The sequence below is a fragment of the Acipenser ruthenus genome, chromosome 28 (genome assembly GCF_902713425.1).
Source record: "Acipenser ruthenus chromosome 28, fAciRut3.2 maternal haplotype, whole genome shotgun sequence".
Taxonomy (NCBI): domain Eukaryota; kingdom Metazoa; phylum Chordata; class Actinopteri; order Acipenseriformes; family Acipenseridae; genus Acipenser; species Acipenser ruthenus.
The window spans coordinates 11,524,567-11,596,655 of record NC_081216.1 but is presented as its reverse complement, the minus strand read 5'-3'; the positions used below and the strand labels follow the sequence as shown (position 1 = coordinate 11,596,655).

The following is a 72,089-nucleotide window of genomic DNA, read 5'->3' as shown; positions in this document are numbered from 1 at the left end:
CACCAGAGCCCCAGAGAGAGAGCCCCGCACAGCCAGAGCCCCAGAGAGAGAGCCCCACGCCACCAGAGATGGAGCCCAGCATTGCCAAAGCCCCAGGAGGAAAGCCCTGCACCCCTGTGCGGGAATGTTAGTGTTAGTGTATTGCTGTGAGTAGAGGCACGGTTTGTGTCTAGGCAGTGCTTGTGCGCTGTCTGGGGTGTCACATGCACAGTGCAGCTGTATGTAGATGGGGTCTGTGTTGGCTGCACTGTGATTTGTGGTCGGTTCCGCTAACCAGCTGTTTGCGCGGAACCGAGGGCCTGAGCGATTGGACCGTGTGTATGTAAATCTACCTCTGTGTGTGTAAGCCAACAGGGCTCGGGGGGGGGGGGGGGGGGGGGGGTAATCACTATTTAGGTAGTGTTGTGGTTTTCATGTAGCTGTGTGTTCTGGAGCTGTCTATCTGAGCTAAACCGTTTCATAAGAGAGCGCCCATTTCTCTGCTATTTCAAACGCTTCAATAAAAATAGCAGTTTTCACTGCTTTAAACTGCATCCAGTGCTGTCTCTATTTCTTCCTGCTGTGGACCAGATATGCTGCCACTACAATATATAGCAGATTGTTAAGTGTATGCAATGTGAATTGAATGCATTGATTGCTAGATTACTATTTCTAGTAATCGGATAATGGTGTTAAATGACAGTGAGTACCGGGTGCATTTAATAGATCTAATGCTTTCAATACGCTCTGCTGACAACATGTCGAAACGCGTCAGTGTACCTGTTTTTACCTTTAGAATCATGCTTGTGTCTCACTAGATTTCAGCAGTCAAGATCCCATTTAAGTGGCAGAATCTCACGTTATTCCTCAGCAAAGCCGTACCAAACCACACACACACACTTACATACACAAACGCGCACACACACACACACACACAAGAAAGAACGCAAGCAACACTGCAAATGTAAACCTTTCTTATAGCCTATTAATTTTTGTATAAATGCATGTTGTTAAGCACAATAACTGAAATTTTAGCCTCATATTATTATTATTATTATTATTATTATTATTATTATTATCATTAGTAGTAGTAGTAGTAGTAGTCGTAGTAGTAGTCGTATTTTCTTTCTAGAATTCTTTTAAGATGTCACAGGAATAACAGAGCTCCACCTCTTCTTCCACCGCACTGAACTGGAATGCATTGTTCTAAATGAGAACAGCATAGCAACGCGTTTCCTGAAAGTACAGCAAAACCATTGTGAGGAAAACTGTCATGACTTGTCCATGTAAACCCGTCACTGACTTTAAGTCAAAATTGAAAACATACTTTTTAGATTAGCTTTTTTTTAAACTGAATTTGAAACTGTTTTTCTTAAATTTCTATACACAGGAATTGTATTTTGATTTTCTTCTGTTTTGTCCTGTGCAGCGCTTTGATCTACTTTTTGTATAATAGGTGCTATATAAAGTATTGATTGATTCATAATTGATTGATTTACTGACATATCACTATCAGTGTCACTTCAACTTTTAGAGTCAGCCAGTTCGCATAAACAAAAAAAACACTGAAATTAAAATATTCTACTAATTGTATTTTGTTTGCTGTCGCCAAAGCAGATCAGTGTGAGGCTTTTGAGGAACATGTGATGTGAGTGTAACATGTCACATGATAGTGGGACTATATAGTTTTATGTCTTAGATTGGCTATCCAATGTGTCAATCATTCTGGGGCTGTGTAAGGCATTTCAAAATGGTGTGGTAGGGGCGGGGCTTGATCTTGATATTTAGGGACTGTCCCGTTCAATTAGGGACGGGTGGTCACCCTAGACAGCACCAAAACATGTCAGACAGACTAAGAACATTTCAGGGATCTGAAGTTAATTACTGTGTGAGCGTTCTCGAATTATTGAAATAGGACAACCTGTAAGACAACACTTAATGAATAAAAGGTAATTCCCTGTTGTGCTTCCTGAGCAAAAGCTACAATGTGTGGTTCAAGGGGGGAGTTTTTATAGCAACGGCTTAATCACAGAAAGCACAAACACATTCCAATGTGACATGATTGTGGGAGAATTGCAGCTTTAAAGTCAAGGAAACGATGCATAATACAATACTGTAAAACACACACACACCCAAACTCACATGCACTCACACACACACCCAAACTCACATGCACTCACACACACACCCAAACTCACATGCACTCACACACACACCCAAACTCACATGCACTCACACACACACACAAACTCACATGCACTCACACACACACACACAAACTCACATGCACTCACACACACACACAAACTCACATGCACTCACACACACACACAAACTCACATGCACTCACACACACACACAAACTCACATGCACTCACACACACACCCAAACTCACATGCACTCACACACACACACAAACTCACATGCACTCACACACACACACAAACTCACATGCACTCACACACACACACAAACTCACATGCACTCACACACACACCCAACCAGCCAACATGGTTTGGGGGTTGTACTGAAGATGTCTTTTGAAACAGGTAATAAAAAACAAAAATCCATAGCGATATAATTAGGGTGACCACATGACTCCATGTTCACTGGGACAGCTTGGGACAGTTCAGTCTTTTTAAATCACACCGCAATGCATTCTGTTACCTGTAGTCCAGCTTGTCTTAAAGAAAAAAGAGACAGGTGAAAGGTACATGTGACAGGTAAGAGACACCAGAATGCATTGCGGTGTGAATTAAAAAGACTGACCTGTCCCAGTGAACACGGAGTCATCTGGTCACCTCATATATAATACTGCACACTATGAAATTAAATCTTTGTAAAAAAAAAAAAAAAAAAAACAATGATTACGTTTTATTATCTATCATTCACATCTTAATATTAATGAATGTTATTGCCTGTCTTGTATTGCATGTTACCCTGTATTGTACACTGCATTTTAATTTATCTCTATATTGAATTTTTTTTTGAATATCTGTTATTGCCTGTATATTTATTGGCAGTTATAATTTTTTCTATTCATTTTCTTATATATTTATTACTAAATAAAAATGTACTGTTTTGTTCCCCTCGTGAAGTGATGTAATTTATTGCATTCTTGAAATGTATTTTTTGTATCCAACTGTAAGTCGCCCTGGTTAAGGGTGTCTGCTAAGAAATAATAATAATAATGCTTGTGAGGATTACATCAAAACCCACCTTCTAATAAACTAAATAACAGGCTGCATCTTCCAATGATCAACTTATTTGAAAAAAGAATACAAAACCTTCCTGCTGCAAGTCCCGTGATTTATACGTGCTTCACAGGTTGGTCACAATTTAACGATCTCGTCTCTCAATACAGCGTTCTGTAATAAAGCAGTAGGAAGGTTCCCCTATAAAAATGCACCATGTACTTGTACCAATGGATTTTGGAACAAGGTATCATGGTATCAGTGTGAAAGTACAATGGTATTGTATAATATATGTGTATATCCTACCCCATTAATGTACAATGACATATCATGGTGCTATAATGTAGTACAACCATAATAATACAATTGTATAGCTGCATTGTAGTACCATGGTATAGTGTTGCAATTTGATACCATGATACTTCTTAGAAATAAAAAAAATGCTTCTACAGATATGGAAGCACTCAGACTTGCACTAAAGCAGACCAAAACATAATTATCTACATTAGCAGTCCTGTGTACGTGCGTTGTTATAACCACAGTCCTACCATACTCATTCCCAGTCTTGCAAAATGTCCCAATCGTGTTTTTTTTTGTTTGTTTTTTTTCCATAAATTTAGTCGTCGCCAATTTTTTACCCCGGTTTTCTCCCCAATTTAGTATGACCAATTATTATTTGTAGCCTCGGCTCACCGTTCGCAACCCCCCCGCCGACTCAGGAAACGGCGGCTGGAGTACGTGTCCTCCGAAACGTGCTCCAACCAAGCCATCATTTTTCGCACTGCGGATCCACAGCAGTGCTACCAGACCTATAGTGCCGAAGGACAACACAGATCTGGCGGCTCCACTACAGAACCACAGGCGCCCTATCGGCCACAGGGGTCGATGCGCGCTGAGCCGTGGATTCCCCTGCCGACCTAAGCCCTCCCTACCCGGGCAGCGCTCGGCCGTGACATAGCCTGGATTCGAACTTGCGATCTCCAGGCTATAGGGCACATCCTGCATTCCGCGCGGAGCGCCTTTACTGGATGCGGCACTCGAGAGCCCCCCTATTTTTTTCATAGGAAAAATAAATAAATAAGACCTTTTTAAGACATTCAACTGCAAAACTGTCATATTTAAGAATTTTAAGACTTTTTAAGGAACCCTGTTATAGCGATACTGCATTATAGTACCAGAATACAGCATTGTGCATTGATGGTATAGGATATATACATACATGTATTATACAGTACAATTGTACTTTTCACACTTGTTCCAAAATCCAGTGGTACAAGTACCCCTGATCTTTTATTTCTTTGACTATTTTATTAAGACTACTAAAAGCTTCTTCAACATTTGCCGGTTTGCCAGAACTTGCCATATTTCCACGTCTTTGTTTACATTCAAACCTATATTAAGAGACCCCTCAAAGGACAGTCAAATAGTGGTCTCTTAATACAGGTGGTCTCTTAAGAGGGCCCCCATAATTTCTTTTTTTTGTGTGTGTGTCCGACATGCCTTCCTGTAGTTATGTACTGTAACAAAGAAATTATTTTGTGAAAGAAGCAATGAACATGCCAGTTCTCCTTTGTTTCAAAATGTTCTGCATCTGTATTTGTGAATGTTCTTTTCAGATTCCAAATACTATTGTATTTAACCGTTGCTGACACTACAGCCATTGTATTTCTCTAGTTAGTATTTTTATACAAGTCTCTAATAAGACCGTAAAATACTGCTTTTCCAATTTGGCTGTAATGCTAAGCATTTAATTCTCTATATGACTATGGTCTGTTCTCTAAGAAGAAAGGGCTCTAGTTAGAACCTTGCTTTGTTACTATGTTGGTGCTTGACAGAACCTTTTTTTTTTTATAGGGGTTCTATATTACTAAACGAACCCATGCTGGGAAAAAAAAATCTGAGGTTTCTATTGCTAACTTTTTTCCCAGTAAGGGCTTGTTTGGGAATCTCTCACTCAGTCTAATAAAATTTTGCAAAGGGCTCATTTTAGAAACCTTCCAATCAAGTCAGTTTGTAAATTGTGGTTTATAATATTGTTTTGCAAACTTTAATTTTCAATACATGTTACATAGCTTACATGACAAAAAAGAAAGTCTGTAAGAGAATAGAGAATCCCTGTAAAAAAAGGTTGTTAGAAGCACCTAAAAAGGTTCTAACTATAGATCCTTTACTTTAGGGCTGTAAGGGTTTAAACATTTAAACGGTAAACATGGATTAAAAATATTTTCGTTTAAAATTTGTATTATATGTTTAAACGCAACTTAACAGTAAAATAGATTATCAAATTATTTTTGCATATTTTCCGCAAAGATATGTTTCCCTTTCTATGGTTTTCACCTTTAAGGAAACCTGGCCTGTTCTTCCACATGATGTAAATATGTTTTGCATAAATTAAGGACAGAGCAGCTTCCTGCGTTGCTGTGTATCTCCTTTGCATTGCCTTTTTACAGGTCTTATAGGGCCCTATGGAGTCTGTATATTAACGCGGAATTAAGTGCTGTAAGAAAAAAATACTGCATTTGGCAGTAGAGCATTAAGCTTGAGATTTACATATTTGAAGGGAAAATGTGAAAGTAATGGTCAGTACAAGCAGTGGTGTAACTTTGGTTTCAAAGGTGGGTGAATGGGTGGCGGGGGGACGGTTTTTGTAGCTGGGTTATAAATTAGGCGGGGTATTCTGTAAGGGATAAACAACAAGAAGGGCTGAGTCATTGAAAATAATTCACCTTTCTAGTGTGTTAAATAAATGCAATCATGGAAAATAAATAGAAACCTTTTTAAGGACTTAAACAATTAGACAACGTTGCAGACTATTTTTAACGCCTGTATTACAACACAAAAAGTACCTCACACAGACTGCTATTACAGCAGTCACTTTGAACAATACGATCCCAATGTTCACACAGAAAAGATTTATGGTAGTGAAACCATGGGCATAGCAGTAATATAGAATTGATCAAGTTCAAAACTAAAAGTTATGAAACACGCCTATCTGTTTGCTTTGGAGCGCCCCTGTGACAGAGATCGAATGATTCTTGGTGTTAGATCTCCCTCTCGACCTGTGAGAGCACAGTGTAAGAGGAACAGAGTACCCTTAACTATATGGCACGACAATTTATTCCGTAGGGTAGGTGAAAGTCGGTCATTTAGGAGAGGGACGGAGCTATGGTATCCAAACTCAATGATCCCGACGGTAAACGGTGTGGCATCCGAGGATTGGAGGAGCGGATACGCTTGTTAACTTAGGGGTCATGAGCAAGGATATAAATAGGGGGGTAGCGTACGTGATCTGTTCCTTGGTGAATGGTTAGAAAGAATCAAAAGGAAACCCTGCAATTTCTGAGAACCGTGAGTGTTGTATTTGTTAGTCTGTCTTGTAACATTGTTCTGTTTGTGTCGTTTTAAGACTACTAACACTATCCGGAGCTGCAGCCGCAGGCCAGCAACAAATCCGGACACCAGCACTTCCCTGTTTCACAATGTCTTTTCACCACATGCACTTAAATCATGCACCAAGGAACTGTGTCTGTGTCTTTGTGTTTTGTGTGGGTGATAAAACTGGACTTTTTGGTTGCAGGTCAAACCCGTGGGAGTTTACAAAAACCGAAGTGATACACGCCGCTGTAATCACTTCCAACATTATTATTTACAGATATTTGCAGTTAAGGCTCTGGACATTGTAATTTATCAATAAACAGTAATTGTCTGTGTGATTTGTACCTGCACTGCACTCACCTGTATCCACTCACCACTTTGCCACAGCCCCACATTGCACTAAAAAAAATAAAAAAATACAACCCGTTTTTAAAGTTAACAATACTATTTTTCAATACAATTAGATAAAGCAATACTTAATCCAATGAAGACGAACGCAAACCAAATGGAAAAAGTAGAAACCTGTAGGTTTACGGTTTTGTGTTGTTCACCTTGCCTGCAGTGTGCATAAGTTCATTTAAATTAACCTTATTAAATTTTTTTAAACGGTAAAAACGGAAATCAGAAAAAATAAATAAAATGGGAATCAGAACAAAATAAGACGAATTTCATAGTGCCCTAGTTTTAGTACTGTACATTATTTCAGTAAAGGGAATAGCCTGTGTGATTAAGGCACCTCAGCTCCATTCACGCCACAGTAAAACACTGTAACACATTGGAAAAGAAAAACATGTAGCTACTATTTATTTATTTATAAAAAGAACGAATAAGATGTCTGTTACAAAGTGCTTACAACTTTGTATTTCTCCATATTTTATTGTGTGTGTTCAACAGGACATCTGCAATTACAGAACAGCTTTTAATTATTCAAGCAAGCTGAACCGAGAAGCCGTGAAAGAGAGGAACGCTGGGAAATTAAGTCTTTATTTTTTCACGTGAATGGGCAAGCGCCGTTGTGAAGGGGAGGGACGCTGGGAACTAGTATTGTATCAGACAACGGGCTCCGATAAGATTTTTGGTTCTGGACATGTTGTTTCCTGCCAACAATATACAAGTGAATGAAACTAAAAATGTAGTCTTGTCACTGTGTTTTAAGTTTAATTTAAATAGAGTTGTTTTTTTAATGTTTTTTCAATGTTTGATACACACACTTTTTATGGAGCTTCTGGAAAAATGGTACGTTGTAAAATCGACTATGAATGTTTTTTTTATGCTATTAAAATAGATTACATTTTAGTGCTAATTTACAGTCCTCCTTTATGCTTTTATGTTTACCATTGTTTGTCTTTAAGTGAATCTATATGGTATGCGCTTTGAATAACAAACTGAGGTTAAAATATGACTTAAAATATTGGAAGTAAAATATAAAAATATGAAATGAATGAAACATTAACTTTATGGCCATTTAAACGGTTAAACGACCGGATTAACAATGGGTTTAAACGTGTAGTCAATTAAACGTAGATTTACCACCCTACTTTACTTCTTAGAATACTTCCTCAAATTGCAAATATAATGACCTCATTTTATTTTCTTTTATTCTAATACTCTTGACCAGTTAAATTTTAATTTTAATTCTTGATAATTCATCTTGGAATATTTCCAATTTAGTTCTCTGTTTTGTGTACTGAATTTCAGTTTCTTCAAGTTTGTACTCACTGTATCTCATCGTGTCACATTTGTAAAAAATAAAATCTGCGTTTTTGTCAATTTCATATTTTTTTCATTTGGAATTGGCAATTATTTTACCCCCGTTTTCACCCTAATTTGGAATGGCCAGTTATTTTTTTTTTAAGACCCCATCTGAACACTGCTATTCACGCAGTGATTCGGACGAGGCGAAGACAAGCGCACTCAAGCGTCCTCCGAAATGTGCTTCAAGTTGTCAGGCCGCCCGCTTTCTTTCACTCTGCAAGCCAACAGTAAAGCCAACCAGACCTGTCGTGTCAGAAGAAACGCAGTTCTGGTTTCAACACAGCCGGCTCACAGTCGCCCGGCTACCCTGGCAGTGGATAGGGTTAGGGCTGTAGGGCTCATCCTGCACTTCCAGGGATAGTTCTACATTTTTATTTTATTTCTAAACCCCCAAAATATTACAGTTCGTTATAACATAATATGTACTCAGTCTACTATATCAATTATTATTATTATTTATTTATTGGCAGATGCCCAATAAATAAATAATACAAAAAATACATTTCAAGAATCACAGTACAATTATCAATACAATTAAGAGCAAGATACAAAATACAATGCTATCTTACAATACAAATTAGCTTAAATTGTTTTGGTATTCCCATTTCTTTTTCATCTAATTTGCTTTAAAATATACAGTATATATTTTTAATATTCTAATACATATATAAGTATTAAAATTGAATGACTCCTTTTTCCTATATCTATATTTTTCGAGGCTTATAATCAAATGTATAATAATCCTAGTTTTAATTATCCTAGTTTTAAACGCCTTCCTTTTCTTTTTGTCTAATCTTATCTTGAAAAAAAAAAATTACTGTTGTTAAATGACCTGACTTCTCATGTTGTAAGTTACAATTTTCTTTTTCCAAAATCGAATTTCCTTTTTCCCTGTTTGTCTTTACACAAACGCTTACATTTATCTTCGGTCTCATCTCCCATTTCTTTAACAAATCATTATTTTATTTGCTTATCTACAAGGTGTTTTGTGTTTTACTTTGCTATTTTGCAATTCTGTGGTCTACAGTGAAATAGCTTCTTCCTGTTCTCTTGCACAAAGCAGAGCAGATGGTTCTTGTTTTTTAGTTTTTTGTTTTTTTACTACTGCCTGTCTTTTGCAAGCAGAGAGTTCATGAACAGTTTTTTACACTTAAAGTGTTCCAGCCCCTGATCTTCTATTTTTTTAACTATTTTATTATTTGCATATACAGAGTATATACAGTATATATAACAATATATGATTTCTTACCAAGAGCTTCTTCAGCATATGCTGGTTCACCTGAACTTGCCATATTTATATGTTTCTATATGCAGTCAAACCTGTATTAAAAGTGGTCCATGACAATTTGCCCCAGTCAATTCGTCCCCGACAATTGATAATTGGCACCGCTGACAATTGGTCCCAGGAAAAGGTTAGTCCCGGTGACAATTAGTCCCTCCGATAATTGGTCCTGGAGACAATTTGCCCCCACAATAATTGGTCCCCACAATAATTGGTCCCTGTGACAATTCGCCCCCACGATAATTGGTGCTGGTAACAATTGGTCCCCAAAACATATTCTCCATATGAACATTTGGAAGAGTTTAAAGCTGTTGGAATAGCATTGCAAACTGTAATAATTAACTGTAAATGGGGAGTGGTGGGAAACACAGGTTGTGTATTCTTTTTTAAAGTGGCCTGGCTTCCCACAACAACTTACCTCTTGGGGAAAATGACCATTGGTGCAGACTGACATAAGATTTGTTATTGTTTCTGGTAGAGTTACAGTTTATTTTTTATTGTGGAATTACAGAATTTTACATTTGACAACTTGAAATAAGTCTGTAAACCTGCAGACCAGGATTGCTGATCATTCTCATGCAATCTTAAAACCTTTATAGTTACAAGATGATGTATTTTAGGACAGAAAAATATCATGTATGTCTAACTTGAGTTCTGAAACAGTTTCAGTGAATGCTGACTAAAAGATTTTGGTTCTGTGTCTTAACTGAAAACTACACAATAACAGCTTTTGAGGAACAGGTCTTTTAAGAGGAAGTATGTTTTTAAATAAAACATATAGGCTTACTAGCTAAGTTTTGTTTATTTAGTCAATTTTCTAATACTTAATTGAACCAATAATTGGTAATAATTGGTCCAATTAAGTAATTTAGGGCACAGTTGAAACAAAAGCCAAGAGTGACACCGGCCCTCCAGGACCAGGGTTGGCCACCCCTGTTTTAGAGTAAGGAGCTGTTGAGACTCAAACTATATATTTTTCACGAGGCTAAAGATTCTTGTTCACTCAGCTTCTTATTTACATAAATGTATTTATCTACGTTGAATAATTAGCCTCGAATTGGATGGGCTAAATCGCGTTGAAAAACAAAGGAAGACGTGCACGCAAACATAACAGAGGTGCAGGCTAACAGAGCAAAGGTCCCAATCATTACAAGAAAAAATTAAGCCACACACTCAATTTGCACCCCAAATTTATTTTCTTATTATATAATTTAAATGTATTTGTGATGAAGCCTTCTTAGCCGTAACATCGGTGTGTTGTAGTTTTTTGTTGATCAACTTACAGGGTGATCAGATTCGGAAATCCTGCCATGTAAACTCTGCAGTCGGATTGGGGAATCAGCTTTCTCTCTCGAATCCAATTACAGGTAAACAGATTTGCAGACGTGGATTACCCGATTCTAATCCTTTTCAAATCCGATCTCGCTGCCTTGTAAACGTGGTGATCGGATTACAGTAGTATTCGGTAGTGCGCATGGGTGGGTATTAAAAGCAGAAAGCAGTTCGGTGCACGACCTGGTGTGTGTGTGTTTTGCTTTAGCACGATGTCTCGCCAAAAGGAAGCAGCAACGTACTACTGGAGTGATATGGAAACTTTTTTATTTTTTTCATAAAATGTCTTGACGAATTACAAATTATAAATCACCTTGATGTTCAAAAACACAGAAACAACAACCTCTTCAAAAGAGTGGTGGAAAAAAAATGGCATCTGCTGGATAACAGAACTGTCGACCAAGTGAAAACAAAATGGAAGCTGTTGAAAGCACAATACGTGTGAAAGTAAAGAAAAATAACTAAACAAGTGGTGCTGAGCCTTCTAGCTTCATGTTTTCTTAGCAAATAAACAAATTAATCAGCTTCCAATCACTTTCTGTCCTTCCGAATTAAAAAAAAAAAACGTGTTAACGATCTGCATTCTGACTGGAAAGGGTAGACTTAGCTTCAGCCTTGAGGCATCTGCGGCTTTACTGGTGCTTAAGGTTCTAAAAATGTCGAAGCATGTGACCCCTATCGGGAAGAAAACGTATAAAGAAAATACTAGATTTATTTTTTTAAATAAATTATTTAATGTTTTTAAACAGTTTTATTAATTTTCTTAGCCTTAATAACAGCGTAAAAAAGTATAAACGAATATAACAAATAGGTGACATAGGCCTATACAAACCCAGACGAAATCCGATTACATCAGTGTCATGTATACCAAGGTAAGTTATCATGTAAACTTGTATTCCCATTGCGAAATCAGATTCCGTGGAATCCAACTGCAGAGAAAGCCGATTACTTCATGCCGTGTAAATGCAGTGAGTGTGGCGCGGATGGAGTTAATTTCCAGCTCCATTCCTGATTAAGACTGCCCAGGTGAGGATGCAGCTTGGTTAATGATTTGATTGATGATAAATTAGCCTATATGCCTATATCCAGGGAGCTTTTGTTTGTGTTTGGGAGGAGAGGGACAGGAGTAGCAGGTTGTGCTCCTGCAGGTAGTGGTTTATTGTTTAGCTATAGTTGTTTTGTACTCACTGTATCTCATCGTGTCACATTTGTAAAAAATAAAATCTGCGTTTTTGTCAATTTCATATTTTTTTCATTTGGAATTGGCAATTATTTTACCCCCGTTTTCACCCTAATTTGGAATGGCCAGTTATTTTTTTTTTAAGACCCCATCTGAACACTGCTATTCACGCAGTGATTCGGACGAGGCGAAGACAAGCGCACTCAAGCGTCCTCCGAAATGTGCTTCAAGTTGTCAGGCCGCCCGCTTTCTTTCACTCTGCAAGCCAACAGTAAAGCCAACCAGACCTGTCGTGTCAGAAGAAACGCAGTTCTGGTTTCAACACAGCCGGCTCACAGTCGCCCGGCTACCCTGGCAGTGGATAGGGTTAGGGCTGTAGGGCTCATCCTGCACTTCCAGGGATAGTTCTACATTTTTATTTTATTTCTAAACCCCCAAAATATTACAGTTCGTTATAACATAATATGTACTCAGTCTACTATATCAATTATTATTATTATTTATTTATTGGCAGATGCCCAATAAATAAATAATACAAAAAATACATTTCAAGAATCACAGTACAATTATCAATACAATTAAGAGCAAGATACAAAATACAATGCTATCTTACAATACAAATTAGCTTAAATTGTTTTGGTATTCCCATTTCTTTTTCATCTAATTTGCTTTAAAATATACAGTATATATTTTTAATATTCTAATACATATATAAGTATTAAAATTGAATGACTCCTTTTTCCTATATCTATATTTTTCGAGGCTTATAATCAAATGTATAATAATCCTAGTTTTAATTATCCTAGTTTTAAACGCCTTCCTTTTCTTTTTGTCTAATCTTATCTTGAAAAAAAAAAATTACTGTTGTTAAATGACCTGACTTCTCATGTTGTAAGTTACAATGTTCTTTTTCCAAAATCGAATTTCCTTTTTCCCTGTTTGTCTTTACACAAACGCTTACATTTATCTTCGGTCTCATCTCCCATTTCTTTAACAAATCATTATTTTATTTGCTTATCTACAAGGTGTTTTGTGTTTTACTTTGCTATTTTGCAATTCTGTGGTCTACAGTGAAATAGCTTCTTCCTGTTCTCTTGCACAAAGCAGAGCAGATGGTTCTTGTTTTTTAGTTTTTTGTTTTTTTACTACTGCCTGTCTTTTGCAAGCAGAGAGTTCATGAACAGTTTTTTACACTTAAAGTGTTCCAGCCCCTGATCTTCTATTTTTTTAACTATTTTATTATTTGCATATACAGAGTATATACAGTATATATAACAATATATGATTTCTTACCAAGAGCTTCTTCAGCATATGCTGGTTCACCTGAACTTGCCATATTTATATGTTTCTATATGCAGTCAAACCTGTATTAAAAGTGGTCCATGACAATTTGCCCCAGTCAATTCGTCCCCGACAATTGATAATTGGCACCGCTGACAATTGGTCCCAGGAAAAGGTTAGTCCCGGTGACAATTAGTCCCTCCGATAATTGGTCCTGGAGACAATTTGCCCCCACAATAATTGGTCCCCACAATAATTGGTCCCTGTGACAATTCGCCCCCACGATAATTGGTGCTGGTAACAATTGGTCCCCAAAACATATTCTCCATATGAACATTTGGAAGAGTTTAAAGCTGTTGGAATAGCATTGCAAACTGTAATAATTAACTGTAAATGGGGAGTGGTGGGAAACACAGGTTGTGTATTCTTTTTTAAAGTGGCCTGGCTTCCCACAACAACTTACCTCTTGGGGAAAATGACCATTGGTGCAGACTGACATAAGATTTGTTATTGTTTCTGGTAGAGTTACAGTTTATTTTTTATTGTGGAATTACAGAATTTTACATTTGACAACTTGAAATAAGTCTGTAAACCTGCAGACCAGGATTGCTGATCATTCTCATGCAATCTTAAAACCTTTATAGTTACAAGATGATGTATTTTAGGACAGAAAAATATCATGTATGTCTAACTTGAGTTCTGAAACAGTTTCAGTGAATGCTGACTAAAAGATTTTGGTTCTGTGTCTTAACTGAAAACTACACAATAACAGCTTTTGAGGAACAGGTCTTTTAAGAGGAAGTATGTTTTTAAATAAAACATATAGGCTTACTAGCTAAGTTTTGTTTATTTAGTCAATTTTCTAATACTTAATTGAACCAATAATTGGTAATAATTGGTCCAATTAAGTAATTTAGGGCACAGTTGAAACAAAAGCCAAGAGTGACACCGGCCCTCCAGGACCAGGGTTGGCCACCCCTGTTTTAGAGTAAGGAGCTGTTGAGACTCAAACTATATATTTTTCACGAGGCTAAAGATTCTTGTTCACTCAGCTTCTTATTTACATAAATGTATTTATCTACGTTGAATAATTAGCCTCGAATTGGATGGGCTAAATCGCGTTGAAAAACAAAGGAAGACGTGCACGCAAACATAACAGAGGTGCAGGCTAACAGAGCAAAGGTCCCAATCATTACAAGAAAAAATTAAGCCACACACTCAATTTGCACCCCAAATTTATTTTCTTATTATATAATTTAAATGTATTTGTGATGAAGCCTTCTTAGCCGTAACATCGGTGTGTTGTAGTTTTTTGTTGATCAACTTACAGGGTGATCAGATTCGGAAATCCTGCCATGTAAACTCTGCAGTCGGATTGGGGAATCAGCTTTCTCTCTCGAATCCAATTACAGGTAAACAGATTTGCAGACGTGGATTACCCGATTCTAATCCTTTTCAAATCCGATCTCGCTGCCTTGTAAACGTGGTGATCGGATTACAGTAGTATTCGGTAGTGCGCATGGGTGGGTATTAAAAGCAGAAAGCAGTTCGGTGCACGACCTGGTGTGTGTGTGTTTTGCTTTAGCACGATGTCTCGCCAAAAGGAAGCAGCAACGTACTACTGGAGTGATATGGAAACTTTTTTATTTTTTTCATAAAATGTCTTGACGAATTACAAATTATAAATCACCTTGATGTTCAAAAACACAGAAACAACAACCTCTTCAAAAGAGTGGTGGAAAAAAAATGGCATCTGCTGGATAACAGAACTGTCGACCAAGTGAAAACAAAATGGAAGCTGTTGAAAGCACAATACGTGTGAAAGTAAAGAAAAATAACTAAACAAGTGGTGCTGAGCCTTCTAGCTTCATGTTTTCTTAGCAAATAAACAAATTAATCAGCTTCCAATCACTTTCTGTCCTTCCGAATTAAAAAAAAAAAACGTGTTAACGATCTGCATTCTGACTGGAAAGGGTAGACTTAGCTTCAGCCTTGAGGCATCTGCGGCTTTACTGGTGCTTAAGGTTCTAAAAATGTCGAAGCATGTGACCCCTATCGGGAAGAAAACGTATAAAGAAAATACTAGATTTATTTTTTTAAATAAATTATTTAATGTTTTTAAACAGTTTTATTAATTTTCTTAGCCTTAATAACAGCGTAAAAAAGTATAAACGAATATAACAAATAGGTGACATAGGCCTATACAAACCCAGACGAAATCCGATTACATCAGTGTCATGTATACCAAGGTAAGTTATCATGTAAACTTGTATTCCCATTGCGAAATCAGATTCCGTGGAATCCAACTGCAGAGAAAGCCGATTACTTCATGCCGTGTAAATGCAGTGAGTGTGGCGCGGATGGAGTTAATTTCCAGCTCCATTCCTGATTAAGACTGCCCAGGTGAGGATGCAGCTTGGTTAATGATTTGATTGATGATAAATTAGCCTATATGCCTATATCCAGGGAGCTTTTGTTTGTGTTTGGGAGGAGAGGGACAGGAGTAGCAGGTTGTGCTCCTGCAGGTAGTGGTTTATTGTTTAGCTATAGTTGTTTTGTACTCACTGTATCTCATCGTGTCACATTTGTAAAAAATAAAATCTGCGTTTTTGTCAATTTCATATTTTTTTCATTTGGAATTGGCAATTATTTTACCCCCGTTTTCACCCTAATTTGGAATGGCCAGTTATTTTTTTTTTAAGACCCCATCTGAACACTGCTATTCACGCAGTGATTCGGACGAGGCGAAGACAAGCGCACTCAAGCGTCCTCCGAAATGTGCTTCAAGTTGTCAGGCCGCCCGCTTTCTTTCACTCTGCAAGCCAACAGTAAAGCCAACCAGACCTGTCGTGTCAGAAGAAACGCAGTTCTGGTTTCAACACAGCCGGCTCACAGTCGCCCGGCTACCCTGGCAGTGGATAGGGTTAGGGCTGTAGGGCTCATCCTGCACTTCCAGGGATAGTTCTACATTTTTATTTTATTTCTAAACCCCCAAAATATTACAGTTCGTTATAACATAATATGTACTCAGTCTACTATATCAATTATTATTATTATTTATTTATTGGCAGATGCCCAATAAATAAATAATACAAAAAATACATTTCAAGAATCACAGTACAATTATCAATACAATTAAGAGCAAGATACAAAATACAATGCTATCTTACAATACAAATTAGCTTAAATTGTTTTGGTATTCCCATTTCTTTTTCATCTAATTTGCTTTAAAATATACAGTATATATTTTTAATATTCTAATACATATATAAGTATTAAAATTGAATGACTCCTTTTTCCTATATCTATATTTTTCGAGGCTTATAATCAAATGTATAATAATCCTAGTTTTAATTATCCTAGTTTTAAACGCCTTCCTTTTCTTTTTGTCTAATCTTATCTTGAAAAAAAAAAATTACTGTTGTTAAATGACCTGACTTCTCATGTTGTAAGTTACAATTTTCTTTTTCCAAAATCGAATTTCCTTTTTCCCTGTTTGTCTTTACACAAACGCTTACATTTATCTTCGGTCTCATCTCCCATTTCTTTAACAAATCATTATTTTATTTGCTTATCTACAAGGTGTTTTGTGTTTTACTTTGCTATTTTGCAATTATGTGGTCTACAGTGAAATAGCTTCTTCCTGTTCTCTTGCTCAAAGCAGAGCAGATGGTTCTTGTTTTTTAGTTTTTTGTTTTTTTACTACTGCCTGTCTTTTGCAAGCAGAGAGTTCATGAACAGTTTTTTACACTTAAAGTGTTCCAGCCCCTGATCTTCTATTTTTTTAACTATTTTATTATTTGCATATACAGAGTATATACAGTATATATAACAATATATGATTTCTTACCAAGAGCTTCTTCAGCATATGCTGGTTCACCTGAACTTGCCATATTTATATGTTTCTATATGCAGTCAAACCTGTATTAAAAGTGGTCCATGACAATTTGCCCCAGTCAATTCGTCCCCGACAATTGATAATTGGCACCGCTGACAATTGGTCCCAGGAAAAGGTTAGTCCCGGTGACAATTAGTCCCTCCGATAATTGGTCCTGGAGACAATTTGCCCCCACAATAATTGGTCCCCACAATAATTGGTCCCTGTGACAATTCGCCCCCACGATAATTGGTGCTGGTAACAATTGGTCCCCAAAACATATTCTCCATATGAACATTTGGAAGAGTTTAAAGCTGTTGGAATAGCATTGCAAACTGTAATAATTAACTGTAAATGGGGAGTGGTGGGAAACACAGGTTGTGTATTCTTTTTTAAAGTGGCCTGGCTTCCCACAACAACTTACCTCTTGGGGAAAATGACCATTGGTGCAGACTGACATAAGATTTGTTATTGTTTCTGGTAGAGTTACAGTTTATTTTTTATTGTGGAATTACAGAATTTTACATTTGACAACTTGAAATAAGTCTGTAAACCTGCAGACCAGGATTGCTGATCATTCTCATGCAATCTTAAAACCTTTATAGTTACAAGATGATGTATTTTAGGACAGAAAAATATCATGTATGTCTAACTTGAGTTCTGAAACAGTTTCAGTGAATGCTGACTAAAAGATTTTGGTTCTGTGTCTTAACTGAAAACTACACAATAACAGCTTTTGAGGAACAGGTCTTTTAAGAGGAAGTATGTTTTTAAATAAAACATATAGGCTTACTAGCTAAGTTTTGTTTATTTAGTCAATTTTCTAATACTTAATTGAACCAATAATTGGTAATAATTGGTCCAATTAAGTAATTTAGGGCACAGTTGAAACAAAAGCCAAGAGTGACACCGGCCCTCCAGGACCAGGGTTGGCCACCCCTGTTTTAGAGTAAGGAGCTGTTGAGACTCAAACTATATATTTTTCACGAGGCTAAAGATTCTTGTTCACTCAGCTTCTTATTTACATAAATGTATTTATCTACGTTGAATAATTAGCCTCGAATTGGATGGGCTAAATCGCGTTGAAAAACAAAGGAAGACGTGCACGCAAACATAACAGAGGTGCAGGCTAACAGAGCAAAGGTCCCAATCATTACAAGAAAAAATTAAGCCACACACTCAATTTGCACCCCAAATTTATTTTCTTATTATATAATTTAAATGTATTTGTGATGAAGCCTTCTTAGCCGTAACATCGGTGTGTTGTAGTTTTTTGTTGATCAACTTACAGGGTGATCAGATTCGGAAATCCTGCCATGTAAACTCTGCAGTCGGATTGGGGAATCAGCTTTCTCTCTCGAATCCAATTACAGGTAAACAGATTTGCAGACGTGGATTACCCGATTCTAATCCTTTTCAAATCCGATCTCGCTGCCTTGTAAACGTGGTGATCGGATTACAGTAGTATTCGGTAGTGCGCATGGGTGGGTATTAAAAGCAGAAAGCAGTTCGGTGCACGACCTGGTGTGTGTGTGTTTTGCTTTAGCACGATGTCTCGCCAAAAGGAAGCAGCAACGTACTACTGGAGTGATATGGAAACTTTTTTATTTTTTTCATAAAATGTCTTGACGAATTACAAATTATAAATCACCTTGATGTTCAAAAACACAGAAACAACAACCTCTTCAAAAGAGTGGTGGAAAAAAAATGGCATCTGCTGGATAACAGAACTGTCGACCAAGTGAAAACAAAATGGAAGCTGTTGAAAGCACAATACGTGTGAAAGTAAAGAAAAATAACTAAACAAGTGGTGCTGAGCCTTCTAGCTTCATGTTTTCTTAGCAAATAAACAAATTAATCAGCTTCCAATCACTTTCTGTCCTTCCGAATTAAAAAAAAAAAACGTGTTAACGATCTGCATTCTGACTGGAAAGGGTAGACTTAGCTTCAGCCTTGAGGCATCTGCGGCTTTACTGGTGCTTAAGGTTCTAAAAATGTCGAAGCATGTGACCCCTATCGGGAAGAAAACGTATAAAGAAAATACTAGATTTATTTTTTTAAATAAATTATTTAATGTTTTTAAACAGTTTTATTAATTTTCTTAGCCTTAATAACAGCGTAAAAAAGTATAAACGAATATAACAAATAGGTGACATAGGCCTATACAAACCCAGACGAAATCCGATTACATCAGTGTCATGTATACCAAGGTAAGTTATCATGTAAACTTGTATTCCCATTGCGAAATCAGATTCCGTGGAATCCAACTGCAGAGAAAGCCGATTACTTCATGCCGTGTAAATGCAGTGAGTGTGGCGCGGATGGAGTTAATTTCCAGCTCCATTCCTGATTAAGACTGCCCAGGTGAGGATGCAGCTTGGTTAATGATTTGATTGATGATAAATTAGCCTATATGCCTATATCCAGGGAGCTTTTGTTTGTGTTTGGGAGGAGAGGGACAGGAGTAGCAGGTTGTGCTCCTGCAGGTAGTGGTTTATTGTTTAGCTATAGTTGTTTTGTACTCACTGTATCTCATCGTGTCACATTTGTAAAAAATAAAATCTGCGTTTTTGTCAATTTCATATTTTTTTCATTTGGAATTGGCAATTATTTTACCCCCGTTTTCACCCTAATTTGGAATGGCCAGTTATTTTTTTTTTAAGACCCCATCTGAACACTGCTATTCACGCAGTGATTCGGACGAGGCGAAGACAAGCGCACTCAAGCGTCCTCCGAAATGTGCTTCAAGTTGTCAGGCCGCCCGCTTTCTTTCACTCTGCAAGCCAACAGTAAAGCCAACCAGACCTGTCGTGTCAGAAGAAACGCAGTTCTGGTTTCAACACAGCCGGCTCACAGTCGCCCGGCTACCCTGGCAGTGGATAGGGTTAGGGCTGTAGGGCTCATCCTGCACTTCCAGGGATAGTTCTACATTTTTATTTTATTTCTAAACCCCCAAAATATTACAGTTCGTTATAACATAATATGTACTCAGTCTACTATATCAATTATTATTATTATTTATTTATTGGCAGATGCCCAATAAATAAATAATACAAAAAATACATTTCAAGAATCACAGTACAATTATCAATACAATTAAGAGCAAGATACAAAATACAATGCTATCTTACAATACAAATTAGCTTAAATTGTTTTGGTATTCCCATTTCTTTTTCATCTAATTTGCTTTAAAATATACAGTATATATTTTTAATATTCTAATACATATATAAGTATTAAAATTGAATGACTCCTTTTTCCTATATCTATATTTTTCGAGGCTTATAATCAAATGTATAATAATCCTAGTTTTAATTATCCTAGTTTTAAACGCCTTCCTTTTCTTTTTGTCTAATCTTATCTTGAAAAAAAAAAATTACTGTTGTTAAATGACCTGACTTCTCATGTTGTAAGTTACAATTTTCTTTTTCCAAAATCGAATTTCCTTTTTCCCTGTTTGTCTTTACACAAACGCTTACATTTATCTTCGGTCTCATCTCCCATTTCTTTAACAAATCATTATTTTATTTGCTTATCTACAAGGTGTTTTGTGTTTTACTTTGCTATTTTGCAATTATGTGGTCTACAGTGAAATAGCTTCTTCCTGTTCTCTTGCTCAAAGCAGAGCAGATGGTTCTTGTTTTTTAGTTTTTTGTTTTTTTACTACTGCCTGTCTTTTGCAAGCAGAGAGTTCATGAACAGTTTTTTACACTTAAAGTGTTCCAGCCCCTGATCTTCTATTTTTTTAACTATTTTATTATTTGCATATACAGAGTATATACAGTATATATAACAATATATGATTTCTTACCAAGAGCTTCTTCAGCATATGCTGGTTCACCTGAACTTGCCATATTTATATGTTTCTATATGCAGTCAAACCTGTATTAAAAGTGGTCCATGACAATTTGCCCCAGTCAATTCGTCCCCGACAATTGATAATTGGCACCGCTGACAATTGGTCCCAGGAAAAGGTTAGTCCCGGTGACAATTAGTCCCTCCGATAATTGGTCCTGGAGACAATTTGCCCCCACAATAATTGGTCCCCACAATAATTGGTCCCTGTGACAATTCGCCCCCACGATAATTGGTGCTGGTAACAATTGGTCCCCAAAACATATTCTCCATATGAACATTTGGAAGAGTTTAAAGCTGTTGGAATAGCATTGCAAACTGTAATAATTAACTGTAAATGGGGAGTGGTGGGAAACACAGGTTGTGTATTCTTTTTTAAAGTGGCCTGGCTTCCCACAACAACTTACCTCTTGGGGAAAATGACCATTGGTGCAGACTGACATAAGATTTGTTATTGTTTCTGGTAGAGTTACAGTTTATTTTTTATTGTGGAATTACAGAATTTTACATTTGACAACTTGAAATAAGTCTGTAAACCTGCAGACCAGGATTGCTGATCATTCTCATGCAATCTTAAAACCTTTATAGTTACAAGATGATGTATTTTAGGACAGAAAAATATCATGTATGTCTAACTTGAGTTCTGAAACAGTTTCAGTGAATGCTGACTAAAAGATTTTGGTTCTGTGTCTTAACTGAAAACTACACAATAACAGCTTTTGAGGAACAGGTCTTTTAAGAGGAAGTATGTTTTTAAATAAAACATATAGGCTTACTAGCTAAGTTTTGTTTATTTAGTCAATTTTCTAATACTTAATTGAACCAATAATTGGTAATAATTGGTCCAATTAAGTAATTTAGGGCACAGTTGAAACAAAAGCCAAGAGTGACACCGGCCCTCCAGGACCAGGGTTGGCCACCCCTGTTTTAGAGTAAGGAGCTGTTGAGACTCAAACTATATATTTTTCACGAGGCTAAAGATTCTTGTTCACTCAGCTTCTTATTTACATAAATGTATTTATCTACGTTGAATAATTAGCCTCGAATTGGATGGGCTAAATCGCGTTGAAAAACAAAGGAAGACGTGCACGCAAACATAACAGAGGTGCAGGCTAACAGAGCAAAGGTCCCAATCATTACAAGAAAAAATTAAGCCACACACTCAATTTGCACCCCAAATTTATTTTCTTATTATATAATTTAAATGTATTTGTGATGAAGCCTTCTTAGCCGTAACATCGGTGTGTTGTAGTTTTTTGTTGATCAACTTACAGGGTGATCAGATTCGGAAATCCTGCCATGTAAACTCTGCAGTCGGATTGGGGAATCAGCTTTCTCTCTCGAATCCAATTACAGGTAAACAGATTTGCAGACGTGGATTACCCGATTCTAATCCTTTTCAAATCCGATCTCGCTGCCTTGTAAACGTGGTGATCGGATTACAGTAGTATTCGGTAGTGCGCATGGGTGGGTATTAAAAGCAGAAAGCAGTTCGGTGCACGACCTGGTGTGTGTGTGTTTTGCTTTAGCACGATGTCTCGCCAAAAGGAAGCAGCAACGTACTACTGGAGTGATATGGAAACTTTTTTATTTTTTTCATAAAATGTCTTGACGAATTACAAATTATAAATCACCTTGATGTTCAAAAACACAGAAACAACAACCTCTTCAAAAGAGTGGTGGAAAAAAAATGGCATCTGCTGGATAACAGAACTGTCGACCAAGTGAAAACAAAATGGAAGCTGTTGAAAGCACAATACGTGTGAAAGTAAAGAAAAATAACTAAACAAGTGGTGCTGAGCCTTCATGTTTTCTTAGCAAATAAACAAATTAATCAGCTTCCAATCACTTTCTGTCCTTCCGAATTAAAAAAAAAAAACGTGTTAACGATCTGCATTCTGACTGGAAAGGGTAGACTTAGCTTCAGCCTTGAGGCATCTGCGGCTTTACTGGTGCTTAAGGTTCTAAAAATGTCGAAGCATGTGACCCCTATCGGGAAGAAAACGTATAAAGAAAATACTAGATTTATTTTTTAAAATAAATTATTTAATGTTTTTAAACAGTTTTATTAATTTTCTTAGCCTTAATAACAGCGTAAAAAAGTATAAACAAATATAACAAATAGGTGACATAGGCCTATACAAACCCAGACGAAATCCGATTACATCAGTGTCATGTATACCAAGGTAAGTTATCATGTAAACTTGTATTCCCATTGCGAAATCAGATTCCGTGGAATCCAACTGCAGAGAAAGCCGATTACTTCATGCCGTGTAAATGCAGTGAGTGTGGCGCGGATGGAGTTAATTTCCAGCTCCATTCCTGATTAAGACTGCCCAGGTGAGGATGCAGCTTGGTTAATGATTTGATTGATGATAAATTAGCCTATATGCCTATATCCAGGGAGCTTTTGTTTGTGTTTGGGAGGAGAGGGACAGGAGTAGCAGGTTGTGCTCCTGCAGGTAGTGGTTTATTGTTTAGCTATAGTTGTTTTGTTTAAAACCTTTTTTTTTTAACGTGTGTTTTTAACTGTGTTGTCCTCAAAAGGAGAATAAAGGGCACATTGCACTCTTTAGGGCCGGTTTCAGCCACAACTTGTAGCAGCCCTGGGTCAGACTTGCAAGCCAGGCAGTGAAAAAGCTGACACGAGGAGATAAAAAGATACAAGAAAAAGAACATTAAGGGGGAGGGAAATGGCATGCAAAGATAAGAGAACAATGCACCCAGAAATCTGACCCTTGAAACATGTTTTTGGTAACACTTGTAGGTAGCAATATTGGGTGAGAAAAAGAGAACAGAAAGTATAAACATGTCTATCTTGCACCATCAGCATTATTCATAAGGGGGCAGATGGGAACATGAGTGAATCATGTGATTGGGTAGAACAAGTGGTATGCTTGTAAAACTGCACAATTATAAATGAATATAACCAGCTTGTAAGAGCCATTGAGCTCAGAATTTTAACTTGTGCTTCAGTTACTTTCTCCTGTATACTAAGCAACAATAAAAATAACTTTGTAGATTTCATCTTTGGACTCTGACTTCTTTCTTGAGGAGAAGAGACACAGACCTTTTTCTCTCTCCTGAGGAGAAGCTTAGAGGACGGACACCTTTTTCTCCTTATTGCCGATCCTGCCTATACAACTACGAGTTTTGCGTCTTTCTTTTCTTTTACCGGGAAGACTGATACCTGACTGAGGAGAAGACATTGACACACCAAGACCGGACGTGAACGGAACCCGGACAATGATCTGAGACCACTTCAGAGACCAGCCTCAACCGACACGTAGAAGATTCAGAGGAGACAGCAACAGCGTAGAAAAACCACCACATACCAGTACATCTGTAAGTATTCAGTTTTTTTTCTGAATCTAAATAGACATTGTGTTGAAAGTGTATTGACAACTCTGGTTTCCACAAGTGCCTAAGATGGAAAAAGTTTGAACTGAGTTAACTGGTGGATTGATCACCCTGTTAAAAAAAAAAAAAATGATAGAATATAGCAGAAAGTGCCACACGGTTAGAGAACATAATGAGCATGTAAATAAGAAGCTGAGTGATTGGCACATGTAGCATGTTTACCTGCTGTTTTACCTCACAAAACCACATTGGACCGGGCTAAATTCAATTGGAGCTTGTAGAGGGGATGCACCTCATCGGGTATCTGCAGAGAAATAAGTGACCCAACACGATTTAACCCATTAAATTCAAGGCTAATTGTTCAACGTAGAGAAATACATTCATGCATTCCGACTGAATAAGAAGCATGCGAATAAGAAAGCCAATTTCAGCCTCGTACATTCATGTTAATAACTGCATTATAAATCGAGTTATCAATAGTCAAATGACAGTTTCTATTACATATATATTTTAAAAGCTAAACATGGCACTAGAGATATAAAATAATTGCAATCAAGTGTTAAAGTTTGTAACAGAACCCCATAATTTGCATTAGAATTATTATTGAAAGATATATAATTGGGGTTTGTGATCTTATAAATGTTGGGTCAATTTCAATAAAGACTGAGCTGGAAAAAAGTGATTCTGTGTCTTTTTTAGAGGGCAGCAATCTCAGGAATAATAAAACAGATTTCAATCAACTGTATTGCAGCTCAGTTGATTTGAGGAATTAAGCCCTAATGAACCCTGAAGCAAATTAACATTTTCTCTTCATACAAGTTTCCAAATACTTGAACATTTCCTTAAAAATAGATTTGGAGGTTTTATCTTCTAATTCATGTATCTTAACGTTGATAGTGTTGGTATTGTCAAATATTACATTGTTTTTCAATCAGACTTCAAATTAAAGGTACTGCCATGTGTGCTCAATGTTTTGCTTCATATATATTTGTGTAATTGAACCAGCAAAATTGAAAGAGCACACAGAACTGCAGCAGAATGTAAAGTGTTTTTTAATAATAAGTACAGTGGACAGACATAATGTCATTTTAGATTTATATAAAAACAGATAAGACTGATGTTTGCAAACAGTTTTCATCTACTTTAAACATATTAAAGCACACAAATGTTTCATTTGAATAGGCTTTTTAGCAAAGCAATGAAAGCAGTCACCAAAAATATTTACTTATATACCATATATATTTAATGTTTTTTTTTTTTTTTAACACATTACTCAGTGTGATTAAGGTCAACACATTTTGTGTTCATTTTAACACTGTATACACAGTGGCACTGTGTTGGAACATTAGGGAAACACAGGCAGCCAGTGTTGCCAGCTCTCATCAGAAAAAAGCAGCACTTCCTTTCAAAACAAGCCCAACCCATTTGAGGTAGGGGAGTGGGTGTGTTTATAAGTGGGCAGGACAGTAAGTTCACAAATTTGGGTGTGTTCTTAATTATACTGGAGTGGGGATAGGAGGATTCTTGAATTCTAATGACACACATATACATTGACACCAGTCAATCACCAAAATCACTCCTACAACCATTTTTAAAAAATAACTTTGTGTTGAAGTCACCTAAAATAAAACCTCAAATAAAGCTAAAATAGCTAAAAAAAAAAAAAAAAAAAAACAAGCCCAAAAAAAAGCCTCTCAAAATTATAGCGGCTGTAAAAAAAAAAAAAAAAAAAATAAATAAATAAATAAATAAAAAAAAATCTGTGGGAAATATGCAGACTTGGCAACCATGCAGGCAGCACTGGGCAGTAATATTTAGGAGAGACACACTAGTATCCTACACAAAATGTGCAAAAAGTTGCACAAAATGTGTTACCATTATTTAAACACATTAGTTTTAAGTGGTCGCTGCGCACGCCCCTGCTCATAACTGAATGTTAAAGAAATTACTTAAATTGTTGTAAATTATTTAGATCTTGATTTTTGCCACTTGTCAAATGCCGTTTTCGTGCTTTATTGGAATTTATTTTGTGTGTTTTTGTATTCATTTGTAGTTTGATTTTCTGGAAATAAATATTGCACCAGTGAAATAGATGAAAGTTTAGAGTATCACAGATAAAAACACATGTTTAAGGGTGTACTGTTTAAATAAGGTATGTGTATTGTATTTATTTTTTTGACATCCTGACCACATTTTTCTACACTATTAAATTACAGTCCAAAGTGCTCACTTTCCAAGATGTCAACAAAAAAAATAACAACAATATGCACACCATATTTAAACAGTTGTAGCAACATATGAGAATGTGTAACACTGTGACAGGATGGCAAAGGGTTGAGGCTCAGAGACAGTTTGCAGTTCAAAAATAAAGACTTATTTAGAAAATAATACAAAATAAACAGCACATGGGCCAAACAAAAGGGTTTCACAAACATAAATAATAGAACAAAACTTCCAATCCTTCATTGGCTCTTCAAATTCAAACCAAAAACCCACAGCAAACTAAACCGCCATTTGCTTCTTCAGCTCTCTCCCTTTAATGGGAGGCTGAGGCCTCCTTTTATACCAGGTGGTTGGGATTGATTGAACAATTAACAACCAACTCCCAGGCACCAGAAAACAATGAATAGACAGGGCGGGGGAATTTAACCCTGTCCCTGTCAGACTAAACTAAAACAAACACACAGGCAGGGCTAAACCCTGCCACAAACACAAACAAAAAAACAACTTAAGCTCCCCTTTAACATAAGTTATATAAAACACACCTATTCATTTACCTCTGACCAAATTCTTGAGGGATTCTAGGATCCTGAGGGCCAGAGTTGAGCACCACTGGTCTATTTCATGATCCTGTTGAAGTTAACAAAAGTTAATATAAAATTGTCTCTTTCAACAGGTCTGTAACAATGATTAGGTCTGTGGATCTTTGTGGCAATGTGCCCCGCCCCTGTGTGCATATTATGTGTTGTATGTTGCGTGCGTATGTTAATGTTGGTGTATAGTCATTGGTACACGGGATATAAACGGGTCTGTGTTTCACGTGTATTTAAAAAAGTGTAGATTTGTATTTAGGCACGAGGAGGGCACAAATCACTTCACGTGCTGGTTAAATGTAATATGTGAGTACGGGGTTGCGCAGAATTAATTCACGTGCTGGGATTCAAGTGAATAATTAATTAGTAATTGAATCCCAGCACAACAATATATATAGATGCACATTTCTTTCACTCGGTTTTTGGGTGTTCGAGAGTGGAGAACGGGTGAGGAGAAGGAGGAAAGTAGTAAAGGAAAGTAAAGTGAAATCTATAAGTGTTTGTACTCACCGTGTTTGTTTGTCTCTCCGTGCACCGTTTGTTAAGTGTTTAGTACGTTTTGCTTGTCTATTTATTTTGGCGCAAGTGCCGTGTCCTGTTTTGTGTTTAAAACCTTTTATTTTCTGTTCTGTCTGTTAATTATTAAATGCTGAGCGCGATCACTCGCTCAGCCTCACCAAAACCCCAAGTCTCTGTTGTTTATTTCCTGGCTCTGGTCTGACGCCACCCACTCCGGCCGTCTTTGTGACAATCTTCTACAGTAGCTGGTAAGAACTTTCTTATGTTCATATGTTTACAGACGAGAGGAGGCCATTCAGCCCATCTTGCTCGTTTGGTTGTTAGTAGCTTATTGATCCCAGAATCTCATCAAGCAGCTTCTTGAAGGATCCCAGGATGTCAGCTTCAACAACATTACTGGGGAGTTGGTTCCAGACCCTCACAATTCTCAGTGTGAAAAAGTGCCTCCTATTTTCTGTTCTCAATGCCCCTTTATCTAATCTCCATTTATGACCCCTGGTCCTTGTTTCTTTTTTCAGGTTGAAAAAGTCCCCTGGGTTGACATTGTCTATACCTTTTAGGATTTTGAATGCTTGAATCAGATCACCGCATAGTCTTCTTTGTTCAAGACTGAACAGATTCAATTCTTTTAGCCTGTCTGCATACAATATGCCTTTTAAACCCGGGATAATTCTGGTTGCTCTCCTTTGCACTCTTTCTAGAGCAGCAATATCCTTTTTGTAACAAGGTGATCAGAACTGAACACAATATTCTAGGTGAGGTCTTACTAATGCATTGTAAAGTTTTAACATTACTTTCCTTGATTTAAATTCAACACTTCTCACAATATATCCGAGCATCTTGTTGGCCTTTTTAATAGCTTCCCCACACTGTCTAGATGAAGACATTTCTGAGTCAACATAAACTCCTAGGTCTTTTTCATAGATTCCTTCTTCAATTTCAGTATCTCCCATATGATATTTATAATGCACATTTTTATTGCCTGACTGCAGTACTTTACACTTTTCTCTATTAAATGTCATTTGCCATGTGTCTGCCCAGTTCTGAATGCTGTCTAGATCATTTTGAATGACCTTTGCTGCTGCTGCAACAGTGTTTGCCACTCCTCCTATTTTTGTGTCATCTGCAAATTTAACAAGTTTGCTTACTATACCAGAATCTAAATCATTAATGTAGATTAGGAATAGCAGAGGACCTAATACTGATCCCTGTGGTACACCACTGCTTACCTCACTCCATTTTGAGGTTTCTCCTGTAATCAGTACTTTCTGTTTTCTACATGTTAACCACTCCCTAATCCATGTGCATGCATTTCCTTGAATCCCTACTGCGTTCAGTTTGAGAATTAATCTTTTATGCGGGACTTTGTCAAAGCTTTCTGGAAATCTCCCAGGATATTGTTACCATATAGGTAATTTTCCATTTCGGATCTTATTATAGTTTCCATAAGTTTACATATAATAGAAGTCAGGCTTATTGGTCTGTAGTTACCTGGTTCGGTTTTGTCTCCCTTTTTGTGGATCGGTATTACATTTGCAATTTTCCAGTCTGTCGGTACAACCCCTGTGTTAAGAGACTGTTGCATGATCTTGGTTAGCGGTTTGTAAATAACTTCTTTCATTTCTTTGAGTACTATTGGGAGGATCTCATCCTGCCCAGGGGATTTGTTTATTTTAAGAGCTCCTAGTCCCTTTAACACTTCTGCCTCTGTTATGCTAAAGTTATTTAAAACTGGATAGGAACAGGTCGACATGTGGGGCATGTTGTCTGTGTCCTCCTTTGTAAAGGTAATTCAGGTCTGCATCCCCATGCTGGATGGTTGAAAGCAGGATCTCTCCACACCATTACATTGGGGTGAATCCATCATGTTCAGTTACTAACAATGCATTCTGAGGTGGCTCCTGAGTGGCACATACAGTAAAGGCGCTCCACGTGAGTGCAGGATGCGCTCTATAGCCTGTAAGTCGCGAGTTCGAATCTAGGCTATTCCTTTGCCGATCAAGGACGGGAGCTCCCAGGGGGCGGCACACAATTGGCCGAGCATCGCCCGGGGGGAGGGAGGGTTAGGTCGGTCAGGGTGTCCTCGGCTCACCGCGCACCAGCGACCCCTGTAGTCTGGCCGGGCGCCTGCGGGCTTGCCTGTAGCTGCCCGAGAGCTGCGTTGTCCTCCGACGCTGTAGCTCTTGGGTGGCTGCATGGTGAGTCTGCAGTGTGAAAAAAAGTGGTCGGCTTGACGGCACACGCTTCGGAGGACAGCGTGAGTTCATCTTCGCCCTCCCGAGTCAGCACAGGGGTGGTAGCGGTGAGCCCACCGTAATAAATAATTGGCCATTCCAAATTGGGAGAAAATAATAAAAATAATTGGCAACGACTAAATTTATAAAAAAAACAAAAACAAACAAACAGTGCATTCTGAGGTTCTAGAGTGATTTTTATGGCCAGTGATTTCTGGAGTTCACCAAAATGACACTACATTTTAGAAATCACCTCCGTGCTTCTGATTCCCCCGCCTTTGCGTTCCGTTAACATACTGGTCATGCTGCTTAGATGCACACTTCTGTTTATGAGGTTTATTTTTATTGAATAATATACACCACAGTAAAATTCCATGCACGCTAAACACTGCTGCGCTAGACAGATATAATCCCGGATATAGAATTAGAATGTTTGTAACCGCATCACAACACAAAAAAAAAAATCAAGATCGCTCCACCAGTTATTTGAAATGAACTGTTAAAGTAAATTTCAGCCTTTTTAATGTCAATCAAGGGATGGTTAACTGAAAAAATAATACAAGTAGCCTACCTATGTCCACGGATGATGTGAGAGAGATGTAGCGTAGATAGGTTTTGTTTTTTGTTTTGTTTTTTTTAAGTACAGTGAATTACTGTCGGGTAAACTGAATCCAGAAGTGTTTTTAAAAATCACGATCTGGAATTATTCAAACCATGTACCAAGGTAAATAATAATCATAATAATAAATATTAGCACGGGTCCTGTGCCCATTAGGACTCTTTTGTCTGTTTATTCAAATAAAAGTACACAGTTTTAAAAACAATGTTGTGTACACTAATGGAGATGCTCACTGGCAACATTATTGAATGGATATATAAAATATATATTTCACATATGTAAAATGTAGGAACAGTGTATGTATTGTAAAACTATATATTTTAAATATGTGAACCACATAAAACCATATGAAACATATATTTCCTTTCCTTGTGGATACTAACTTTGTTTTTATTTCATTTTAGGCCATCAGTCCATCTCTCCAGATCCCCCCCCTCCTCCGCGGACAACACCCCCCCCCCCCCCCCAACCCCAACCTCCTCCGTGGACAACAACACCCCCCTCAACCCCTCCCTTCTCGGCAGACAACAACACCCCAACAACTCCCTGCCTCCCCCCGACTCGGATAAGGAAACAAAGGGGGTAATTTTACCTTTTAAATGTAGAAAATTTAGTTTACTTCACTTTAACATTACATAATATTGGCAAGAGTTTCAATAGTATTGTGTGTTGTGAGAGATAGTAACAGTAGTTCACAAACACACAACACACATTCTACTATTAATATTAATAATATTATTAATAATCATTTATATAATTCACCTACTATTTTTCCTAGCGTAGTAATAGATTTAGGAAAAAATAAACAAATTATTTTTTTAATAAAAATGTCTAAAAACTAGTAACCCATTTTATAAGCGTAATAAGCCACTCCAGGGTGTTGGTTACGCTATAATAACCGCACTTCCTGGGGCTGACTTGCCCCACAACCTCATGCCCTGGGCGTGCGGTTATTATTATTATTATTGTTTATTTCTTAGCAGACGCCCTTATCCAGGGCGACTTACAATCGCAAGCAAATACAAATACATTCAAGTGTTACAATACAAGTAATACAATAAGAGCAAGAAATACAATAATTTTTGTTCAATATTTTTTGTTATTATAGCGTAACCAACACCCTGGAGTGTAGGATGACCAGAAGACTCCATGTTCACCTGGACAGTTTAGGACAGTTCAGGCTTTTTAAATCACACTTCAATGCATTCTGGTGTCTCTTACCTGTCACAGGTACCTTTTACCTGTCTCTTTTCTTTAAGACAAGCTGGACTATAAGTACCAGAATGCATTGCAGTGTGATTTAAAAAGCCTGTCCAAAGCTGTCCCAGTGAACTTATGTCATCTATTCACCCTACTGGCTTATTGCTAACATTAAATATTGCATTTCAATTTCATCTGGGTGGGTAATAAATAATTTCTGGACTACTCCTGGAGTTCATTTCATGTTAATTTCCTGGAGAAATACTGTCCTTTGGCCATGTGCATTTTAAAGCTATCTTTTGTCTGTGTTGCTACACCAACAACTGCGACACATCGACGGGGCATAATGATTATTTTTTTTATTGATCAAATGTTTTTTTTTTTATTAACAACACAACGCAACAACAGTAAAATACAAAAGGTTTTTTTTTTTCTCCTCCCCCTCTCCCCCTCGACGGGGAATAATGATTAATAATGATTATTTTAATTAGCTGTTTCTCTTACGCTCTGCACCGCGAAAACCAATGAGCACAATCAGGCAGTACAATCATTTCACTCTGATACGTCACCAAGCCGATTGGTCACTGAAGTTACTTGAATGTAAACAGCTCTCTCATTTTAGGGTGCCATGATCACTCTTGCTTGAGTTTGAATGTAAGCAAAACAGTGGGAATGTGTTTTTCTATTAGACAAAACATAACGCAGAATCAGTTTACCATTTTTGTTAAGGGGGAGATGATTAGCACTGTCTCAGAATAAGTATTTGGGTATGACACTAGATTTGCACCTTGCCTTTAAGAAACTCCAAAAAGGTAATAAAAACTGAACATTTCTTAATCCTTAAAAGTTTGAACAAAAGTTCCAATCTTTGACACGTCATGTAATATTGAAAAACAGAAGGGGTACTGAGCATTCACCTCCGGTTTTATTATATTGCATACGTAAATATTTTAGTGAAACAAATTTTCGCAAACCCCTCTATTTTTTCATCTTTTAGCAGACAAATTTTCACAGATGATGGTCCACATTAAAAATAAATAAATGCTTCAGTGCTCACGATGCTAAGCGCCAAGGCCTAATTCCACCCCGGGTTCAGTAACCATGATTCCATAGTGCTGCACTCCACCAGTCCAGACATCCAGCTCAGTACTTGGGGGAAAAAAATACCAGGTTTTCAAAATACTAGCTAACTTAAGTATACTCTAATACTAAAAAATAAAGTACGACAGCCCTTACCAGCATGTTAAATCTGTTTAAGACGTGTAAAAGAGTTTGTCATAAAGTTAGGTAGAGGTGTTTGGGTTCTCCTTTAACTTGCATACTAGTTTAGTAAGTAGTACCACAGGATCATCCCTAGTTAGTACATGCTTTCACTTCATTGCAATTGCCCCTCAGTGTTCAGGGGTAGGGATAGAAGATGTAATTCTCTGCATCACAAAAAATGTAAAATATTTTTGTTTGTTTCAGATTGAAGGAGACATATTCAAGGGAAGCTGGAGGAGATTACTGATACAATCTACATCTACATACTAACAATGCTTTAAAATGGGAAACAGTGCGTCTCGTGAATGTCACAAATGTGGGTGTTCTTTACCACCATGTAAAAGACGAAAAGATTTCCACAAAGAGACTTTGGATGGACGCCATGTCTATGTATTTAATGGTGGTCAGTACTACAGAGAAGTTAAACATGCTGATTTCTATGAATGTCCAACATGCTTCTGGAAACCAAAAAGGGACAGAGAACTAGCAGAAAAAACAAGACAAGAGGAGAAAGAGAGGAGGCAACAAGAGGAGCAAGAGAGGAAAGAGAGAGAGGAGATACTGAGGAAAGAGAGAGAGCAGCTACTGAGGAGAGAGAGAGAGGACCAACAGAGGAAACAGAAAGAGGAGCAACAGAGAAGAGAGAGAGAGGACCAACAGAGGAAACAGAAAGTGGAGCAACAGAGAAGAGAGAGAGAGGACCAACAGAGGAAACAGAAAGAGGAGCAACAGAGAAGCGAGAGAGAGGACCAACAGAGGAAACAGAAAGAGGAGCAACAGAGAAGAGAGAGAGAGGACCAACAGAGGAAACAGAAAGAGGAGCAACAGAGAAGAGAGAGAGAGGACCAACAGAGGAAACAGAAAGAGGAGCAACAGAGAAGAGAGAGAGAGGACCAACAGAGGAAACAGAAAGAGGAGCAACAGAGAAGAGAGCGAGAGAGGAGAAAGAGTGAGGAGCAACAGAGGAGAGAGAGAGAGGAGCAACAGAGGAAACAGAAAGAGGAAGTAAGGAAAATTGACTTAAATGTGTTTAATCATGAACACACTGAAAAAGAGGGCACTTACGAAGAAGATGATGATGAAGACGACGATGATGATGACTATGATGAAGAAGAAGATGAAGAAGAAGAAAACTATGATGAAGAAGATGAAGACAGCCTGCTTGACATGCTTTCCACTAAATTAAATTCAGACTTTTCTAGTTTGAAACTTCAGGACCTGTCTCCTCAACAGGTAGAGGAAATTATCCAAATTTTGAAGGAACTTTTCATTGATTGGACAAATGAACCTCCAAGCCAACACATCCTGGAGCAGCTGCAGGTTCTTCTCATAGAGCTGATAATAGGATCCTGCGAGATAGATGAGGACACTGCTCTGGTGTTAGAACTGCAAGCTGAGCTGCATGATCTTATCAACACCATGTCAGACTCAACACAGAGTGTAAAGGAATGCCTTCATTTAACTCAAACTCTGTTCCATCTATTTCAATACGAATGTAAAACCATTAGAACCTCAAGCAGCACCGATAAGAGTATGTTGCACCTTGCTGAAACATGGGCTAATTGTGATATTTTAATCAAGGACACAATCTTGCTAAACTTTTTGGAAACACTTTTAAAGAACTTAAAAGACTTTGACAGCAGTTTGTCAACAAATACTCAACTTATTTGTTGTGAATTACTGATTGAAAGAGTTATGCGTTACTGGAAGGCAGAAGGTGGAAGTGATATCACAGAAAAACTATTAGGACTTGTCCAAACCCAGCTCTGGTCTCCATCAAATCTAATAGAACTTTTAAGGATTTTAAGTGATAAACATCCGAACGATATTCTGAAAATCCTACATTTGATTGAAATATATCGTGTCTCCAACACATGGAAAGGCAAAGATGGAAAATCATTAACTCACATAGTTCAACTTGACAGGATGACTATCAAAAAGCTGGATCTTGCTGTGGCTCGGGATGAAGCAAAGGGCCTTGATGAAGTCATCAATGAAATAAAAAAGGGAAATCTGATTGAAAAGAGCACACTTAACAAAATCAGGAACATCACTATAAATGTCCTTGTAGATACTAACCTTAAGAATCATCCAGATATGCCCAAAGAGGATACATTGCAGAAGCGTAGAAAGGATTTTTTGTTAACCAATGGACAAGACATCAATGAACTCCAGAAGTTACTGGAACTGCTGTGTAGATCCGTACATGAAGTTAAAGGGTGGTGGCCTCGTGTCACACAGATGGTCAGCTGGTGTCTCCTAGCATTGACAAATTCTGGTAAACTTCTAGAAGTTGCTACAGGAGAGGGGAAGTCTTGTATAATAGCCATGTTTGCAGTTTTCCGTGTTTTGAAAGGAGAGAAGATAGATATTGTCTCATGCTCCTCGGTTTTATCTGAGAGAGATGTGAAAGACTGGAAAGATTTCTACAGTCTCTTTAATATTACAGTGGACACAAACACTGACAAAACTGAAGATGAAGATCGAAATCGGTGTTATGGTTCTGATGTTGTGTACGGGACAGTGGAGACATTTTCTGCTGACTTCCTCCGTCAGAATTTTGAGATGAAACAGATATTTCCTCAACCACGATTTCAGTGCATTATAGTGGATGAGGTTGACTCCCTTATGCTGGATCAAGGACTTCAGTTCACTTACTTATCTAGTGACATGCCTGGCATGCAGGACCTTGGTCCCATTCTTGCCATGATCTGGTGTTCTGTTAGCCAGTGTGGTTATGTTGCGTCTAAAACGGAAACCTTCTTGAGGGGCCCCCTTTTACCCTTCTACAAGGCTCTTCATGAAGGGACTGATATTGAGGATCCCCTGCAGATTCTAGAAATTGCTGAACAGAAAGGACTGGTTCCTCCTGGAGCTACTGAAGATGTCTTATCAGGGAAGCAGGACATTTTAAAATATCTCTTAAGCACTGCCAATCACGAAACAATGCTCAATATTTTAAGTGCAGCAGAAGAATATTTTCCATATAAATGGCTGCCATACACACTGGATGACAAAGGTACCCTCCAACTGAGGATGCCTCCTGGTAATGAAGGTTTGGAACAAACTAATCAAGATATTCCCCATCTACCAGTTTTAATTGTTGAAGATGGTTTATGTTGTGCTCTTTATGATGCTTATGAAGACTATAGTGAAACTGTGGCAGAGAACGTCAAAAAGCATATCCAGTATACTCCATGTGACAAAAACAAAGGTGATGCATTACGTGTACCAGGCTTCCTTAAAGATCTGGTTGAAGCAAAACTACAGACATGGGTGGAAAATGCCTTTCTTGCCATCAGGCTTCAAGAAGGCAGAGAATACTTGGTTCAAGAGAAGCAGGTATTGCCTGTAGACTTCAAAAGCACAGGCATTGTTGAAATGAACAAGAAATGGGGTGATGGGCTGCAGCAGTTTCTTGAGATGAAGCATCTCACCAAAGTGAGCACCTTGTCTACTATCACAAACTACATCTCCAATGTCAGATATTTCAACATGTATAACGGACAGATTTATGGAACAACAGGCACACTGGGAACAGAATCAGACCAGGAGTTCTTACAAAAACTGTATTCTACACTCTCTGTTTGTAGGATTCCAACATTCAATCGAAAGAAGCTGTTTGAAGAGAAAGGCCTAATCAGAAGCACAAAAGAAGAATGGCAAGAAACTATCTGTTCAGTGATCCGGAAAAAAGTGAAATCCACTTCCTATAGGAAAGGACGAGCAGCTCTAGTGATATGTGAAGATATCAATAAGGCTAATGATCTGTATGAAGTCATTAAAAATCTGGCAGAGTCAGAAAGTGAAAAGACTATCAAAGTCAGACAGTACACTCGTAATGACGGTCAGCATGGGAATGTCAGTGACTTTGATTTGAATCCAGGTGATGTGATTGTAGCCACAAATTTAGCTGGTCGAGGCACTGACATCAAGGTGTCTGAAGAGGTTGTAAGAAGTGGAGGTCTGTTTGTGGTTCTCACTTTTCTTTCCCAAAATGCAAGAGTTGAACTGCAGGCTTTTGGAAGAACAGCTCGCAAAGGGCAGCCTGGCTCAGCACAGGTGATTGTCTGTTCAAGCGACATTCCTTTCATTCTTACAATGGATGCAAACATTGACAAACTGAAGGATGTGCGAGACTATAGAGCCAAATGGAAGGTTAAACACATCATGGAAGATGAAATCGTTGAAGTCAACCTGAGAGAAAAGCTCTTTTTGAAATACTGCAGTATTCTTTCCGGAATATATAAGAGCATTGCTAATAAAGGTGATAAAAAAGTTACGGCTGCCATCATGAATGAATACTGGGGAACATGGCTACAGATTAAATCTAAAGATCTAGTTCAGCGTAAGGGAAAAGAACTGGAGGAAAGCCTTGAAAAGGACACAGAAATGGCTAAACATAAATCACAAAGCAGTGAGTCCCCTTTATCAAGTATCTATCACTACATTAAATTTGGTAACAACTTGCTCAGTGCTGGTAAAACAGAAGAATGTGCCAAGTTTCTTGAAAAAGCCATGAATTTAGACCCTTCTTGGGCTGCCATTGCTTTCTACAATCATGCTTACTGTACATTAAAGCAAAGAAAAGAAAACTACCTGGACGCCTCCTTGAAGGATCTTGAGAAGTCCGTGGATTCCCTGCACACACTCAAGGAGCAGTGTCTGGTAACAGCGAGTCTATTGCAGCTCTCAGTTTCACACGTCAAGACTGAAAACAAAACAGAGTTTCAGAAGAACATCCACATCAAAGTGCAGGTGCTTGATTTCTTTGAGAAAAACATATTGACATCAATTCTAAATCTGAAGGACATCCAGTCCAGACACAGTGATGCTGTGACTGTGGAGTCTGCTGTTTTTTCTCTTGGTCTTCAATCTGATTCAGTTGTGCATGAAGAATTGTATGAATTGTACAAGATGGGTCTCCTCAATGTGTTTTCTGTAGAGGAGAAACCTCGCTTCTGCTGGGAAGGTCTTGGGGTGTTTTTACTGGGAGTCATACAAATAGTAGGAGGTGTACTTCTAACCGCTCTAACAGCTGGCACTCTTTCCAGTATTGGGATGGCACTGATTACTGAGGGGGTATCTGACTGCATTGATGGAGTGACAGCTGTAGTCGAAGGAGAATTCAGTTGGGGTTCTTGGGCCATTTCCAAAGCAATCTCTATTGGTGTGTCATTGATTGGTAGTGGAATTGGTAAAGTAGCAACAAAGGCCTTTGAGAAAGATTTGACACGCTTACCAGAAATGCTAACTAGTGAGATTAGAAGTGAGTATACTGCAGTGATGAAGGAAAACACAAAAAATGCTTTCAAATATGCAGGTAAAGAGATGGCACAACAAACAGTCATGTACGGAATAGGAAAACATGAAGAGGTTGTACTGAATAGAATTCTTGAAAAAATAGAAACACAGATTCAAGCAGAATCACAAAAAACCATGAGGGAAAAAGTACAAACTAAGCAGCTGAGACCCATAATTGATCGTTTAGTTATGTCCCAGCTGACAGACCCCAAAGAAGTGAAGCTGCTCCTAGATCCTGGGAAGCCTCTCTGTGATTCTGTAAAGAATGTCTTCAGTGAGTTTGTTCATGAAATTCTGAATGAAGATTACAGGAGTCTTGAGCGGCAGAATCAACTGTTTTCTGCTATAACTGATGTCATTGAAAAAGCCAAAACAGAGGTCCAAGGCAGGAAAAAGACCATTCTAAATATTATTGAAATTGGTTATTTAAGTACACTTAATGGGCTTGCTATCAATAACGTAAACAACCTTCTCAATGACTTTGCATCTAAATTAAGTGCCAATATAAATACATTAATGGATGAAAAGAAAACATTGAGTACATGTGATCTTTCTGAAGATGATGAACCCATCCTAGCACAATTTAGGGAAACCCTTGCTGATTCTATTTCTAAAGAGCTTGGAACTCTCTTAGTTCAAACTTTCCATCAGAAGTTTGCAGGGCACCTTGTGAAAGAAGCTCAGTCTAAAATAAATCAATATGCAAGCAGCTTCATAAGCAACAAGCTGAACACCAACAGAACTGTAGAAAAGTTAAAGGGCAGCTCTGCAGCACTCTACATAACACACATGGCACCCACCATTGCATTTAACAAGATACACCCAGCTGATCAAGATTATTTTGACAAATACATTAGAAAGATTCAAGAGTCAAATACAACAGGCTCTGTACTGGATTTAAAAATGTTATCAGAAACAACAGGCACAAAGGTAATGGTTTCTGAAAAGGACAAGAAAGGGAAGCTGCAGACAAAGCATGTTTTAGAACCAAGTTCGAGTAGAGTACACAATACAATACATCTAGTCTACCGGACAGCCAGCAAAGATGACCCTGAAGGCCATTATGATGTTTGTATAAATAGTAAAATCTATCCAGTCAGGAGTGAAGGGAAAAGCTGCATGTATCACGCCTTCGCACAAGCATTGCATCCTGAAGCACAGGACTCTAAGCTCCCCCTAAAGGCAAAAGATCTTAGAGGATTAGGAATACCAAAAATAGAGCAGTTACAAAAATTGATAAAAAAAGGAGATACGGTAGAATATGTTACTCAACAGATAGGACGTGTCGATTCTTACAAAAATAATAGAAAAAAAGTGCAAGGTTTTGGATGTCTTTTAAATGCAGATCATCAGCCTCCTATAAATAGCATTCTGAATGCCTGTCAGACACAGCTAGAAAAGACACTGGCTAAATCTTTGCTGCAGCTGGCCCTCGGAAATAAATACCAAGCTAATTTAACAGCTGAAGAAATACAAAACCTAAAGAAAAAGTGTAGTTTCTGTGACCTGCCGTCTGTGGTAGTGCCATATGATATGCACAAGGAATTCCTCACAACTGGGCGATCGTTCGTAGCCGTAACATTTCGAAGACTGATAACGGAAGCCATTCAAAGTGGAAATGCTGTAAAAATGCTCAAACTCACCTTCATAGGCGGCCAGCCAATTACTACCCTAAAGATAAAAGCAGATAAACATAACACTGAGATTCTTAAGATAGATGCATATTTTGGTATCGGTCAACATGAGAGAAAAGTTTTATTGAAAAACCAGCTTAAAGTCATAAATAAAACATTGTTAGACAAGTGGAAAGACATTATCAATAAAACAGATTATCCACTGACCACTGCTCATTTGGAGGAACTAAAATTGTATATAAACGACGAGGCATATTTAAATGATGGAAAACGCTTTCTTCATGAAATTCACAATGTTGACTTTCAGCCTACAGAAAAAAATGAACCCTATGAAATGCCTTAGAAAAAAAGAACGTGCAATGCAGTACAATGATCACTTGAGGTTAAAATTAAATTTTTACAAATATTTTTTACAGGTGATGTTAGAGGAATATTTATTGTGTCAGAAATCACATATTTTCTGCTAATGCAAATTATGTGACCAGTAGCCATCTTGTTTTTCATGCCATGGGGTCCAGTGCTTGTAGTGTGATTTTCACTTGCTGTGATTCAGCTCTGCCCCACATTTCACCACATTTGATGCAGGAAATTATTCCTTTTTACTTAGAAGACATGCAAGATTATTGTAAAAAAGGAAAATTACCAACAAATAACAACTTTGTGTAATAATCACTGAGACATTTCCCCCCCCTGCTGAAGTGCCATGTCATGACAAAGTTTGAATAATCTTAGCTTTTCTCATGACTAATGTCATGGTAAATTATTACCAGAATAATGCTCTAGTAATGAGTTCCTTTACAGCTGTCATGCCTTATTTATTTATTTCATTTTCAAAACACCCTGTGATGGGAACTGTTTCTTCTGGGCTATAAGTAGCCAGGTTGAGAGACAGCTCTCTGTAAACTTTGCAATATGGTTTACAATTCCCTGTCAGATCTGTCTAAAGAAGAAAAAAATGTGCTGCAACATTCATTGGCATACCTCTGTCTATAAGAATGTTTTTGTGTTTTTGGTACTCCTACAGCATCGCTAGTGGTTGAACAAACCAATACAGGAGTAGCAGTCCCAATTGCAGGATGAGCATGTGAAAGTTGTTTGCGCATACATCTGTGACTGTTGCTTCTTTCTTGTCTTCTCTTCTGCAATGTCACTCCCCGGAAGTGCAGGATGTGCCCTATAGCCTGGAGATTGCTGATTCGAATCTGGGCTATACCACTGCTGGCTGTGGCTGGGAGCTCCCAGGGAGCGGCGCACAATTAGCCCTTGAGAGTCAGCAGTGTAGTAATAGGATCTGCATTTCTTTTGACTTGCGACTTCTGGTTAGCTTCACTGTCAGCTTGTGGAGTGAAAGAAAGTATGTGGCCTGACAACGCACGTTGAGTGCAGTTTTAGTTTATGCATGCTCTCAAATGTTTGAAATAGTATTTGATCCTCTAGTTCTATTGCTTACATTTTTTGGATATATCTTGCTAAACTGTTTCACAATGTCAAAGGAATGTGTTTTATTTTCTTCAAACTGAGATGTGCATTGACGAAACAAGTTTTCAGAGATGTTAAGCAAAGATTGACTTTAAATGATTTGTAGAAATATAATGTATGCTGAATGATCAATATGTTGATGACATTGTGTATCTATTTTGTTTGTTTGTTTTGTATGTTTCAAAACAATCTTTTAAAAGAGTTCAGTAACCGTGACCTTGTTGTTGTGATTTATTTCATGTCATCCCATTTCAGGAGTGGAACACCTGCCATTAAAACCATTGTCACAAACCCAAGAATGCCCTACTGATCCCTGTTTTAAGATGTTAGCATTGAAATATGTAAGCAATAAGGCAGAACATAATGTTTAATACAATCTATTAATGGCAAGAAACATTCTTGAGCTCTGATTGGTCAGTCTTGCACTAGAGCCTTGGTGACATCTCTGATTTAGTAATAGCAACATGCTAACCTCATCACTGAAAACCTAGTCCACCACAACTGTCAAAAACCATATATAAATCCTGTTAATTCAGAATATATTCCACAATCCCTTGAGTAAATGTTATTTAAATGGCATGACAACTGAAGAAACCTGTTTGGCAAAGAGCTTCAAACACAGGGCAGCCAGCACCTGTTAAGTCAAAAACATAAAGACACCTAGACACAAGATATCAACTCTGAATTTGACACTGTTTTAATTAGTCTATTATTATTAACTCAATTGCAACATAAATAACACTTTAGGGCAGGGGTGCACAATTCCGGTCCTGGAGGGCCGGTGTCCCTCCTGGCTTTTGTTCCAACCTTGCCCTAAATTACTTAATTGGACCAATTATTACCAATTATTGGTCTAATTAAGTAATTTAGAACACAGTTGGAACAAAAGCCAGGAGGGATCTGGCCCTCCAGGACCGGAATTGTGCACCCCTGCTTTAGGGTATCTATTAGAATGTCATGGTGTCACAGATGGTGGGAGTGTGGGGTTCACTACCAAATAAAACCACTTGAGGCAGTATTGAGTTTCTGGAAAGTTCTCTTATTTTCTGTTTATTATCTCTCACAATCACAAATAAGATCTTCATAATTCCACAGGCTTTCTGTTCAGACGTTTCTTTATAAATTCCTTCTTACTTTGATAAATCAAAGTTCCTTTAACGATCATAAATCAATTAAATAACTCAAAGAAAATCCTCCCCTCCTACCAACAATGGTATTTGGTTTGGTTAAATTAAAAAGTCTTAAACGTAAGAGAACCACTAACAAAGGACTTACAATAAACAAAAGAAGAGTCAGCATCCCACTGGGTTTTCTCTCTCTCTCTCTGGATCTACTTGATAAACTCAATTATTTTCTGTTTTTTATTTGTAATTAATTTAGAACAATTTGTAAATTTTATTTTTCACTTTGACATTATGGACTTTTTTGTGTTGATCAGTGGCAAAAACTCCTAATTAAGCAGACATCCTTATCCCAGGCAACTTACAATTGTTACAAGATATCACATTATTTTTACATACAATTACATTCTTTTTTTTAATTACATACAATTACCCATTTATACAGTTGCTTTTTTACTGGAGCAATCTAGGTGAATTACTTTGCTCAAGGGTACGACCCATGACCCTCCGGTCAAGAGTCCAGAGCCCTAACCAGTACTCCACACTGCTGCCCATCAAATAAATTCCATACTTAATGTCCTTAACAGGGAACTTGGCAGTTACATGAAAAATAAACGATAAACTATCCTACCTTGCTGTTCCACATGTATTTGGTCATATATAATAATCATATACTCCAACACATCTGCATAATGCCACACTGCCAACGTCCGTGATCTCTCTTCTCCCAGCATCTCTAATGACCAAGGAAATATGTTCTTCCGCGTATACCAGTAGTGAACCAGTGCATTAGCTATAAAACATCCGTGTAGCAACACTATGCGATGCAAACATGGTCTGTACGTGCTGTGTTAGTGGAAGCAGGGGAAAAAAACAAAGACAGAGTCAAATTGTTTTCATTTCCAACTAATGAAGACATAAACTCCAATGGAAAACATTTGTACAAGTTAGAAATTAACTTTTTATATAAAAGCCAGTTCATTTATCTGCAGTGTTCACTTTGATCTGATTGCATGTGGATATCTTAATGAAACAATTGCTGGGCCTGAGGGCCGCAGATTCAGCAGACATGCGCCTGCTACAAGCGTGGCTGAATGCCTTCCGTTTTCACTCGGAGCGCGACAGCCATCTCACCCCCGCAAGGGCGTACACATTGGGGTGATCCACACAAGTGGTAATAACAGACGCGTCCAACTTCGGTTTTTACCGACTTAATGTCGTAGATTCTTCATTGTCGTCCCTGCCGTCGTTTTGATCGCCTTCACAGGTTAGATGCAAAAAGAGGTGAGCTCCGTGTTAGAACAAACGATCCACGCAAGTGGTAATAACAGACGCGTCCAACTTCGGTTGGGGAGTGGTCTGGAATGGCAGAGGGGTCAGCAGGCCCGGGACAGGCTGCTGGACCTCTCTGTACAGCAATGCGCTGGAGGTCAGGGCTGTGCACCTAGCTCTCCAGCATTTCCTCCCAGTGCTCAAATGAGCCATGTTCTGGTTTGAACGGACAACACCATGGTAGTTGCGTTGATCAACCATTAGGGTGGACTAAGGTCACCAAGGTTGCACCGCATGGCATTCTGCCTGCTGACTTGGCCAGAGCGGAATCTATTATCAGTATGGGAGGTTCACCTCCCCAGGGTCGTGAATTAGACAGCGGACCTCCTTTCGAGGGAAGGTCCTTACTTGTCAGAATGGCCCTCCACCCTCATGTTGTGGAGCAGTTTTGGGTAAAGTTCGGGAAAGCACAGGTTGACCTGTTTGCCTCGGAAGAGACAGTACATTGTCCGCTGTGATTTTCCTTCCACTGCTGCGGCAGTCCACTAGGTATTGACTCCCTGGCCCAAGAATGGCCCAGGATGCTCTTGTACACGTTTTACCCCGTTACCGTTGCTTCCAGCTGTCTTGGAAAAGACCCACAGAGAGATAGGGACAGTTCTCCTGGTGGCCCTTTGGTGGCCCAGGAGAATCTTGTTCCTGTTGATATGCCAGCTCCTGCAAGGCCAGCCATGGCGAATCCTGCTGTGTCGGAATCTCCCCAGCCAGGCGAAGGGCACTCTCTGGCACCCAGACCCAGGCAGACTCTAACTGTGGGTCTGGCCCCTGAGCGGGACCGCCTGTCAGCCTTAGGGCTGTCAGATGCAGTAATATATGCTGTACAGAATGCTAGAGCTTCCTCCACAAGGTCTTTGTATACCTACAAGTGAAGGGTATTTCAAAAGTGGTGTCTGGCCAGAGGCCATGACCCCTGCTGTTGCCCTATGGTAGTAATTTTGCTTCCTGCAACAACTGCTGGAGGAGGACAGGTCCCCCTCTACATTAAAGGTATATTTGTTAGCAATATCAGTATGCCATATGCCAATTAACTTAATTTCCCCAGGCGCACATTTCTTCAGTTTTCTGAAGGGTGCTCGGCGATTACCTCTTAGAAAGGACGTTCTCCCCAAGTGGAGCCTGAACATTGTGTTGGAGGCTCTCATTAAAGCCTCTTAGAGCCTCTCCATTCCATAGAGCTAAAGTTCCTATCTATGACAACAGCCTATTTACTAGCCATCATCACCGTAAAAAGGGGTTAGTGAGCTATAAGCACTGTCAGTGGACAGCTCCTGTATGCGTGTTAGGGGTGACAGCAACAGTGTGTCGTTGCATATGAACCCTGTTTTTCTCCCTAAGGTGATTACGGCATTACACTTGAACCAAGTCGTGTAACTACAGGCTTTTCATCTGCCTCCTTTCATTACAGAAGAGGACAGGGAATTGAATTTACTTTGCCGATACGGGCATTGAGATGTTATGTTGACTGGACAAGAGCTTGCATCTTCCTGACCAGCTCTTTATCTGTTATGGTTCTAGGACCCTTGGACAGGCCCTTTCCAAGCAGCGGTTGTCCCATTGGATTGCAGACACTGTTCTTCTGCTTACAAGACTGCTGCTTTAGCCATGCTAGAACGGGTCTCTGCACACTCTACTAAAGGAATGGCCACTTCATGAGCTCTTTTTGAGGGGCCTCATTATCTGACATTTGTAATGCGCCGAGCTGGGCTACCTCGCACACCTTTACTAGATTCTACTGACTTAATGTCGTAGATTCTTCAATGTCGTCCCTGCCGTCGTTTTGATCGCCTTCACAGGTTAGATGCAAAAAGAGGTGAGCTCCGTGTAGTGACGATTTATGCCCTCAGAAGGCAGGGCTTACGACATTGCTGCCCTTTGGAAGCTTTGCTATATGAAGCTCAGTGATCAGACCTATAGCAGGGCATATCTCAAAAGTGTATTGGTGGTTGTCTTCTCTTTCAGGGAACCGGGGTTACTACACGCAACCGATCGTTTTCTTTGTCAAAGGTCTGTAGTGAACGCACTGTTCCAAACAACAATTTGTATGCATGTGTGTATATACACATACATTCTGGGCGCTTAGTAACTAAGCAGCTCAGAGCAGTAGGCTACTATAACTTAAAGACAGGGTTGGGGAGTAACGGAATACAAGTAGCGGCGTTCCATATTCAGATTACAGAATTTTAATAACTGTTTTCTGTTACAGTTACTCTTGTCAGACAAGTATTCTGATTACTAATATTGTTTTTTAAAAAATGAGAGATTATTTAATGAATACTTCTAGAACGTTTACAGGAAAGTGTACACGGATAAGGAAATTGCGTGAATCTGAAGTATAGTATTTTGAAACATTGTTTTTATTTACATGCCTTTAGCCAAAGAGCGGATGATTTAGCACCATTCTATAACAAGCAGGCATAATGGAGGCTGCTGTAAAGTCAGCATTTAACTTGTGGAAGTACAGGGAATTGTAAAAAATGTAAAAAATATTAAAGTGCAATGCAAGATGTGCCTACCACGGGAGAAAGTACTGTCTGCATTCAAGGACTCAACTTCAAATCTAAAAAAACATCTGGAGGTAAGATTTTAATTTTTGAAATGTGTACCCTTACAAAAAAGTCCTGCAGGATTCCAACAGGAATGTGCAGGAATTGTGAAGGTGTCCTGCAGAAATCAGAGCAATCCTGTAGGATTTCAGACGTTAAAATACAGATAGAAAGGAATGGAGGAGAGGATAATTTTACACTTCATCTTCAGGGGTATGACCCATTATATACAACATGGCCCACTGAAAACTAGTAGCAACATAAAACAATCCCCACAGAGGGATAACAACAGCATCCGAACAAATAAATCACACATTGTTTTGAATGTTTATTATTATCATAGGTGTAAAGAGGAGACAGACATTTAAAATGCTCCTAAAGATAATGACTTGCATAACATTCCTTCCTAAAGTTATACCTGCGATTCGAAAAAAAAAAAACAAATTAGCATTTTCTTATTTTAAAGTATTTGACTATATATATATATATATATATATATATATATATATATACAGCTCTGGAAAAAATAAAGAGACCACTGCAAAATTATCAGTTTCTCTGGTTTTACTATTTATAGGTATGTGTTTGGGTAAAATGAACATTTTTGTTTTATTCTATAAACTACTGACAACATTTCTCCCAAATTCCAAATAAAAATATTGTCATTTAGAGCATTTATTTGCAGAAAATGACAACTGGTCAAAATAACAAAAAAGATGCAGTGTTGTCAGATCTCGAATAATGCAAAGAAAATAAGTTCATATTCATTTTTAAACAACACAATACTAATGTTTTAACTTAGGAAGAGTTCAGAAATCAATATTTGGTGGAATAACCCTGATTTTCAAGCACAGCTTTCATGCGTCTTGGCATGCTCTTCACCAGTCTTTCACATTGATGTTGGGTGACTTTATGCCACTCCTGGCGCAAAAATTCAAGCAGCTCGGCTTTGTTTGATGGCTTGTGACCATCCATCTTCCTCTTGATCACATTCCAGAGGTTTTCAATGGGGTTCAGGTCTGGAGATTGGGCTGGCCATGACAGGGTCTTGATCTGGTGGTCCTCCATCCACACCTTGATTGACCTGGCTGTGTGGCATGGAGCATTGTCCTGCTGGAAAAACCAATCCTCAGAGTTGGGGAACATTGTCAGAGCAGAAGGAAGCAAATTTTCTTCCAGGACAACCTTGTACTTGGCTTCATGCCAAAGCTGCCCGATTCCAGCCTTGCTGAAGCACCCCCAGATCATCACCGATCCTCCACCACATTTCACAGTGGGTGCGAGACACTGTGGCTTGTAGGCCTCTCCAGGTCTCCGTCTAACCATTAGACGACCAGGTGTTACTTTTGGGACTACCTCCCCTTGGTGGTAGCAGCAATTGCACCCAAATTCACCGTTTAATTGTTTTACATTTTGTACCTTGCACCGAGCTACAGAATCACAAACACAAAGCAAAATGTAACCATGGTATTTTCTTTTCTGTCCTCCATATTCAGAATTGATCCCTGTTTCCAATATTTGACACTCCTCAAAAAAAGATCGCAAATATGTCGTCATATTTTTTTTTTTATCTCCAAACCAAAGTCCCCCCAGAAGTATGTTTTTAAATCAGAGGTTTGGTGGGAGTTCATTAATAATTGCCTGTATTGGCCAAATATTAAATCTTGAGGAGTGGATATCATAAAACCCCAAAAGGTATATACTAGATTATAATTATTATTAGTCGTAGTAGTATGAATTGTGCCCTTTGTTATTTCTTATTTATAATACATTTTTTATACTCTTTTTAACAAAGTATATTTTTCTTTCTATTAGCAAAGTCGACTTGCTGTTTCATGATCATGTTTTTTTAAAAGGCACCTTTTAAAGTAATTGTTAGCAAGCTGTTTTTATTGGCCATTAATAAACAAAAGAAACAAACAACAAAGTTAAAGTTTTAGTAAGCTAGTTGTGAATAATTAATAAACAATTCTCCCATAAAATACATTTAGTCCAGATTTTGTTTATTTTCATTTTAGAAAGCAAAAGAAGCCTAAAAAAATATAGCAACAGCGAACACATTAATGAAAAAGATAGTTGCTGAGAGAGAAATTAAAGACCCATCATATTGGAGGAAGAGAACAGGAGATTGGCAAACGAAAATGAAAATTTAAAAACAGAAATATCTGAACTGAAACAACTAAATTATTCACTGCAGAAAGGTAAATTTGATTATTTTTGATTATGTGTGGTTTCTTTCTCTGGATTAATTCTGAAGGAACAGTTAGCCCCCACTAGAGTAATCATTTCATGGACATGTGCTTGAAAGTAAATTTAGTAGTCCTGAATTGTAGGTGTAATCCATTTTTTTTAAATGGAGCTAGTAAACAATAAAATAAGCTGTGAGTTTGTATCCATTTGTTTGTTGAATTTTAAATACATACTCTGTTTACTCATGTGTGATAAGGACATTTGACAAACTGGAACAACATTTAACAAAAAGCGATAAAAATGAAACATCTACACCCATACCACAACAGGAAAGATCTCTCCCTACATAAGAGGTAACATATTTTCTTGTTTATAAAGATAAAAATCTACAACTTATTATTATTATTGTTATTATTATGATATTATTATTATACATTTTTAAAAATAGAATACTACATTAATGTATTTTGTAAACAGGTTTCAAAAGGTTTAGGAGTTAGTAATTCACTAGTGCTGGCTTGTGGTAGAGGAGGAAAATCATGCACAGCCATAGTTAAAGATCTTGCTGTGGCAGTGTTTGGAAGGGGGACCTTGGCAACACATGGCCTGTCAGGAAAAAGTAGCAATGCAAACAAGGATTCAGTTGCCAAACCAGCCCTTGACAAAGAAAAAAGTTAAGCTTATTATTGGTAAAGATGATGATATATATATATATATATATATATATATATATATATATATATATACATTTTTAATATGCTGATTCGCAATATTACAAACACTTTAACTTTCCCTAGTAGCCTATTGCAAATGTGATTATTTGTGATGTGGCCTTAAGATGGAAACACATGTCAAATTGGACAGAAATAAGACACTGCTATAAAATGTATTATTTCTACAATATATTTATTTATATGCTTTAACCAGTAAAATATATCTGCATCTCTGTCTGTCTATTTGTCTGTTATATTATCTATTTATCTGTATTATAAGGTAAAGCACCATATTTAATTCAACTTTTAAAGTTCTGACCATGTGCATTCCTAATACTCTTCTTTGTGTGCAATGAGATTTTCGAGCACAAATCAGACTTGAAACCTAAAAGCTTTCTTTAATGTTGCAAGTGCATGGGTATATATATATATATATATATATATATATATATATATATATATATATATATATATATATATATATATAACATTTTACAAAGTTTACAAAATAATGTTTATATTTTAGAATTTAAATTTTTATGTTTTTGTTTTTGTCTTGCAGAAACAGTACAACAAAAGTTTCCTGACATCAGAGAAAAAGAACTTAAAGAACTGCTTTAAGAGAAAGAATTATTAATAATTAATCAATCACTATCTTTTAATTGTTATTAACGCTATCTTGTATCATCATCATCATCATCCCACTGCTATTCTTTTACATGACGTTGTAATGTGGGTGCTCACCAAAAAAATGCACACTGTAAAATAAAGACTGATTGATTGCTTGCTTGATTGATTGACTTATGGTATCTGGACATAGGACATTTTCTCAAAATGGACATTTTACCCTGTGCAGGAAATTCCTGCAGAAAATCCCACAGGAAATTGGCCTCAAAATCCTGTGGGATTTCCTGTAAGATTCCTTTACAGAAATCCTGCAGGACTTTTTTGTAAGGGCAACTACCGTATTACAATTTATTCCTGACACGTGAGTAGAAAATAAGCATTTCAGTAAAAATGACAAACACGATTTAATACTGAATTTTTTTATTTTTGATGAAAGATTAATACTAAGCAAAACGGCAGCTCGGGCATATAACCAAACACATTCCCAATAGTTTGTATTTGTAGTAATAAATGATCCTTTCTATCTGAATTTAAGATAAATGAATGTAAAATTACAAAAATTTAGTTCCTATGCAACCCTAGCTGGTTACGTGATCTTAGCAATGAAAGCCTTGTATCGTATAAATTATTCATAATGCTCATTCATTTTTTTAAGCATACCAAAATAACGACATACAACGTGTTTATATAGCCTAAAACAAACACACAAACCGGATCACCTGTAGGTCTACCTTTTCTTTTTAAAGTAGTTGTAATAAAAATGTACCTTAACTTCATGAAGATATTGTGCCCACTTAACTGTATTACAATGTTAATACAAGCAAATTAATAATAATATGTACAACTACATATTTTAATACAAAATCCAGTATGGATAAGAATGTATATTTAAAATAAGAATACATATTTTTGTAATTAATTCAACTGAAGCGATTTAACAGATATTTTTGTAATGGTACTGACTTCTTTGGAAAGGACAACCTAATTTCAGGAAGAAAAGTATAAATATGTAAGACAATAAAACTGATGCAAATCTTAATTCCCATTTTAATTGTTTGTACTGTGAATAAAAATCATCAACTTCAAATCAGTCTTCCATATTATAATGTGATATTATACTTTTTATTTTGTTTCATTTCTTGAGCTCAACTGCTAAAGGAAAAAGTATTCCAAAAGTAATCTGATTACATTACTGACTTGGAGTAATGTATTGGATTATGTTAAAAATTATTTTCAAAACAAAGTAATCAGTGTTCTGTAACGGAATACTTTTTAAAAGTAACCCTCCCAACCCTACTTAAAGATGTGCTCAATTCCGCTCTCACTGAGCAGCCTTTACAAACAAACAAAAAAAAACATGATTTCCATTACACGAGAGTAGATGTTAAAACTTCATGCTGATTTGAACTCGGCTCTCGCCAAGATAAGCACCAACTAAGACGTAGCTTTACAGTAAACTAATGTGATCCATATGTGTCTCCATCCATTTACGTTTCCTTCCATATGATGATGTAGATATCCTTCTGTCTGGTGTTAATGGCTGAAGTGTAATGCTGGCTCCAGGGATCAGCTTATTTTGCCTCCCTGGCGCATCAGCACACACAACGGCTGCGATGCTGGCTCCGGGGATCAACCACAGTGCAGCCTCCCCAGCGCATCAGCATGACAACCGTCTGGATTGAGCTAAGTAGGGTACATCTCTGGGGTTTTCAAGTGGGCACCTTCCATCCTCAGTGTTTCGTCGACTAGCCCACGACACCTCAAGAGGGCTCGACGGTGATTCTGGCGTCCCAGCATCACCCCCCTCCATCCCCCACTCAACTCAGCCCAGCTTACTTACCTGTACATCAGCGTTTCTTTCTTTATATTGTGCTTGAGATCCCCAGCCAGAATCTTTCCGTCTCAACCACAGCTAGTTGCTGCTCCTCTCTGCTGCTTCAGATAAGTTCTTCACTGTGCGACACAACTCTTGGCCACTGAATCCGACGTCTCTGAGAAACCGGGTTGTAGAGTGTGCCACAAATCCTCGACAACCCACTTCCACTGGGTAAACCCGGACTCTCCATCCTCGCTGTTCCGCTTCAGTGGCTAGTTGAGCATACCGCAGTTTCTTCCTCTCATACGCCTCATCTACAGCATCCTCCCATGGCACTGGGAGGAGCTTGCAGAGAGGAGGCACGCCGGTGCGGTAGGACCGGGAAATTTAAATATATTTATTTATTTATTTATTTATTTATTTATGTATGTTTATATATATATATATATATATATTTATTTATTTATTTATTTATATTAAGTTGTTATTTGTGGGGTGTGTGTGTGTGTGTTTGTTTGTTTATAGGTTAGTGGTGTGTGTTTGGAAATCCCATTATGGGATCTCATTCCGGAGGGTCGGGGGCTCTCACTCGCCGACACGGGGTACGGTGCCTGCCTGACCCCGGGGTGTCGGTGGAGGAGTGCATGCTGGCAGTAGGAGAGGTGCTGGGGTTTGAAAATATTAGGTCAGCGTCAAGAATGAACAAAGCACTGGTAATATTTTTAGCGGAGGTGATGCTGGTGAACAGGCTGGTAGAGGAAGGTTTCACAGTGAAAGATGAATTTGTTCAGGTTTCTCCCCTGGTGACTCCAGTAACTAAAGTGATTATTTCTAATGTGCCCCCGTTTTTAAAAAACGAGTCATTAGAAAAAAATCTATCTCGGTTTGGTAAACTTGTGTTCCCAATTAAAGATAAGATATCCCTCTAGGCTTAAGCACGTCATGTCGTTTAGAAGACAGGCGTTTGTTTTATTAAATGATCCCAATCAAGTCATTAATGTAGCCTGGAATTTTAATGTAGAAGGGACTAATTGTGTGGTGTTTGTTAGTTCTGAAACGATGAGATGTTTTTTCTGCGGCGAGCCGGGACACCAGAGGAAAGCCTGCCCGAGAAGGGAGGCTAGAGTCAAGACAGGACAGGAGCAGGGCGATGCTGGCGGGGAGGAAGTAGGGGCTGTTGGGGGTGAGTGGGAGGAAGAGTTGGCTCCTGCATCGCAGCCGCAGCCAGAGCCCGTGCAGACCGAGGAGGAGGCAACTCAATCGCAGAAGGAGACCGGAGCAGATCCACCAACGCCACGGCCTCGTACAAAGAGTGTGAGCCAGAGCCTGTCAGTGACGGGTTCGGAGCAAAATACAGCAACTATTGAGAATGGTGAAGAACCATTCAAGGAAGTAGTTAAGAAGAAAAGATTTAAACAGAAGGCTGCAGAGCTGCCGGATGGTAGAGCACAGCAGATGCAGAGCTCCGAGCCTGTGCCGACAGGGAGACTGCAAGCTCCAGCCGGGGCGCCAGACCCTCACAACGCAGGGGAAGAGAACACAGTGGAGGGCGGGCCGGGTGCGGTGCAAGACTCTCTGCTGGCTGAATCTCAGCCGCCTGAAACAGTTGTGGCTGGGGAAAGGGAGGAGGCGGCAGAGGCCAGTGCCAATGAACTGGAGGGAGCAGCAGAGGAGCTGACACTCGGGGGCGAGCAGGAGGACAGCGTGGATGAGATGGGAGGGGAGCTCTCGGACTCCTCGCTTATCTCAGACATCCCCGATAGCCAACCCGCCAGCAAGAAAAAACTATATATGCTGGAGCAGGTAAATCATTTTATGAAAGAAACAAAAGGGAAAAGAGGGGTAGAAATAAAGCATTTTTTCCTTGATCTAAAATTATTTCTCCACTCCGCTCATGTTATTACAAGGAAAGCAACAATAGAAGAATTTGATCAGGCAAAATGGTACAGATTAAAAAAAAATAGTTCAAAAAATTAAGAAGGATCTGAATAATGGTTCAAAATTTCATGTTTAATAATGGCTGTATTTTATTCTTTTATTACTTGTTTTAGTTTGTTGGGTTTACTTTTTTTAACCGTGATGGAAAAGTGTGTTTTTGCTTCTTTTAATCTAAACGGCTGTAGACAGTCTTTTAAGAGGGCACAGCTTTTAGAGTTTTTAGAGCAGAAGCAGGCGGGGGTGGTGTTTCTGCAGGAGATGCACTCTGATCACGAGATCGAGGCGGCGTGGCGAGCGGAGTGGAAGGGGTTGTGCGTGATGAGTCACGGTGTCAGCACTAGTGCAGGAGTGGCTGTGCTTTTCAAACAAAACCTAAGGGCAGTTTTACTAGATATGGAAGAAATAGAGAAGGGGAGGATTTTAAAAGTAAGAGCCAGACTGGGCAGTACGGTGTATGTTTTTATTAATGTTTATGTCCCCAATGGGGGGGGGGGGGACGAATTTTAATTTTTAAGAAATTAAAGCAAGCTCTTTTTAATATGAATAGTGATGATGTGGTGGTATTGGGAGGAGACTTTAATTGTACTATTCATTTTAATATTGATAGAAATAATGAAGAACCGCATCCTCAGTCCTCCAGAGAGCTGGCTGCAGTGTTAGAGTCCAGTGACCTGGTTGACGTTTGGAGATGCTTGCACCTTAATTCAAGACAATACACCTGGTCTCAATCTCATAAAAACTGCATATATAGAGCAAGACTAGACCGTTTTTACATTTCTAAAAATTATTTAAATAAATGCATTGAAGCAAGAATCATCCCCAGTAGTCTCTCTGACCACCACTGTCTATTATTTACAGCAATAATTCAATCAGAAGCCCACATCTTATTGGCATTTCAATATAAAATTATTACAAGACATAACATTTAAACAACAATTTAAATTTTTTTGGATAATTTGGAAAAAAGAAAAAACACAATATAAAGATGTAAGACAGTGGCAAAATACAAATAAAATGTTTTTGTCAACAATATACTATAAATGCAACCAGGTCACTGAACGCAGCTGTGAGAGAGCTGGAGTTAAAAATCCTCCTCCTAGAGGAAAGTCTAAACTCAGATTTTAAAGAGCAGACCCTGGAGAACCTAAAAGAGCAGAAACTTGTGCTGGGAAGCTTGCTGAAGGAGAGGGTGAAGGGGCGATCGTGCATTCCATATTTGTGGAGCTGAGAGATATGGATGCCCCCACCAGTTTCTTCTTCAACTTGGAAAGGAAGAGAGCAGTCAACCGACAGCTGTGTTGTGTCAGGACTCCTGGTGGGGAAGAACTGCATACCCGGGAGGAGATCAGCACAGAGGCGGTGCTTTTCTATAAGGAACTTTACAATAGAGAACAGTGCAATCTAAAGGACACTGAGTAGCTGCTCCAGGGGTTACCCAGCCTCAGTGATGAGGAGCAGGCTCAGCTGGACGCACCGCTGACCTTCCAGGAGCTGACCACTGATGTCAAACAGCTCTCCAGCGGAAAGGCTCCAGGGATCGATGGACTGCCAGCAGAGTTTTATAATACTTTCTGGGACATAATAGGGGAGGATTTGCTCCAGGTTCTCCAGTGCCCTCCACACCCTCCCCTGCCACAGTGAAAGTGTCTGCCTATGCAGATGATGTGACTGTGTTTGTGAGTGGGGATGCTGATGTTCAAGCACTGCAGCAAACTCTAAATGAGTTCCAGAAAGCATCGTCTGCCAGAGTAAACTGGGCAAAATGCGACACTTTCCTGTCGGGCAGCTGGTATGAGGGCACCCCTCCTGTCCTGCCTGAAGGGCTGGAATGGAACAGAACAGGCATTATAGTGCTGGGGGTGTACCTTGGAACGCAGAATTATATGAGAAAGAACTGGGAGGGTCTGTTGGACAGGGTGAGGGGGCGGCTGCAGAGGTGGAAGGGACTGCTGGCCCAACTGTCCTTCAAGGGTGGGGTGCTGGTCATTAATAATCTGGTGGTCTCTATCATGTGGCACAGGCTAATGTGCCCTGACCCACCCTGAGGCCTGGTGGAGGAGATCCAGAAAGTGCTGCTGTAGTTCTTTTGGAACGGGAGACACAGTTTGAGGCCGGCAGTCTTGTACCTCCCCAGTGATGAAGGGGGGCAGGGGCTGGTCAGCATTGCCAGCAGGGTGGCAGCCTTCAGACTGCAGGCGGTACAGAGACTCCTGTAGACTGAGGAGGAGGCTCATTGGAAGAGGCTGGCCTGTTTCCTCCTCAATAGAGTCAGGGGGCTGGGGTTAGGAAAACACCTGTTTTTAATTGAGAACACCAGTTTTTGTAAAGCAGGACATCCTAGTTTTTACCAAAATATTTTATGTGCCTGGCAGCTGGTGAGGGTGGAAAGGGATGAAGAGTCCCTGACCGGGCAGGCCCTGTTTGATGAGCCCCTATTTTTTAATCCACTTTTTCCAGTTAAGTTCTTCCAGTTGATGACGCTTTGTGCCAGGTTTTTAAAAGCAGATATAACCAGGATGATCCATCTGTTCAATCTTGAGCTCTCCTGCTGGTTAACTGCCTCCCAGCTAGCTGCACAGCTGGGCTGGTACTCCGAGAGGCTCGCAGAGAAACTGATGGTTGAGCTGAGGGGCTGCCTCTCCCCACGGCTCAGGGAGGTCCTGAGGGAGGAGCTATCCAGAGGCACAGAGCAGAGACAGTGTTCCTTATTCCCTGGGATGATTGTGTCACCAGCAGTAGGAGAGGGAGGAGAGGGGGGTGGAGAGAATGGAGGGACATTACTAACTTTGCACAGTGTAGAGGAAATTGTTTTTCATGCAATGAATAGTAAAATTATATATAAATTGTGTGTTAAAGCCATGGAGTACAATAGGCTAAGGGGTCTGGTAGATTCCAACTGAAGAGTTCACTTATCTGTAGAGGAGGGGCGCAGGCCGGTGTGGAGGGTGCTGTACAATAATAATATGATTATTTATTTCTTGGCAGACACCCTTATCCAGAGCGACTTACAATTGTTACAAGATATCACATTAGATATTATTTCACATTATACAGATATTACATTATTTTACATACAATTACCCATTTATACAGTTGGGTTTTTACTGGAGCAATCTAGGTAAAGTACCTTGCTCAAGGGTACAGCAGCAGTGTCCCCCACTGGGGATTGAACCCACAACCCTCCGGGCAAGAGTCCAGAGCCCTAACCACTACTCCACAATGCTGTACAAGCCGCCCCTCACTAAGAGAGTTAGGGACCTGCAGTGGAGGATTCTCCATGGCATTGTGTCCACGGGCAGGTTTCTCCACAGAGTGGACCCCAGTATTTGTGAGCAGTGTGCTTTCTGTTCAGCAGAGGAAACCATTTATCATGCTTACAGTGAGTGCGAGAGGCTGTGGCCACTTTTTAATTTACTGCAGGGAATCCTGAACATTTTAGGGGTTGTTTTTAGTAAGGAGCTTTTTATTTTTGGGGTTATGTACAGTTTTAAAATGAAAAGCAGGTGTGTTCTAATTAATTTTTTATTTGGACAGGCAAAATTGGCTATTTTAAAGACAAGGAAAAATCAGCTCTCTGGTTCTGGATTGACCAGTGTGGTGGGTCAGTTTAGGGTGCTTGTGGTCAGCCAGATCAGAGTAGAGTTTGAATATTTTAAACTGGTCAATAATCTGGAGAGCTTCCAGGAGAGGTGGTGTGTGGGAGACACCTTGTGTGCTGTGAGTGAGGAGGGGGAACTCCAGTTTAATTTCTAGTTTTGTTTTACAGTGTTTTTGTTCATTTGTTATTAATCTGGTTTTACAGAAAGAAAACACTGTAAAACCCTGTCCCTGCCAGCCTAAAATAAAACAAACATACAGGCAGGGCTACACCCTGCCACAAGCCTATACTTGAAATACATTTATTGTTTTGTAACGGAGCTCAGTGCGCTGCATCAGTCATCATGTGAGCAGACAGATTCTCGCTCTGTGCCTTACTCACTTACTTTAAAGTGCCCACTGTATTACTGTATGTAACGACAAGGTTAATAATGTAGAACATTTTGATCTAAACAGGATACTTATAAATACTTCAATCCCCTCGATCCAGCAGTGGATGGCTGCGATCGACAGTCCGGACCATGAGTCAAGAGATGCTCCTTCTATCCAACAGTAAAAAAAAGAAAACTGGAATCTGACCATAACTACTGCTCGACTTCAGTATTTCAGACCCATATAATATGCTATCCAAATTGTGCTTGTATTTGAGATTAAAGTATAATATTTGTTTATTGATTTATTTATTACAGAGCACATATTTCCTATCAGGCCAGCAAAAGAGTTGCAAAGTATCCATAGCAACTCAAACACCATGGCCGTTGTGATAGTCCAGGCTACTCGGTGAAATATGGGCATTACAGTTTCCTAGAACTGAATCTCAAAAAAGTGATTCACACAGGTTAGTGTTCCATATGCTGTCCCATATAACACATATGAAAAATACATATTATCAGATTACTGTAGATTGTGTTGATTAATTTGTAGAGCAATAAAACGGTGAACTGGAAGGGTTAAAACACGATCCATGATAATTGGCCAGGCATTGTAAATCATGTGCAAAATGTACATACTGGCCACGGGAAATATTTCACATCGTGCGCACACCTGCCCATCGACGTGCCAAGCCATGATAAAGTTTGGTTAACTCCAGGTATTTACAAACTAAAGAAAAGAAAAATGCAATGATAGTCTACTGTTTATTTTTACATTTTAATTGGGGTAATCATTCATACAATTTAGATTCTGAAGCTGCTCTACAATTAGAAAAGGTCATTTCCCATCCTCAGCTTCTTAGAGATCTAAGACAGCGATCTCCCATTGTGCAAACGTCCAGCGTTGAGGCATTCCATGGTGTTTTATTTTGCTCCAAAGTTGCACCATTTTTCGTTCAATGGAATGCTAACAAATTAATGATTACTATTTATGTGTGTGTGCTTCTGTATGTACAGTATACTCACATATTGCTCTCCATATTGAAAAACACAGCAAGTTCAGTTCACAGTTTGGACCCCCTTACTACAACAGTGTGTTGCCTTCCAGGAGTCTTTGTCACGCACATCACTGAGAATGTGGACAGGCTCCTAGAACTAACAGGAGACGACCCGGTAGTAGTCGTCCACATTGGTACGAACAACATTGGAAGAGACAGGCCAAGATCCCTGCAAAACAAATTCAGAGCGCTAGGAAGGAAATTAAAAGACAAGACCAAAACTGTGGTATTTTCTGGGATACTGCCAGCACCTTGCAAAGGACCATATGGACAGCTGGAAATACAAAATCAAAATGCATGGCTGAAATCGTGGTGCACGCAGGAAGGCTTCATCTTTCTTGAACATTCGAGCACATTCTACAACAAGGACTATCTATACAGGCGTGACGGACTGCACTTAAACAAAAAGGGAACCAATCTACTTGGAGAAAGGATCCTTGAGGAGGTCCAGAAGCATTTAAACTAGAAAGGAAGGGGGGAGAAAACAAAAAAAAAACACATCAAAAACAAAGGCAACAACTCAGGTAAGATAGCAATTAAATGTATTTATCTTAATGCTAGAAGTCTCAGAAACAAAATATTAGAACGAAGCTACTGCACTAACAAGTAACTACGATGTGATAGGTGTTACAGAAACTTGGTTGTCTGAGAGTGATGGAGATGAATATAATATTAGTGGATACACACTGTATAGGAAAGACAGGCAGGACAGAAGAGGCGGAGGGGTAGCGCTATACATAAGAAATAGTCTTGAAGCCCAGGTGTTAAATCTGGACAAAGAAAACAACGCTGAATGTGGTTCAGAATAATGAACAAAAGTTCAAAGGGCATAATAATAGGAGCATGCTATAGACCACCAAATTCAGACGCCGATCAAAATAATGTTATACAATGACATTAGAAATGCGTGTAGAAAAGGAGAAGCCATACTAATGGGGGATTTCAACTTCCCCCATATAAAATATGAAAACCTGGTGGGGAGCACGACGGACAAAATTGAAATGGTGTCAAATGACAAATGACTGCCTCCTAACGCAATTTGTCAAGACACTGACTAGAGGGCAGACATGTCTTGATTTAGTCTTTTCAAATAACGAAGACAGAATAACTAAAACAGAGGTCAGAGAGCCATTGGCAAACTCAGACCACAACATGGTCTCATTTGAAGTGATTTTTAAAACCCAAAAAGTAATGACTAAAGCTAAGGTTTACAATTTTGGAAAAGCAAACTATGAAGGTATGAAACAGAGACTAACAGAAGTAGATTGGAATAAAATAGAGAAAACATCCACAGAAAAAGGATGGCTGTTTTTTTTTTAAATGTAGTACTAGAGGTGCAAAACAATTACATCCCAAAAGTAGACAAATCTAAATCTAAAACAAAATGGCCAAAATGGTTTAATAGATCAGTTAAAAAAAATATTCAGCGAAAAAAAGGCACTTTACGGAGCATTTAAAAGGGACCAAAAACAAAGTACACAGAAAGAGTACTTGGAACTGCAAACACAAGTCAAAAGGAAGTTAGAAAGGCCAAGAGAGAGATAGAAATCAATATTGCTAAGGGGGCTAAAACCAATTCCAAAATGTTTTTCCAATATAATAACAGCAAGAGAACATTCAAAGAGGAGGTTACATGTCTAAGAGACACAAATGGCAATATCATAGACAAAGAAAAAAAATAGCAAATATATTAAATGATTACTTTTCACAGGTTTTTACAAAGGAGGATACAGATAACATGCCCCACATGTCGACCTGTTCCTATCCAGTTTTAAATAACTTTAGCATAACAGAGGCAAAAGTGTTAAAGGGAATAAAATAAACAAATCCCCTGGGCCGGAGGAGATCCTCCCAATAGTACTCAAAGAAATGAAAGAAGTTATTTACAAACTGCTAACCAAGATCATGCAACAGTCTCTTGACACAGGGGTTGTACCGACAGACTGGAAAATTGCAAACGTAATACCAATCCACAAAAAGGGAGACAAAACCGAACCAGGTAACTACAGACCAATAAGCCTGACTTATTTCCTTCTATTATATTTAAACTCATGGAAACTATAATAAGATCCACAATGGAAAATTACCTATATGGTAACAATATCCTGGGAGAGACAGTCAGCATGGTTTTAGGAAAGGGAGATCGTGTCTAACTAACCTGCTTGATTTTTTTCAGGATGCAACATCGACAATGGATAATTGCAAAGCATACAACATGGTTTATTTAGATTTCCAGAAAGCTTTTGACAAAGTCCCGCATAAAAGATTAATTCTCAAACTGAACGCAGTAGGGATTCAAGGAAATGCATGCACATGGATTAGGGAGTGGTTAACATGTAGAAATCAGAAAGTACTGATTAGAGGTGAAACCTCAAAATGGAGCGAGGTAAGCAGTGGTGTAACACAGGGATCAGTATTAGGTCCTCTGCTATTTCTAATATACATTAATGATTTAGATTCTGGTATAGTAAACAAACTTGTTCAATTTGCAGACGACACAAAAATAGGAGGAGTGGCAAACACAGTTACAGCAGCAAAGGTCATTCAAAATGATCTAGTCAGCATTCAGAACTGAGCAGACACATGGCAAATGACATTTAGTAGAGAAAAGTGTAAAGTACTGCACGCAGGCAATAAAAATGTGCATTATAAATATCATATGGGAGATGCTGAAATTGAAGAAGGGATCTATGAAAAAGACTTAGGAGTTTATGTTGACTTCATCTAGACAATGTGGGGAAGCTATAAAAAAGGCCAACAAGATGCTCCAATATATTGTGAGAAGTGTTGAGTTTAAATCAAGGGAAGTAATGTTAAAACTTTACAATGCATTAGTAAGACCTCACCTAGAATATTGTGTTCAGTTCTGGTCACATTGTTACAAAAAGGATATTGCTGCTCTAGAAAGAGTGCAAAGAAGAGCAACCAGAATTATCCCGGGTTTAAAAGGCATGTCGTATGCAGACAGGCTAAAAGAATTTAATCTATTCAGTCTTGAACAAAGAAGACTATGCGGTGATCTGATTCAAGCATTTAAAATCCTAAAAGGTATAGACAATGTCGACCCAGGGGACTTTTTTGACCTGAAAAAAGAAACAAGGACCAGGGGTCACAAATGGAGATTAGATAAAGGGGCATTCAGAACTGAAAATAGGAGGCACTTTTTTTACACTGAGAATTGTGAGTTTCTGGAACCAACTCCCCAGTAATGTTGATGAAACTGACACCCTGGGATCCTTCAAGAAGCTGCTTGATGAGATTCTGGGATCAATAAGCTACTAACAACCAAACGAGCAAGATGGGCTGAATGGCCTCCTCTCGTTTGTAAACTTTCTTAAGTTCTTATGTTCTTATGTTCTTATAAATAACTTTGTTTCAACCTGGTAAAGGATGTGGCTCGCATCATCACATTTTAAATGAGAACGCTGGAAGAAAACAGGCAGAAACCGCACAAGGTGTACCACAGTACAGAATATAATTCCCCAAATATAAAAAGGGATTGTATTCTGTGCAGAAAGTGTTAGAGAATACAACCTTTGGTAAGTTACTATACTTTATTAACACAGCACCGGGATTTCTGCATGCGTTTTGTGGGAGAATATCTTTAGAAAAACATGGAAACTATGTAACCATAGCCTAAATGTGTGGCAGTTGCAATAATACAAATCGTAACAGATTACATCGATGACCTGTTTGAGGAACTGTATATACAATCAATAACTTTCACCTGCACCGGCCTCTCTTTCCTCCTCATTTGAAAAAACAAAATACAGAAGACGCCATTAAACAGCATGTCTCTCGACTTGGTCAATAAAACGAAACAGAAATAAGGCAACGATTAATTAATTATTATTTCTGTCTGATGAAATTACATTTTAGTGCGTTTCTGAGCCCCCACTATAATGATACAATGTAGTGTGTATAAATTGGCTCTCAATGTTTTATTATCAATATTATTTATTTATTAGGCATTAGTAATGCTGTCAATAAACCCACGATAACTTATTTATTTTATTTTTTGTAAGGGGCAGATAAGAACGAAAGCCTCATTTGCGCATATGGAAATGTGTTTAACAATGTTAACAAAAAAAATGTGGCAGACGCTGCACCTCGTCCGTCTTCATTAGTAGAATAATTTCACTGCGTCTTTTTTTATTTTTCACAACTACTAACCCAGCGGAGACTTGTTTCCGTGCAGACCTTTCAAAGCATTGTGACGCTTCACTGTGTATGTGCTAGTACATGAGGGTACAAGCGGAAGTGCATATTTCCTTATTCAGAAGGGATGCTCCCAGGGGGCTCCCGAGTGGCGCATCCAGTAAAGGCGCTCCACTGACCGAGTACGGGAGCTTCCAGGGGGCGGCGCTCAATTGGCCGCGCGCCGCCCGGGGGGGAGGGAGGGTTAGGTCGGCCAGGGTATCCTCGGCTCACCACGCAACAGCGACCCCTGTAGCCTGGCCGGGCGCCTGCGGGCTTGCCTGTAAGTTCCCCGAGAGCTGCGTTGTCCTCTGACGCTGTAGCTCTTGGGTGGCTGCATGGTGAGTCCGCAGTGTGAAAAAAAGCGGTCGTCTGACGGCACACGCTTCGGAGGACAGGTCAGAAACCAACTCTGAAACCCATTCAGAACCAATTCAAAGTTCTTGCTGCAAGTTGACAGTTCTTATAGGATTTTCACACAAAGACCTATAAATTTCCCCTACAACTGTCTTCAGTTGTTTTTGGGCTATGATTGACTCACCCTGCATGGGATGACTCCATTATCTAATTTATGACTTCCTTCGGTCGTCTCCAACTTTTGCTTCCTCAATAAATTCTTATCTCGGGCCTCAATGTTAGATTCAGCTAAAGTCCACCAATTCTCGACTCATTAACCCACCCCCTCCTTTGTGCAGGATGTTTCATGAATTTCTCCAGCCAAAAGTCCACATGCTGTGCTGCATCCTGCGTGTTCAAGAATGAATCCAACAGATCAGTTCAGATATGTACTCATATCAAAAATAATTAGTTCCAGGCAATTGTGCCTACTGTCACAATGTACAGTATACTGTACATCATTTGTTTTGTCGAAAAAATGACTATAAAATACCAAATTCTAGACATTATTTACATTCTTGTAGCATCAGCAGGTGCTAATGATAAGATAAATGTATGAATGTAGAAAAATTATTGAAGATAATATTTTTAAAAAATGTGATCTTTTCCCATTGTCGGCCAAAGTGCACTTCGCTGCTGTAAGTTTCCATTTCCATCTTCTTTTGATTGACTTTACGCAAACATTTTCCAGTAAACAGCACACCAGTAAAAAGCTTAGGTGTCCCCAGTGCCCCAGTGCCCTTTGTGAACCCAGCAGCCGTAGTAAAAAGCTTAGTTGTCCCCAACTCCCCAGTGCCCTTTGTGAACCCAGCAGCCGTGGTGATCAACTACTTGGCTGCCGATATGGGACTGCCCAGCAGGTTGAATTCCAAGTAGGAGGAGCCACGCCTACCTGCACCCTCACTGGGCTAGAGGAAGAATGCCTGCTGTCCCCATCTCCACCGGCAGAGGAAGAATGCCTGCTGTCCCCATCTCTACCAGCAGAGGAAGAATGCCTGCTGTCCCCATCTCCACCAGCAGATGGAAAATGCCTGCTGGTTTCCCCTTCCGAGACAGAGGGAGAACCGCATGCGTCCCCTGCAAGTGAGGGAGAACCGCACGCGTCCCCTGCAAGTGAGGGAGAGTTGCACCAGTCCCCTGCAAGAGTGGGAGAGTCGCACCATTCCCCTGCAAGAGAGGGAGAGCCGCACCAGTCCCTGCAACAGGGGGAGACTACACGGTGCTCCCACCTCCATCACCAGGAGACTACATGCTGCTCCCACCTCTGTCGCCAGGAGACTACACCTCCACCGCTTCCGCCACTAGGAGCAGAGCAGCAGGAGCTGCCACTGCCTCCACCACCTCCACCCGGAGCACAGCTGCCTCTGCCTCCACCAACTCCACCAGGAGCAGAGCAGCAGGAGCTGCCTCTGCCTCCACCACCTCAACCGCTTCCACCACCAGGAGGAGAGCAGCAGGAGCTGTCTCTGCCTCCGCCACCACCAGGAGCAGAGCAGCAGGAGCTGCCTCTGCCTCCACCATCTTTGCCACAAGGAGGAGAGCAGCAGGAGCTGCCTCCGCCACCTCCACCCGACAGGAGCAGAGCAGCAGGAGCTGCCTCTGCCTCCTCCACCAGCAGAGGGTGAATACCTGTTGGTTCCGCCTCCACCGCTGTGGGAGGACTGCTTACCCCTCCCACCTCCACCAGCAGAGGGTGAATACCTGCTGGTTCCGCCTTCACCGCTGTGGGAAGATTGCTTGCCGCTCCCACTTCCACCACCAGAGGAGCTGCAGCTTAGTTTGACACCGCCCAAGGATGCCTGCCTTGCACCGCCCAAGGATGCCTGCCTCGCACCGCCCAAGGATGCCTGCCTCGCACCGCCCAAGGATGCCTGCCTCACATCGCCCAAGGATGCCAGCCTCGCTTTGCCCAAGCATGCCTGCCTCGCTTCGCCCAAGGATGCCTGCCTCGCTTCACCCAAGGATGCCTGCCTCGCTTCACCCAAGGATGCCTGCCTCACTTTGCCCAAGGATGCCTGCCTCGCACCGCCCAAGGATGCCTACCTTGCTTCGTCCAAGCATGCCTGCCTCGCTTCGCCCAAGGATGCCTGCCTTGCTTCGTCCAAGGATGCCTGCCATGCATCGCCTGGGGCTGCCTGTTGCTCCGCATCGCCTGGGGCTGCCTGGTGCTCCGCATCGCCTGGGGCTGCCTGGTGCTCCGCATTGCCTGGGGCTGCCTGTTGCTCCTCATCGCAGCAGGAAGTACTGTGGCCGGAACCCCACCAAGGGGAGCTGCCGGCCACGAAGAAGGGGGAGGAGGTCCGGAGACCAGCAACCCCAGCAGCAGTTTCGTTGACAGAGATTGTGGGGAGGTCAGGAGACCTGCTCCCACTTCAGCACTTGTGCTGCAGGAAGTGCTGTGGCCGGAGCCCCACAGGGGGGATCTGCCGGCTATGAAGAAGGGGGAGGTCGGGGGACCACCTGCCCCCGCAGCTTTTCCGCTGCCAGCACTGCCCCGGCTGAAGGAGTCAGCCTGGGAGCTGTCAGCAGTTATGCTGACAGCATTGCCAGTAGCAGCCTGGCTACTGGCAACATTGCCGCCCATGAACCCCTTAAAGTCCCTGTTCTTGGCCTTTGTGCTGGACTTTTGGGCTTTTAAGGGGGGAGGTGGCCGTTGAGGCCATGTGTGCTGCACACAAAGGGGGTATATGTGGCAATGTGCCCTGCCCCTGTGTGCATTTGTGTGTTATATGTTGTATGTTGCGTGTGTTAATGTTGGTGTATAGATATGGCTGCACAGGATATAAATGGGTGTGTGTAGCACGAGTTATTTAAAATGTATAATTGTATTTAGCACGGAGATTGCACTTCACTTCACGTGCATTTAAAGTATTTAATATGTGAGCACAGGGCTGCACATAATTTGTTCACATGCTGGGATTCAAGTGAATAATTAATAACAGTATATATAGATGCACGTTTTACTCACTCAGGGTTGTGTGTTCAGGGAGAAGGAACGGGAGAGAGTGAGGAGAGAAAGATTAAGAAGCAATTGCTACGTGGTGCTGGAGGACCAGCACGGTACGTGTTTGTTTAGTGTTCGTCCCTGTTTGTTAGTGTCTGTTTGTTTTGTTTGTCTATTTATTTTGGCCGCAAGTGCCGTGTCCTGTGTTGTGTTTTGTTCAAACCTTTTATTTACAATAAACCAGCGCAAGCAAGCGCATTTACCATTTCGTCCATCCTGTCTGTGTTATTCATTTCCTGGTTCTGACGTCACCACTCAGCCAGCCGTGTGACAGGAGGATATTTAAAACTAAAAACATGTTGCAGGCCTGAAATGTTGCTCGGGAACACTGTGTCAAGATAAAAGCTCTTTCACTTATGTATTTTAAATAAGCAACAACAAAATTCAATCTATTTGACTAAAAGTCATTTTTCATGTGCAACACAGTACTCACAGCTAGCAAAATGTTTTTTCAATGCAGTCCATTGCAAACTTGTGGATAGAATGAACACACATCGGCAGCTTGTTGATAAACCTTATTCCCAGCATTGCCAGAGGTAGCCTACTCGGGGCTTTCTCCTGGTCTTCCCGAGTAATATCTGGGTCTCAGTATGTGCTCCAGACACCAGCCAGAAGAGTACAGTAATTTCATTTCCAGGGATGATGAAGAACATTTGTCCCGGGGGCCAAAATGAGAGAATACAAATTCCTTTCGGGCCGTATAATACCTATGTAAAAAGAGTCAATAAAAAAGCAATACATTACTACTGAGATATAGGCTACATAATTCAACAACAACCTTGGCTAAATATTACAAAGTTAATATTCAAAATGTGTTGGCTACTCTTATGTTTCATAATTAACTATAAACCTATTTGAATACTTTTATATTCTGCATTTTTGCATGAAAAAAATATATACTGTATATAGGCTACATAATAAAATTAATCATTGTATTTTGATATATCATATTCATTTATTTGCTCGGAAGTATAAACTTAACTTTACAGGGTGTTTATTGAGTCCTTGTGCAACTTTAAAGTTTAATAATTTTGGATGCACACATGATAGAAGCAAACTGTAAAGGGCATGTGAAAGCAAAGTCATAAACTTTAAGACAGTACAGCCTACTGTAGTACACGTTTCAAATACTGGGTACACATAGTCATTTGGACCAATCAGAACGCAGACATTACTACCCGTACTCATTTTTATCTGTACGCATTCAAATTTTTTTTTTTAATGAGCTACATACATTGGTGCCGAGTAATTTTACTGAAGTGGCTTGTCATGACAATGTATTATATACGGAATGAAAAGATGCGATTGGCCCAAATATGCACATGTAGCACAAAATTAGTACACGTAGCACAAAATAGAATGTGTAAAAAAAGTGTACTAAACAGCACACGTTTTTGACCCAGATGGCCTTCCATACATAAACGCCGTGTTACGTGGTCAATTGTTCAACCCGATTCTCCAACTCGTTGAAGACATTCTCCAGTTGCTGCTGAGTGATTTCATGAATCATTAACAACATTAACAAAACTTCATGTAGGCTACTAAGAAAAATCTTATACTTTTATATAACGGACATGGTTTGTGAATTGTTTGTTTTAATTTACATATTAAAGTATTGGTAACTTATTATTATTAGGATTAGTGTATGTTCGTGTTTCGAACTGTCGGGAAACACCTGATATTCTGGGCCTATCAGTCAATATTATTGTGTGACTCTGTTACAGCACACGCAATGTTCCCATACCTTGATGGTTATTTTGTACTTGAAAGGAAAGGTTGCATTATGCAACCCCGGTTCCCTGAAAGAGAAAATAACCATCAAACAGCGAGGTTGCTTTGGAAGCCTTTGCGACCTGAAGCAAAAGAGGAAGTGACTCTGTGTGCGCTGAGTATTGTAAGCTGACAAGGGAGTGGGCTTACGAGTCATCACACACAGGCCTATCTGCAGCTTTGACATAAAGCTTAGCTAATTCCTGCTGCCTGACGGCAATATTCCATACCTTGATGGTTATTTTGTCTTTCAGGGAACCGGGGTTGCATAACGCAACCTATCGATATATTTTGGTAAAATGCTAGGAAGTTTATATATATATATATATATATATATATATATAGTGAGGAATTGGTTAAAAAAATGTGGAAGGACCACATAAACTAACTGGAGGGTGAACAAACAAATTAAATAATCCGGAATGGTTGGTGTGCAAAGATCAAAGATGGGGCATTAGGACCCAGTAGAGGTTAGTAGAGTCAGGATTAATTCCAGGTGAAGTCAATTACATGGGGTAATTGACAATGGTTAAAAGGGTGTGCGTGTTACATTGAGTTTGATGGTAGGAGTTGGGTTGGAGAGTGGGAGAGTCAACGAGAAAAAAAATATTATTATTATTGTGAAAACTGGTCAACGACGTATTGGAAAAAGTATTTGGATTACGATTTGGTTTTGGAGATGAGGTAACAGGCTTAGCCTGCCCTGTCATTAGTTAGGGAACCATTTGTTTAGTTAGGATCCGAGACTGGGTTCGGTTTTGTTTCCTTTATTTTCTTTTCAGTGTCTAAAAATAATAAACACACGCTACGGCGTTTTCTTACATCTGATTGTCAAGTGTCTGTTTTGAGGAAAAACCTGTGACAAGAAGGCAAATCACTATATATATATATATATATATATATATATATATATATATATATACTGTATGTGTTTATATTGATTGTATAGAACACGTTATTATTGCCCTACAGCAGAGGTAGGCACTCTGGTCCTGGAGAGCCACAGACACTTCTGGTTTTTTGTTTTACCCAAGCCCCTTAATATATTAATTGAATCAATGATTGGTTTAATTGTTCAGAATTACTATTTGTTTCATGTATTTAACAATTGATGATTAAGAGAAACCTACAAAACCTGCAGGACTGTGGCTTTCCAGGTCCAGGGTTGCTGACCCCTGCCCTACAGTGTATTGTAATAAAAATAAATCCTTCACAATAGATGTCACAGAGTGCTACAAGTAAAAAAAAAAAAAAAAAAAAAAACACAAATATCAACCATAAAACAGATTAAACAAAAATAAGAGAAAATAAAAAATCAGTAAAATAATACAATTATAAAAGAAGACACAGAACATTGAAAGTGCATCTTTGTATATTGTGTGTGTGTGCATATTAATTGTGTGTATCAAACATGTTTTTATTGCCGTGAGAAACAGTTTCAAGATCCGGGGAATCCAGTCGCTGAAAATGAAATGCAATCACTGGCTTATCAAAAGGACTTCCTGAAAAACCTCAACAAACACAGTCTACTCCTGCAGTGAACAGCACTGCCTGTGAAAGGGGGCACGAGTCATCAATGACATTACTACGGATAATAGGACCAGGGCCGCCAAGCCGGGGAAAGATTGGTATGTCCAACAACGCCTAGAAGTTTCAATATCTCAATTAAAATCTGCAGCAGGATAGTTTATGTTTAAGTTATTTACAGTATTCAAACTGTTTTTTTTTTTTTTTTAGGTATGTGATAAATATTTTTTTTGTACAAACTCCACATGTAATAGTCATTAATATGAAGCTTACTTAACATCAAATAACATACGTTTTTAGCATAAACTACATTTTAATGGTGTTGCTATACACTATTTTATTTATCCCGTGCCAAAAATAAACCACTCATCTCTGCTCTTAAGTAATAGCCTGTATTGGTAAATATATTTGTATTTTAAGCACTATAACTAGGGGTCTACTTAAATCGTGGTAAATTTACGTATTTTTCACGGGTATGTTGCGGAATAAAATTAGGATTTCGCGGACCTGTTTAAACATTAAATAAACCTAAGTAGACAGTATTTCAGAACACTATAAAGCCTAAAATTAGTGGTACTTGCTTCCTTACTAAAATAGAGTGCTGTCATTTGTTAAAGGCAAGCATGCAGCATCCCCCAGCAGTTGACCTGCCCATACACTGAGACTGCATGTTCTGCATCCACTGAATTGGTTGGAAGTTAAGGCAAAGCTTTGCCAAGTTATACAGATGTGGAAATCGATTAGAAACAGCCCAAAAAACTCGGTTACACAAGGGCATCTGGCATACCTTAATAAAGGCAATGCACGCAGCACGTTCGTTGTCATGTTATTTGTCACATCCAATAATTTATTTTATTAGTACCGAGTCAAAACAAAGAGAACGTGGCTATTCGGGTCTAAAATTCCAACTGCGAAAAAGTAAGCAGCAGGTTGAAGCGGGGTGGCTGTGCTGGATCGTTTTAGTACTGATTTAACTTGCAGACAGGAATACTTTTTGCCTGGGCTGACTTTCCAGTTTGTTTTCTGAAAGCTGTTTATTTTACGTTCTGTTCAGCAACCTCTGTAGTAGCCTGTTGTTTAATGTGTGATTCTAAAGCTAAATAGCGATCAATCGTATTTTCTCCAGACACATTGAGATATGCAAAACAATTACCTCAGTCTGCATGTACAGTTTCTTTGGGAAATATCTTGAAACGATCATCAACCGAAATATACTTTGCTTTTTTTGTCGTTCATTTCTATTATTTTACCTCCAATGCTGAAAACTAGATTTTAGCAACCTAAATCAAAATAACAATGCAGCACCAACTTTGTCCCACCCCTTACTGTACAGTACAGATCACATAAAAGCAGTAAAGACACACTGACAGGCTAATTAAAACTTTGTCATTTGAATAGTAAACAAGAACGTTAACCGCTTTGGAGAACTTATTTTATAAATGTTACTTGTGAACGTTTTTTGTTTGTTTGTTTTTTGCTTAAGTGCAATGCACACAGGACGGTGAAGGAATCAAAAAGGGCTATCTACAGAAGGAAGACACGTAGTTTGTGTCCCTTGCATTGTGCAGTAGTTCATTTAAACGTTGCCTCTCTGTACTTGTTTGTATGCATTGGCCCCTAAGAGGTGAATTTCGCGATGACCCCTCAATTTCACGATTTCCGCGAAATCGCGATTTAGGTAGATCCCTAAATATAACCGATCATTCTCTAATTGTGTTTACCACCAGCTGAAGAAAGTACTTTATTTATTTTACACAATACAATTTTTCTAACAAACTGCTGCACCACGTTGTTTTGAGCAAATGATAGATCTTAATAATAATTCATACTGTGGTATATATTGTGCAACTTTAGGGTTCTTTTAAAGTTTTTAAAAGTCTTTAAAAAAATACATAAAATTGATATGCCTTTTTTTCAGCTTTTTGGTGTAGTAAAATATGAAATGCGAAAGTTCAAATCATTGTGTGAAAGGAAGTGTTTGACAGTTCCTGGATACACAATCATTACACAACAGAAGCACATCGGCTCGGTGTGCAGTGTGGGAGTTTTTCTTTTTAATGTGGTGGTGGGAACGCAAAGGGTCTTGTGCAGGGCTGGTTGTTTTAATATATATATATAAATATATAAATATATATATATATATATATATATATATATATATATATATATATATATATATATATATATATATATACAGACGTGCTCAAATTTGTTGGTACCCTTACAGCTCATTGAAATAATGCTTCATTCCTCCTGAATAGTGATGAAATTAAAAGCTATATTATCATGTATACTTGCACGCCTTTGGTATGTCATAGAATAAAGCAAAGAAGCTGTGAAAAGAGATGAATTA

General features: G+C 39.1%; 1 protein-coding gene across 5 annotated transcripts; it reads left to right on the top strand.

Moving 5' to 3' along the window:
• The first annotated feature begins 23,999 nt into the window (after positions 1-23,999).
• LOC117434967 (uncharacterized) lies at positions 24,000-41,752 on the top strand. 5 transcript variants are annotated; one of them, XR_009309202.1, is made up of 2 exons: positions 24,000-24,456; positions 31,061-31,090. XR_009309202.1 is itself a non-coding variant. In XM_059003159.1 (2 exons), the coding sequence occupies exon 2, from the start codon at positions 33,402-33,404 to the stop codon at positions 40,398-40,400; it is 6,999 nt and encodes a 2,332-aa protein (XP_058859142.1). In that variant the 5' UTR covers positions 24,020-24,456; positions 33,324-33,401; the 3' UTR covers positions 40,401-41,752. The 5 variants fall into 5 exon arrangements, 3 of the variants coding, with proteins under 3 accessions (XP_058859142.1, XP_058859143.1, XP_058859141.1); XR_004660982.2 differs by lacking the exon at positions 31,061-31,090 and adding an exon at positions 27,368-27,398; XM_059003159.1 differs by lacking the exon at positions 31,061-31,090 and adding an exon at positions 33,324-41,752 and having other exon boundaries at positions 24,020-24,456.
• Positions 41,753-72,089: the final 30,337 nt, after the last annotated feature.

What these genes read in the sequence shown, in the direction of transcription:
- LOC117434967 (XM_059003159.1), top strand. Translation starts at nt 33,402, where the DNA reads ATGGGAAACAGTGCGTCTCGTGAATGTCACAAATGTGGGTGTTCTTTA.